The sequence below is a fragment of the Castor canadensis genome, chromosome 14 (assembly GCF_047511655.1).
Source record: "Castor canadensis chromosome 14, mCasCan1.hap1v2, whole genome shotgun sequence".
Classification (NCBI taxonomy): Eukaryota; Metazoa; Chordata; class Mammalia; order Rodentia; family Castoridae; genus Castor; species Castor canadensis.
In genome coordinates this window covers 43,102,998-43,175,086 of record NC_133399.1, presented here as the reverse complement: position 1 = coordinate 43,175,086, position 72,089 = coordinate 43,102,998, and positions in this window count along the sequence as shown.

Genomic DNA, 72,089 nt, shown 5'->3' with positions numbered 1-72,089 from the left:
GAATTTATGACAAATAGCAAAGAAATTAATACATGAACAAATGAGAAATATTAAGCACACAGACAAAGACAGACACATACACACAAGAAAGGCACACAGAAAGGTAGACACAGACACCCAGGAACCTGGCCTCTATTCAACGCAAGTCGAATGTTATCTGCAAAGGCTGAAATCCTGGCGTTACCCTACTGAGGCGACACTTTAAGCACTTTAGGAAGGATCAAACTTAGAAAAACCCAAGAAGTGACATCAGTTCCAACATTGTCCTTGGAAGGAAGACATACTACCACCATTATGCCAAGGAACAACTAAAGGCTAATCGAGAGTCAGTGTCCAAAGCCATCACTTGAACTCAAATCACTTCTAGCAGGGTAACGAGGCACATACATATATGCATCACGATAGCCTCACATACCCTGCACATATTCAAGGATCCCTGAATCTTTCCTCCTCAGTGAATTGATTACAGTTTACCTAGGGAGTAACAACACAGAGAAAAACCCAAAATTACTGCCTTCCGAAGGAGCATTCCTGACTGGCATTATTAGGAACACAGCATCCACGGACAATGATCCAGGAACTATTTTCAACCACACATGCGGCCCCACACACAAACACACCCACACAATGAATGTGACCCATGAATATTAACTACTTTGTGGAAGTCAATTTCTGGGCTTTCATCAAAAAAAAGTACCTTTCAGCAGAACCCATACTTATGAACACCTGGAAACACCGGTGAATGAGGTGAATTCCTTCCAACCTTCACTGCCTGTGCTTTGATGTACTCTGCAGACCAGAGAAGAATTTATATCAGATCAACAGGTGTCTGTGCTGTGCCTCCATGGAACCTTTTCCTCCCTTGCCAGTCCACTAGAACCACACCTTGAGATGACGTGGTGAGGAATAGAAGCAGAAACCAAGGCTCCAGAATGGGGAAATCTTTGCCAGGTATACATCTGACTGAAATCAATACCGAGAATATACTCAAAAACTAAATTCCCGTAAAAATCAGTGACCCAATGAAGAAATACACAAATGAACTTAACAGAGCTTGTTCCAAGGCAGAAGTCCAAAGGACCTACAACTACATAAAGAAATGCTCACCATCGCTCGTCAGAAAGAAAACAAAAATGAAAACCATACCAAGATTCCAAACCACTCCCATTGTAATGGCTATCAAGAATACAAACAACTAATGTTTTCAAGGATGTCTAAAAAAAAGGAACCCTCATATGCAGTTAGTGGGAATGCAAATTAGTACAACAACTGTGGAAAACAATATGGAGGCTTCTCGAAACTCAAAGTAGAATTGCTGTGTGATCCAGCATTATCATTCATAGGGATATACCTGAATGAATGCAAGCCAGGTAACAAGACAGACACCTGCACATCCATGTTTACTGCAGCATTACTCACAACAGCTAACATATGTAAACAGCCAAGATGCCTCACAACTGATACATGGATCCAAAACTGTGGCATTTACACACAATGGAATTTTATTTAAATATGCATGAAATTTTGTTGTTTGCAGGAAAATGGATGGAACTAGAGAACATCACCTTAAGTTAAATTAGTCAGGTTGGGGAAACCAAAGGCCACATGTTTTTTCTCACACATGCACTAGAGACCTGACACACATACAAGCAGTAGTATGAACAACAGGTCTAAGGGGAGCTCATTTATGAGAGAGAGAGGGTAAAAGGAGGAGGTTAACCAGGTCAATATGGTTGTTGTACTTTCTGTAGAGGAATGCAGAATTTTAAAAACTTTTGAAACTACCATAAGAAGGAGAATAAAGTAGAAAAGCAAAAAATAGAGGGAATGACCCAATTTGTGTTATAACGTGTACATATATATATATATGCATAGAGCTATATATGTATGAGCAAATGTCACAATGAAACATCCCGAATAGCTATCTTAATTAAACAAACAAAAACGTGCGGGTCACCAGTGGCTCACACCCGCAGTCCCTGTGACTCAGAAGGGAGAGATAAGGAAGATCTTGGTTCAAACACAGCTTGGGCAAATAGTTTGCAAGACCCTGTCTCAGAAACACCTATCACAAAAAAACGGCTGGTGAACTGCCTCAAGGTAGAGTCCCTGAGTTCAAGCCCCAGTTCTGCTCCCCACACTAAAACAAAATAAACACAAAAAGGGATTTTTGGTAACAGAAATGGAAAATAGGTCCTGTATAGGGAGTTGTTACTTGTGGGAGGGGTGAGGATATAAGGAAAGGGTGTAGGATATGGTATAAATATTATATACTCATGTATGAAAATGGAAAAACGAGACGTGATGAAACTATTCCAGGAATACGGTGAGAGAGAATAAAGGAGAATGTGGAGGGATGAATTCAACTATGGCATATTATAAGAACTTTGGCAAAAGTCACAATGTACCCCCACTACAGTAAGTTTGTTAAAACTCAGGAATGGAAAAAAGTGTTTTTAATCATTGTGTTCATTTCACTGACCTTCACAGACAGAAGTTACACAACCAAACTGAATCGGCCAGGTTTCCCACAAACTAACACCCAAATGACTGACTATGCATGTTAGTTCTCATGACCTCATACCTCCACACAAACATTATAGCACTGACATCACACTCACATCACCCAACAGCAGATGTGAGGAACAGAGCCCTGTGCTCCAAACACCTCTGAAAATAGCTGCACCAGCACAGGTAATCATTCAAACTCTCTGCATACATTTCCCTATCAAATAAGAAGGTTGGTCTAAATGACATATAAGGTCAGTTTGGCTTCTCCTATTCTACTAACATTTTGGGTCACTTTTGCTCAACTGGGCACTTCCCAAATGCCTGACCCACAGAAAATGAGTGAATTATGTTTTCTTGTTTACTATGCTAAAAGTTGGAGGAATTTGTTACACACATATAGGTAACTAACACATGGAAGATGACAGGCCCATCTGCTAACTACTGGTGGCATCCAAGAGGCCTCCATAAACTCAGGGGCTTACACTGAAAGCCCAGGGGCATCTTGACATCTGCCCTGCAATAAAGCATCTATGGCCTCTGCAAAAATCCTACCAGTGCATTTGCTGGGGTGCTGACAAACAATGCTTCAATGATACATACATGCTAAGGGACCCAGGGCTCATGAACTCGTCCTCAACTCAGTCACTGCTAGAAGCGGGGGTATGGGAGTTGTTTATCTCACAGAGAAAGATCTCTGATCAAACATGCTCCTTAACTCACCTGAGTTTGTGGAATCTGAAATTCCAGTGGAACAGAAACCATGTGGTAATTTCCTGATAATCTGTGTCACTGCATAACTTTCTTTTTATCTGTAAATTAGAAAAACAAGAATTTTCAATGGAATTTGATTCAGCCACAATAAAGAATGAGATTTTATCCTTTGCAGAGAAATGGATGGCAATGGAGATTATCTTAAGTGAAATTAGCCAGGTTCTGAAACCAAACACTGCATGTTTTCTCTCAGATGTAGAATATAGGCCCAATAAATATACAAAGAGTGCTATGAAAAACAACTCAATCTGACGGGGAGTCCCTAATGGGAGGGAGAACATTTCAAAGAACGAAGTTAAGAATGTGAATACGGTCGGTTGATGTATTTTCTATACATCAAAAATGGAAGGGGAATAAAGTAAAAAGGACAACAGGAAGGGATGAAACAATTAGGATCATAAGACGTATGTACATGGAAATGTCACAGTGAAACTCCCTATAGACCCATCTTAAACAAAAAAAATATCATTTTTTTTCAAAAGAAGAAAACAGACCCAGTCCCACCAAACACAAACATATAAACTAATAAAAAACACAACACAAGAAAGTAAACCTGGTCTTGTCTCGCGGTTAGTTACATTGGGAGCAGGGAGGATTATTAGTAAATGGTTGTGAGGGTGAATAGGATGGAAATATTGTGTACTCATGTATGAAAATGGAAACATGAGACCTGTGAAACTATTCCAGGAATAGGGAGGGAGATAATAAAGGAAAATGATGGAAGGGATGATTTTAACTATGACATAGTGTAAAAAACTTTTGTAAATGTAACAACATATACCCAGTACAACAGTACTCAATAAACAATATTTCAAAAAAGAAAAACCATACCACTCCAGCACACCTTCTGTGCGTTGAGTATTTTCAACAGAGGCTTGTGGAAAATATTTGCAAGAGCTGGTTTGAACTGCGATCCTCCTGTTTCTACCTGCTGAGGTGAGAGAAATGCAGGTATACGTCACGGGCAAACAGCCCAAATTTCTGGTACATTACTATGGGTTTTTTATCACATACCGATCCATTCCTAAACAATATAGTGATTGGTGTTGGATGGTTTGGCTCTGTTTATTCTTTTCGGGGTTCACTGTACTTCTTTAATCTAAAGATTTATGGAAGTTTGACAGGAGGTGTTGCTAAAAGGGTAGAGCAACTGCTTTGCAAGTGTAAAGCATTGAGTTTCAACGCCAGTATTACCAGTCCCAACAGTTCCACCAAAACCAAAAAAGTTTATGAAGATCTCTACTGAGGAATGGAATCACCCGATCCTAGGATGCTCAGGTCACCCGTGTGCTCAGGCCACGTGTGCCCCGTATATCGAGGACCCAAATAAAAGAGAAGTCTTCCACACGAGACAGTGGCACCTACCTCCAGCTTCTCCATGCTTGGCTGGCTGCGCTACCATAGCAAGAGGCCAGGCAGGAGCTGCCTCGGGAATGTGTATGTTGCAGTGGCTGGGATCCCACTGTGACATCACAACCAAGTCTGTCCTGATTGGTCAGACCACGTAAGCACTGCCTCTATGGCCCCTCTCCCTTCAGTCTCCAGCCATTTGTGTGGCAGTTTCCTGGCAAGAACTTGTGATCTGGGAATTGCTTTTCTCCTCCACGTTCCCTCCTCAGATCATTCAAGGTTCAACTGGCATGACATTTCTGACTTCTTCCAAACTACTCCCAATCTGGACCCCACACTTTGGAGGACAGGAAGGCTTTCACCTGGTGAGTACACAAACACCTCAAGCCCTTTGAAGGTAAATAAGCCAGGAAAACTCCCTGAACCTTGGATGAGGCAACTTCCTTCTCAGAACTACATCTCCCATCATCTGGGAGGGTATTCCCTTAACTGACCCAAAATATCACAGAGTGAGGGCCTGGGGCTGTCTTCCAGCCTACAGTGTTCCTCACTTGAACAAAACACGCAAAAGCACACACTGGCTGCCAAGTGCCTCAAGGTCACCACAAGAATTCACTTCCTAACGACACAGAAATTACTTCACTTTGATCTGAGAAGTACACAGGCACACACACGCTATAGCCAAGGAATGCTTAGGGTTCTCTAGTGACTGAAATGCTTACCACCTCTCGGAAGAATGGCAGATTTCAGGAACACCACAACCTATGGAATAAACATGAAACTCTCAGGAAGGACATTCAAATCTGCAATGGTTCTCTGAGGGACATCACAGTTCACCTTTCATTCATGGAACCCAAGACGTAAAGTCAGTGCCACACAAGGCTGTTCCTCAAGTGACTTGGGGAAGGAACCTATATTCTACCAACCAGTGTTGGGAAACTAAACAACAAACATCCCACACACACTCACACACAGAGAATGAGTGACATACTAATATTTATCTTGTATGTGAATTTCTTACATTCTATGGAGTTAATTACAACTTTGTGCAAGACCAGAAGTCATAGAACATCACCCAGCCTTGTTCGTTCCGTCTATTTCCTCAACGTTAATGATAGATTTTGATTCAAAGACACTTCTGCATGCCTAAGCAGGGGATACACTCAAAGAGTGTGAAACAATTGGTAATATGAGAATTTATGACAAATAGCAAAGAAATTAATACATGAACAAATGAGAAATATTAAGCACACAGACAAAGACAGACACATACACACAAGAAAGGCACACAGAAAGGTAGACACAGACACCCAGGAACCTGGCCTCTATTCAACGCAAGTCGAATGTTATCTGCAAAGGCTGAAATCCTGGCGTTACCCTACTGAGGCGACACTTTAAGCACTTTAGGAAGGATCAAACTTAGAAAAACCCAAGAAGTGACATCAGTTCCAACATTGTCCTTGGAAGGAAGACATACTACCACCATTATGCCAAGGAACAACTAAAGGCTAATCGAGAGTCAGTGTCCAAAGCCATCACTTGAACTCAAATCACTTCTAGCAGGGTAACGAGGCACATACATATATGCATCACGATAGCCTCACATACCCTGCACATATTCAAGGATCCCTGAATCTTTCCTCCTCAGTGAATTGATTACAGTTTACCTAGGGAGTAACAACACAGAGAAAAACCCAAAATTACTGCCTTCCGAAGGAGCATTCCTGACTGGCATTATTAGGAACACAGCATCCACGGACAATGATCCAGGAACTATTTTCAACCACACATGCGGCCCCACACACAAACACACCCACACAATGAATGTGACCCATGAATATTAACTACTTTGTGGAAGTCAATTTCTGGGCTTTCATCAAAAAAAAGTACCTTTCAGCAGAACCCATACTTATGAACACCTGGAAACACCGGTGAATGAGGTGAATTCCTTCCAACCTTCACTGCCTGTGCTTTGATGTACTCTGCAGACCAGAGAAGAATTTATATCAGATCAACAGGTGTCTGTGCTGTGCCTCCATGGAACCTTTTCCTCCCTTGCCAGTCCACTAGAACCACACCTTGAGATGACGTGGTGAGGAATAGAAGCAGAAACCAAGGCTCCAGAATGGGGAAATCTTTGCCAGGTATACATCTGACTGAAATCAATACCGAGAATATACTCAAAAACTAAATTCCCGTAAAAATCAGTGACCCAATGAAGAAATACACAAATGAACTTAACAGAGCTTGTTCCAAGGCAGAAGTCCAAAGGACCTACAACTACATAAAGAAATGCTCACCATCGCTCGTCAGAAAGAAAACAAAAATGAAAACCATACCAAGATTCCAAACCACTCCCATTGTAATGGCTATCAAGAATACAAACAACTAATGTTTTCAAGGATGTCTAAAAAAAAGGAACCCTCATATGCAGTTAGTGGGAATGCAAATTAGTACAACAACTGTGGAAAACAATATGGAGGCTTCTCGAAACTCAAAGTAGAATTGCTGTGTGATCCAGCATTATCATTCATAGGGATATACCTGAATGAATGCAAGCCAGGTAACAAGACAGACACCTGCACATCCATGTTTACTGCAGCATTACTCACAACAGCTAACATATGTAAACAGCCAAGATGCCTCACAACTGATACATGGATCCAAAACTGTGGCATTTACACACAATGGAATTTTATTTAAATATGCATGAAATTTTGTTGTTTGCAGGAAAATGGATGGAACTAGAGAACATCACCTTAAGTTAAATTAGTCAGGTTGGGGAAACCAAAGGCCACATGTTTTTTCTCACACATGCACTAGAGACCTGACACACATACAAGCAGTAGTATGAACAACAGGTCTAAGGGGAGCTCATTTATGAGAGAGAGAGGGTAAAAGGAGGAGGTTAACCAGGTCAATATGGTTGTTGTACTTTCTGTAGAGGAATGCAGAATTTTAAAAACTTTTGAAACTACCATAAGAAGGAGAATAAAGTAGAAAAGCAAAAAATAGAGGGAATGACCCAATTTGTGTTATAACGTGTACATATATATATATATGCATAGAGCTATATATGTATGAGCAAATGTCACAATGAAACATCCCGAATAGCTATCTTAATTAAACAAACAAAAACGTGCGGGTCACCAGTGGCTCACACCCGCAGTCCCTGTGACTCAGAAGGGAGAGATAAGGAAGATCTTGGTTCAAACACAGCTTGGGCAAATAGTTTGCAAGACCCTGTCTCAGAAACACCTATCACAAAAAAACGGCTGGTGAACTGCCTCAAGGTAGAGTCCCTGAGTTCAAGCCCCAGTTCTGCTCCCCACACTAAAACAAAATAAACACAAAAAGGGATTTTTGGTAACAGAAATGGAAAATAGGTCCTGTATAGGGAGTTGTTACTTGTGGGAGGGGTGAGGATATAAGGAAAGGGTGTAGGATATGGTATAAATATTATATACTCATGTATGAAAATGGAAAAACGAGACGTGATGAAACTATTCCAGGAATACGGTGAGAGAGAATAAAGGAGAATGTGGAGGGATGAATTCAACTATGGCATATTATAAGAACTTTGGCAAAAGTCACAATGTACCCCCACTACAGTAAGTTTGTTAAAACTCAGGAATGGAAAAAAGTGTTTTTAATCATTGTGTTCATTTCACTGACCTTCACAGACAGAAGTTACACAACCAAACTGAATCGGCCAGGTTTCCCACAAACTAACACCCAAATGACTGACTATGCATGTTAGTTCTCATGACCTCATACCTCCACACAAACATTATAGCACTGACATCACACTCACATCACCCAACAGCAGATGTGAGGAACAGAGCCCTGTGCTCCAAACACCTCTGAAAATAGCTGCACCAGCACAGGTAATCATTCAAACTCTCTGCATACATTTCCCTATCAAATAAGAAGGTTGGTCTAAATGACATATAAGGTCAGTTTGGCTTCTCCTATTCTACTAACATTTTGGGTCACTTTTGCTCAACTGGGCACTTCCCAAATGCCTGACCCACAGAAAATGAGTGAATTATGTTTTCTTGTTTACTATGCTAAAAGTTGGAGGAATTTGTTACACACATATAGGTAACTAACACATGGAAGATGACAGGCCCATCTGCTAACTACTGGTGGCATCCAAGAGGCCTCCATAAACTCAGGGGCTTACACTGAAAGCCCAGGGGCATCTTGACATCTGCCCTGCAATAAAGCATCTATGGCCTCTGCAAAAATCCTACCAGTGCATTTGCTGGGGTGCTGACAAACAATGCTTCAATGATACATACATGCTAAGGGACCCAGGGCTCATGAACTCGTCCTCAACTCAGTCACTGCTAGAAGCGGGGGTATGGGAGTTGTTTATCTCACAGAGAAAGATCTCTGATCAAACATGCTCCTTAACTCACCTGAGTTTGTGGAATCTGAAATTCCAGTGGAACAGAAACCATGTGGTAATTTCCTGATAATCTGTGTCACTGCATAACTTTCTTTTTATCTGTAAATTAGAAAAACAAGAATTTTCAATGGAATTTGATTCAGCCACAATAAAGAATGAGATTTTATCCTTTGCAGAGAAATGGATGGCAATGGAGATTATCTTAAGTGAAATTAGCCAGGTTCTGAAACCAAACACTGCATGTTTTCTCTCAGATGTAGAATATAGGCCCAATAAATATACAAAGAGTGCTATGAAAAACAACTCAATCTGACGGGGAGTCCCTAATGGGAGGGAGAACATTTCAAAGAACGAAGTTAAGAATGTGAATACGGTCGGTTGATGTATTTTCTATACATCAAAAATGGAAGGGGAATAAAGTAAAAAGGACAACAGGAAGGGATGAAACAATTAGGATCATAAGACGTATGTACATGGAAATGTCACAGTGAAACTCCCTATAGACCCATCTTAAACAAAAAAAATATCATTTTTTTTCAAAAGAAGAAAACAGACCCAGTCCCACCAAACACAAACATATAAACTAATAAAAAACACAACACAAGAAAGTAAACCTGGTCTTGTCTCGCGGTTAGTTACATTGGGAGCAGGGAGGATTATTAGTAAATGGTTGTGAGGGTGAATAGGATGGAAATATTGTGTACTCATGTATGAAAATGGAAACATGAGACCTGTGAAACTATTCCAGGAATAGGGAGGGAGATAATAAAGGAAAATGATGGAAGGGATGATTTTAACTATGACATAGTGTAAAAAACTTTTGTAAATGTAACAACATATACCCAGTACAACAGTACTCAATAAACAATATTTCAAAAAAGAAAAACCATACCACTCCAGCACACCTTCTGTGCGTTGAGTATTTTCAACAGAGGCTTGTGGAAAATATTTGCAAGAGCTGGTTTGAACTGCGATCCTCCTGTTTCTACCTGCTGAGGTGAGAGAAATGCAGGTATACGTCACGGGCAAACAGCCCAAATTTCTGGTACATTACTATGGGTTTTTTATCACATACCGATCCATTCCTAAACAATATAGTGATTGGTGTTGGATGGTTTGGCTCTGTTTATTCTTTTCGGGGTTCACTGTACTTCTTTAATCTAAAGATTTATGGAAGTTTGACAGGAGGTGTTGCTAAAAGGGTAGAGCAACTGCTTTGCAAGTGTAAAGCATTGAGTTTCAACGCCAGTATTACCAGTCCCAACAGTTCCACCAAAACCAAAAAAGTTTATGAAGATCTCTACTGAGGAATGGAATCACCCGATCCTAGGATGCTCAGGTCACCCGTGTGCTCAGGCCACGTGTGCCCCGTATATCGAGGACCCAAATAAAAGAGAAGTCTTCCACACGAGACAGTGGCACCTACCTCCAGCTTCTCCATGCTTGGCTGGCTGCGCTACCATAGCAAGAGGCCAGGCAGGAGCTGCCTCGGGAATGTGTATGTTGCAGTGGCTGGGATCCCACTGTGACATCACAACCAAGTCTGTCCTGATTGGTCAGACCACGTAAGCACTGCCTCTATGGCCCCTCTCCCTTCAGTCTCCAGCCATTTGTGTGGCAGTTTCCTGGCAAGAACTTGTGATCTGGGAATTGCTTTTCTCCTCCACGTTCCCTCCTCAGATCATTCAAGGTTCAACTGGCATGACATTTCTGACTTCTTCCAAACTACTCCCAATCTGGACCCCACACTTTGGAGGACAGGAAGGCTTTCACCTGGTGAGTACACAAACACCTCAAGCCCTTTGAAGGTAAATAAGCCAGGAAAACTCCCTGAACCTTGGATGAGGCAACTTCCTTCTCAGAACTACATCTCCCATCATCTGGGAGGGTATTCCCTTAACTGACCCAAAATATCACAGAGTGAGGGCCTGGGGCTGTCTTCCAGCCTACAGTGTTCCTCACTTGAACAAAACACGCAAAAGCACACACTGGCTGCCAAGTGCCTCAAGGTCACCACAAGAATTCACTTCCTAACGACACAGAAATTACTTCACTTTGATCTGAGAAGTACACAGGCACACACACGCTATAGCCAAGGAATGCTTAGGGTTCTCTAGTGACTGAAATGCTTACCACCTCTCGGAAGAATGGCAGATTTCAGGAACACCACAACCTATGGAATAAACATGAAACTCTCAGGAAGGACATTCAAATCTGCAATGGTTCTCTGAGGGACATCACAGTTCACCTTTCATTCATGGAACCCAAGACGTAAAGTCAGTGCCACACAAGGCTGTTCCTCAAGTGACTTGGGGAAGGAACCTATATTCTACCAACCAGTGTTGGGAAACTAAACAACAAACATCCCACACACACTCACACACAGAGAATGAGTGACATACTAATATTTATCTTGTATGTGAATTTCTTACATTCTATGGAGTTAATTACAACTTTGTGCAAGACCAGAAGTCATAGAACATCACCCAGCCTTGTTCGTTCCGTCTATTTCCTCAACGTTAATGATAGATTTTGATTCAAAGACACTTCTGCATGCCTAAGCAGGGGATACACTCAAAGAGTGTGAAACAATTGGTAATATGAGAATTTATGACAAATAGCAAAGAAATTAATACATGAACAAATGAGAAATATTAAGCACACAGACAAAGACAGACACATACACACAAGAAAGGCACACAGAAAGGTAGACACAGACACCCAGGAACCTGGCCTCTATTCAACGCAAGTCGAATGTTATCTGCAAAGGCTGAAATCCTGGCGTTACCCTACTGAGGCGACACTTTAAGCACTTTAGGAAGGATCAAACTTAGAAAAACCCAAGAAGTGACATCAGTTCCAACATTGTCCTTGGAAGGAAGACATACTACCACCATTATGCCAAGGAACAACTAAAGGCTAATCGAGAGTCAGTGTCCAAAGCCATCACTTGAACTCAAATCACTTCTAGCAGGGTAACGAGGCACATACATATATGCATCACGATAGCCTCACATACCCTGCACATATTCAAGGATCCCTGAATCTTTCCTCCTCAGTGAATTGATTACAGTTTACCTAGGGAGTAACAACACAGAGAAAAACCCAAAATTACTGCCTTCCGAAGGAGCATTCCTGACTGGCATTATTAGGAACACAGCATCCACGGACAATGATCCAGGAACTATTTTCAACCACACATGCGGCCCCACACACAAACACACCCACACAATGAATGTGACCCATGAATATTAACTACTTTGTGGAAGTCAATTTCTGGGCTTTCATCAAAAAAAAGTACCTTTCAGCAGAACCCATACTTATGAACACCTGGAAACACCGGTGAATGAGGTGAATTCCTTCCAACCTTCACTGCCTGTGCTTTGATGTACTCTGCAGACCAGAGAAGAATTTATATCAGATCAACAGGTGTCTGTGCTGTGCCTCCATGGAACCTTTTCCTCCCTTGCCAGTCCACTAGAACCACACCTTGAGATGACGTGGTGAGGAATAGAAGCAGAAACCAAGGCTCCAGAATGGGGAAATCTTTGCCAGGTATACATCTGACTGAAATTAATACCGAGAATATACTCAAAAACTAAATTCCCGTAAAAATCAGTGACCCAATGAAGAAATACACAAATGAACTTAACAGAGCTTGTTCCAAGGCAGAAGTCCAAAGGACCTACAACTACATAAAGAAATGCTCACCATCGCTCGTCAGAAAGAAAACAAAAATGAAAACCATACCAAGATTCCAAACCACTCCCATTGTAATGGCTATCAAGAATACAAACAACTAATGTTTTCAAGGATGTCTAAAAAAGAGGAACCCTCATATGCAGTTAGTGGGAATGCAAATTAGTACAACAACTGTGGAAAACAATATGGAGGCTTCTCGAAACTCAAAGTAGAATTGCTGTGTGATCCAGCATTATCATTCATAGGGATATACCTGAATGAATGCAAGCCAGGTAACAAGACAGACACCTGCACATCCATGTTTACTGCAGCATTACTCACAACAGCTAACCTATGTAAACAGCCAAGATGCCTCACAACTGATACATGGATCCAAAACTGTGGCATTTACACACAATGGAATTTTATTCAGCCTTAAATATGCATGAAATTTTGTTGTTTGCAGGTAAATGGATGGAACTAGAGAACATCACCTTAAGTTAAATTAGTCAGGTTGGGGAAACCAAAGGCCACATGTTTTTTCTCACACATGCACTAGAGACCTGACACACATACAAGCAGTAGTATGAACAACAGGTCTAAGGGGAGCTCATTTATGAGAGAGAGAGGGTAAAAGGAGGAGGTTAACCAGGTCAATATGGTTGTTGTACTTTCTGTAGAGGAATGCAGAATTTTAAAAACTTTTGAAACTACCATAAGAAGGAGAATAAAGTAGAAAAGCAAAAAATAGAGGGAATGACCCAATTTGTGTTATAACGTGTACATATATATATATATGCATAGAGCTATATATGTATGAGCAAATGTCACAATGAAACATCCCGAATAGCTATCTTAATTAAACAAACAAAAACGTGCGGGTCACCAGTGGCTCACACCCGCAGTCCCTGTGACTCAGAAGGGAGAGATAAGGAAGATCTTGGTTCAAACACAGCTTGGGCAAATAGTTTGCAAGACCCTGTCTCAGAAACACCTATCACAAAAAAACGGCTGGTGAACTGCCTCAAGGTAGAGTCCCTGAGTTCAAGCCCCAGTTCTGCTCCCCACACTAAAACAAAATAAACACAAAAAGGGATTTTTGGTAACAGAAATGGAAAATAGGTCCTGTATAGGGAGTTGTTACTTGTGGGAGGGGTGAGGATATAAGGAAAGGGTGTAGGATATGGTATAAATATTATATACTCATGTATGAAAATGGAAAAACGAGACGTGATGAAACTATTCCAGGAATACGGTGAGAGAGAATAAAGGAGAATGTGGAGGGATGAATTCAACTATGGCATATTATAAGAACTTTGGCAAAAGTCACAATGTACCCCCACTACAGTAAGTTTGTTAAAACTCAGGAATGGAAAAAAGTGTTTTTAATCATTGTGTTCATTTCACTGACCTTCACAGACAGAAGTTACACAACCAAACTGAATCGGCCAGGTTTCCCACAAACTAACACCCAAATGACTGACTATGCATGTTAGTTCTCATGACCTCATACCTCCACACAAACATTATAGCACTGACATCACACTCACATCACCCAACAGCAGATGTGAGGAACAGAGCCCTGTGCTCCAAACACCTCTGAAAATAGCTGCACCAGCACAGGTAATCATTCAAACTCTCTGCATACATTTCCCTATCAAATAAGAAGGTTGGTCTAAATGACATATAAGGTCAGTTTGGCTTCTCCTATTCTACTAACATTTTGGGTCACTTTTGCTCAACTGGGCACTTCCCAAATGCCTGACCCACAGAAAATGAGTGAATTATGTTTTCTTGTTTACTATGCTAAAAGTTGGAGGAATTTGTTACACACATATAGGTAACTAACACATGGAAGATGACAGGCCCATCTGCTAACTACTGGTGGCATCCAAGAGGCCTCCATAAACTCAGGGGCTTACACTGAAAGCCCAGGGGCATCTTGACATCTGCCCTGCAATAAAGCATCTATGGCCTCTGCAAAAATCCTACCAGTGCATTTGCTGGGGTGCTGACAAACAATGCTTCAATGATACATACATGCTAAGGGACCCAGGGCTCATGAACTCGTCCTCAACTCAGTCACTGCTAGAAGCGGGGGTATGGGAGTTGTTTATCTCACAGAGAAAGATCTCTGATCAAACATGCTCCTTAACTCACCTGAGTTTGTGGAATCTGAAATTCCAGTGGAACAGAAACCATGTGGTAATTTCCTGATAATCTGTGTCACTGCATAACTTTCTTTTTATCTGTAAATTAGAAAAACAAGAATTTTCAATGGAATTTGATTCAGCCACAATAAAGAATGAGATTTTATCCTTTGCAGAGAAATGGATGGCAATGGAGATTATCTTAAGTGAAATTAGCCAGGTTCTGAAACCAAACACTGCATGTTTTCTCTCAGATGTAGAATATAGGCCCAATAAATATACAAAGAGTGCTATGAAAAACAACTCAATCTGACGGGGAGTCCCTAATGGGAGGGAGAACATTTCAAAGAACGAAGTTAAGAATGTGAATACGGTCGGTTGATGTATTTTCTATACATCAAAAATGGAAGGGGAATAAAGTAAAAAGGACAACAGGAAGGGATGAAACAATTAGGATCATAAGACGTATGTACATGGAAATGTCACAGTGAAACTCCCTATAGACCCATCTTAAACAAAAAAAATATCATTTTTTTTCAAAAGAAGAAAACAGACCCAGTCCCACCAAACACAAACATATAAACTAATAAAAAACACAACACAAGAAAGTAAACCTGGTCTTGTCTCGCGGTTAGTTACATTGGGAGCAGGGAGGATTATTAGTAAATGGTTGTGAGGGTGAATAGGATGGAAATATTGTGTACTCATGTATGAAAATGGAAACATGAGACCTGTGAAACTATTCCAGGAATAGGGAGGGAGATAATAAAGGAAAATGATGGAAGGGATGATTTTAACTATGACATAGTGTAAAAAACTTTTGTAAATGTAACAACATATACCCAGTACAACAGTACTCAATAAACAATATTTCAAAAAAGAAAAACCATACCACTCCAGCACACCTTCTGTGCGTTGAGTATTTTCAACAGAGGCTTGTGGAAAATATTTGCAAGAGCTGGTTTGAACTGCGATCCTCCTGTTTCTACCTGCTGAGGTGAGAGAAATGCAGGTATACGTCACGGGCAAACAGCCCAAATTTCTGGTACATTACTATGGGTTTTTTATCACATACCGATCCATTCCTAAACAATATAGTGATTGGTGTTGGATGGTTTGGCTCTGTTTATTCTTTTCGGGGTTCACTGTACTTCTTTAATCTAAAGATTTATGGAAGTTTGACAGGAGGTGTTGCTAAAAGGGTAGAGCAACTGCTTTGCAAGTGTAAAGCATTGAGTTTCAACGCCAGTATTACCAGTCCCAACAGTTCCACCAAAACCAAAAAAGTTTATGAAGATCTCTACTGAGGAATGGAATCACCCGATCCTAGGATGCTCAGGTCACCCGTGTGCTCAGGCCACGTGTGCCCCGTATATCGAGGACCCAAATAAAAGAGAAGTCTTCCACACGAGACAGTGGCACCTACCTCCAGCTTCTCCATGCTTGGCTGGCTGCGCTACCATAGCAAGAGGCCAGGCAGGAGCTGCCTCGGGAATGTGTATGTTGCAGTGGCTGGGATCCCACTGTGACATCACAACCAAGTCTGTCCTGATTGGTCAGACCACGTAAGCACTGCCTCTATGGCCCCTCTCCCTTCAGTCTCCAGCCATTTGTGTGGCAGTTTCCTGGCAAGAACTTGTGATCTGGGAATTGCTTTTCTCCTCCACGTTCCCTCCTCAGATCATTCAAGGTTCAACTGGCATGACATTTCTGACTTCTTCCAAACTACTCCCAATCTGGACCCCACACTTTGGAGGACAGGAAGGCTTTCACCTGGTGAGTACACAAACACCTCAAGCCCTTTGAAGGTAAATAAGCCAGGAAAACTCCCTGAACCTTGGATGAGGCAACTTCCTTCTCAGAACTACATCTCCCATCATCTGGGAGGGTATTCCCTTAACTGACCCAAAATATCACAGAGTGAGGGCCTGGGGCTGTCTTCCAGCCTACAGTGTTCCTCACTTGAACAAAACACGCAAAAGCACACACTGGCTGCCAAGAGCCTCAAGGTCACCACAAGAATTCACTTCCTAACGACACAGAAATTACTTCACTTTGATCTGAGAAGTACACAGGCACACACACGCTATAGCCAAGGAATGCTTAGGGTTCTCTAGTGACTGAAATGCTTACCACCTCTCGGAAGAATGGCAGATTTCAGGAACACCACAACCTATGGAATAAACATGAAACTCTCAGGAAGGACATTCAAATCTGCAATGGTTCTCTGAGGGACATCACAGTTCACCTTTCATTCATGGAACCCAAGACGTAAAGTCAGTGCCACACAAGGCTGTTCCTCAAGTGACTTGGGGAAGGAACCTATATTCTACCAACCAGTGTTGGGAAACTAAACAACAAACATCCCACACACACTCACACACAGAGAATGAGTGACATACTAATATTTATCTTGTATGTGAATTTCTTACATTCTATGGAGTTAATTACAACTTTGTGCAAGACCAGAAGTCATAGAACATCACCCAGCCTTGTTCGTTCCGTCTATTTCCTCAACGTTAATGATAGATTTTGATTCAAAGACACTTCTGCATGCCTAAGCAGGGGATACACTCAAAGAGTGTGAAACAATTGGTAATATGAGAATTTATGACAAATAGCAAAGAAATTAATACATGAACAAATGAGAAATATTAAGCACACAGACAAAGACAGACACATACACACAAGAAAGGCACACAGAAAGGTAGACACAGACACCCAGGAACCTGGCCTCTATTCAACGCAAGTCGAATGTTATCTGCAAAGGCTGAAATCCTGGCGTTACCCTACTGAGGCGACACTTTAAGCACTTTAGGAAGGATCAAACTTAGAAAAACCCAAGAAGTGACATCAGTTCCAACATTGTCCTTGGAAGGAAGACATACTACCACCATTATGCCAAGGAACAACTAAAGGCTAATCGAGAGTCAGTGTCCAAAGCCATCACTTGAACTCAAATCACTTCTAGCAGGGTAACGAGGCACATACATATATGCATCACGATAGCCTCACATACCCTGCACATATTCAAGGATCCCTGAATCTTTCCTCCTCAGTGAATTGATTACAGTTTACCTAGGGAGTAACAACACAGAGAAAAACCCAAAATTACTGCCTTCCGAAGGAGCATTCCTGACTGGCATTATTAGGAACACAGCATCCACGGACAATGATCCAGGAACTATTTTCAACCACACATGCGGCCCCACACACAAACACACCCACACAATGAATGTGACCCATGAATATTAACTACTTTGTGGAAGTCAATTTCTGGGCTTTCATCAAAAAAAAGTACCTTTCAGCAGAACCCATACTTATGAACACCTGGAAACACCGGTGAATGAGGTGAATTCCTTCCAACCTTCACTGCCTGTGCTTTGATGTACTCTGCAGACCAGAGAAGAATTTATATCAGATCAACAGGTGTCTGTGCTGTGCCTCCATGGAACCTTTTCCTCCCTTGCCAGTCCACTAGAACCACACCTTGAGATGACGTGGTGAGGAATAGAAGCAGAAACCAAGGCTCCAGAATGGGGAAATCTTTGCCAGGTATACATCTGACTGAAATTAATACCGAGAATATACTCAAAAACTAAATTCCCGTAAAAATCAGTGACCCAATGAAGAAATACACAAATGAACTTAACAGAGCTTGTTCCAAGGCAGAAGTCCAAAGGACCTACAACTACATAAAGAAATGCTCACCATCGCTCGTCAGAAAGAAAACAAAAATGAAAACCATACCAAGATTCCAAACCACTCCCATTGTAATGGCTATCAAGAATACAAACAACTAATGTTTTCAAGGATGTCTAAAAAAGAGGAACCCTCATATGCAGTTAGTGGGAATGCAAATTAGTACAACAACTGTGGAAAACAATATGGAGGCTTCTCGAAACTCAAAGTAGAATTGCTGTGTGATCCAGCATTATCATTCATAGGGATATACCTGAATGAATGCAAGCCAGGTAACAAGACAGACACCTGCACATCCATGTTTACTGCAGCATTACTCACAACAGCTAACCTATGTAAACAGCCAAGATGCCTCACAACTGATACATGGATCCAAAACTGTGGCATTTACACACAATGGAATTTTATTTAAATATGCATGAAATTTTGTTGTTTGCAGGTAAATGGATGGAACTAGAGAACATCACCTTAAGTTAAATTAGTCAGGTTGGGGAAACCAAAGGCCACATGTTTTTTCTCACACATGCACTAGAGACCTGACACACATACAAGCAGTAGTATGAACAACAGGTCTAAAGGGAGCTCATTTATGAGAGAGAGAGGGTAAAAGGAGGAGGTTAACCAGGTCAATATGGTTGTTGTACTTTCTGTAGAGGAATGCAGAATTTTAAAAACTTTTGAAACTACCATAAGAAGGAGAATAAAGTAGAAAAGCAAAAAATAGAGGGAATGACCCAATTTGTGTTATAACGTGTACATATATATATATATGCATAGAGCTATATATGTATGAGCAAATGTCACAATGAAACATCCCGAATAGCTATCTTAATTAAACAAACAAAAACGTGCGGGTCACCAGTGGCTCACACCCGCAGTCCCTGTGACTCAGAAGGGAGAGATAAGGAAGATCTTGGTTCAAACACAGCTTGGGCAAATAGTTTGCAAGACCCTGTCTCAGAAACACCTATCACAAAAAAACGGCTGGTGAACTGCCTCAAGGTAGAGTCCCTGAGTTCAAGCCCCAGTTCTGCTCCCCACACTAAAACAAAATAAACACAAAAAGGGATTTTTGGTAACAGAAATGGAAAATAGGTCCTGTATAGGGAGTTGTTACTTGTGGGAGGGGTGAGGATATAAGGAAAGGGTGTAGGATATGGTATAAATATTATATACTCATGTATGAAAATGGAAAAACGAGACGTGATGAAACTATTCCAGGAATACGGTGAGAGAGAATAAAGGAGAATGTGGAGGGATGAATTCAACTATGGCATATTATAAGAACTTTGGCAAAAGTCACAATGTACCCCCACTACAGTAAGTTTGTTAAAACTCAGGAATGGAAAAAAGTGTTTTTAATCATTGTGTTCATTTCACTGACCTTCACAGACAGAAGTTACACAACCAAACTGAATCGGCCAGGTTTCCCACAAACTAACACCCAAATGACTGACTATGCATGTTAGTTCTCATGACCTCATACCTCCACACAAACATTATAGCACTGACATCACACTCACATCACCCAACAGCAGATGTGAGGAACAGAGCCCTGTGCTCCAAACACCTCTGAAAATAGCTGCACCAGCACAGGTAATCATTCAAACTCTCTGCATACATTTCCCTATCAAATAAGAAGGTTGGTCTAAATGACATATAAGGTCAGTTTGGCTTCTCCTATTCTACTAACATTTTGGGTCACTTTTGCTCAACTGGGCACTTCCCAAATGCCTGACCCACAGAAAATGAGTGAATTATGTTTTCTTGTTTACTATGCTAAAAGTTGGAGGAATTTGTTACACACATATAGGTAACTAACACATGGAAGATGACAGGCCCATCTGCTAACTACTGGTGGCATCCAAGAGGCCTCCATAAACTCAGGGGCTTACACTGAAAGCCCAGGGGCATCTTGACATCTGCCCTGCAATAAAGCATCTATGGCCTCTGCAAAAATCCTACCAGTGCATTTGCTGGGGTGCTGACAAACAATGCTTCAATGATACATACATGCTAAGGGACCCAGGGCTCATGAACTCGTCCTCAACTCAGTCACTGCTAGAAGCGGGGGTATGGGAGTTGTTTATCTCACAGAGAAAGATCTCTGATCAAACATGCTCCTTAACTCACCTGAGTTTGTGGAATCTGAAATTCCAGTGGAACAGAAACCATGTGGTAATTTCCTGATAATCTGTGTCACTGCATAACTTTCTTTTTATCTGTAAATTAGAAAAACAAGAATTTTCAATGGAATTTGATTCAGCCACAATAAAGAATGAGATTTTATCCTTTGCAGAGAAATGGATGGCAATGGAGATTATCTTAAGTGAAATTAGCCAGGTTCTGAAACCAAACACTGCATGTTTTCTCTCAGATGTAGAATATAGGCCCAATAAATATACAAAGAGTGCTATGAAAAACAACTCAATCTGACGGGGAGTCCCTAATGGGAGGGAGAACATTTCAAAGAACGAAGTTAAGAATGTGAATACGGTCGGTTGATGTATTTTCTATACATCAAAAATGGAAGGGGAATAAAGTAAAAAGGACAACAGGAAGGGATGAAACAATTAGGATCATAAGACGTATGTACATGGAAATGTCACAGTGAAACTCCCTATAGACCCATCTTAAACAAAAAAAATATCATTTTTTTTCAAAAGAAGAAAACAGACCCAGTCCCACCAAACACAAACATATAAACTAATAAAAAACACAACACAAGAAAGTAAACCTGGTCTTGTCTCGCGGTTAGTTACATTGGGAGCAGGGAGGATTATTAGTAAATGGTTGTGAGGGTGAATAGGATGGAAATATTGTGTACTCATGTATGAAAATGGAAACATGAGACCTGTGAAACTATTCCAGGAATAGGGAGGGAGATAATAAAGGAAAATGATGGAAGGGATGATTTTAACTATGACATAGTGTAAAAAACTTTTGTAAATGTAACAACATATACCCAGTACAACAGTACTCAATAAACAATATTTCAAAAAAGAAAAACCATACCACTCCAGCACACCTTCTGTGCGTTGAGTATTTTCAACAGAGGCTTGTGGAAAATATTTGCAAGAGCTGGTTTGAACTGCGATCCTCCTGTTTCTACCTGCTGAGGTGAGAGAAATGCAGGTATACGTCACGGGCAAACAGCCCAAATTTCTGGTACATTACTATGGGTTTTTTATCACATACCGATCCATTCCTAAACAATATAGTGATTGGTGTTGGATGGTTTGGCTCTGTTTATTCTTTTCGGGGTTCACTGTACTTCTTTAATCTAAAGATTTATGGAAGTTTGACAGGAGGTGTTGCTAAAAGGGTAGAGCAACTGCTTTGCAAGTGTAAAGCATTGAGTTTCAACGCCAGTATTACCAGTCCCAACAGTTCCACCAAAACCAAAAAAGTTTATGAAGATCTCTACTGAGGAATGGAATCACCCGATCCTAGGATGCTCAGGTCACCCGTGTGCTCAGGCCACGTGTGCCCCGTATATCGAGGACCCAAATAAAAGAGAAGTCTTCCACACGAGACAGTGGCACCTACCTCCAGCTTCTCCATGCTTGGCTGGCTGCGCTACCATAGCAAGAGGCCAGGCAGGAGCTGCCTCGGGAATGTGTATGTTGCAGTGGCTGGGATCCCACTGTGACATCACAACCAAGTCTGTCCTGATTGGTCAGACCACGTAAGCACTGCCTCTATGGCCCCTCTCCCTTCAGTCTCCAGCCATTTGTGTGGCAGTTTCCTGGCAAGAACTTGTGATCTGGGAATTGCTTTTCTCCTCCACGTTCCCTCCTCAGATCATTCAAGGTTCAACTGGCATGACATTTCTGACTTCTTCCAAACTACTCCCAATCTGGACCCCACACTTTGGAGGACAGGAAGGCTTTCACCTGGTGAGTACACAAACACCTCAAGCCCTTTGAAGGTAAATAAGCCAGGAAAACTCCCTGAACCTTGGATGAGGCAACTTCCTTCTCAGAACTACATCTCCCATCATCTGGGAGGGTATTCCCTTAACTGACCCAAAATATCACAGAGTGAGGGCCTGGGGCTGTCTTCCAGCCTACAGTGTTCCTCACTTGAACAAAACACGCAAAAGCACACACTGGCTGCCAAGTGCCTCAAGGTCACCACAAGAATTCACTTCCTAACGACACAGAAATTACTTCACTTTGATCTGAGAAGTACACAGGCACACACACGCTATAGCCAAGGAATGCTTAGGGTTCTCTAGTGACTGAAATGCTTACCACCTCTCGGAAGAATGGCAGATTTCAGGAACACCACAACCTATGGAATAAACATGAAACTCTCAGGAAGGACATTCAAATCTGCAATGGTTCTCTGAGGGACATCACAGTTCACCTTTCATTCATGGAACCCAAGACGTAAAGTCAGTGCCACACAAGGCTGTTCCTCAAGTGACTTGGGGAAGGAACCTATATTCTACCAACCAGTGTTGGGAAACTAAACAACAAACATCCCACACACACTCACACACAGAGAATGAGTGACATACTAATATTTATCTTGTATGTGAATTTCTTACATTCTATGGAGTTAATTACAACTTTGTGCAAGACCAGAAGTCATAGAACATCACCCAGCCTTGTTCGTTCCGTCTATTTCCTCAACGTTAATGATAGATTTTGATTCAAAGACACTTCTGCATGCCTAAGCAGGGGATACACTCAAAGAGTGTGAAACAATTGGTAATATGAGAATTTATGACAAATAGCAAAGAAATTAATACATGAACAAATGAGAAATATTAAGCACACAGACAAAGACAGACACATACACACAAGAAAGGCACACAGAAAGGTAGACACAGACACCCAGGAACCTGGCCTCTATTCAACGCAAGTCGAATGTTATCTGCAAAGGCTGAAATCCTGGCGTTACCCTACTGAGGCGACACTTTAAGCACTTTAGGAAGGATCAAACTTAGAAAAACCCAAGAAGTGACATCAGTTCCAACATTGTCCTTGGAAGGAAGACATACTACCACCATTATGCCAAGGAACAACTAAAGGCTAATCGAGAGTCAGTGTCCAAAGCCATCACTTGAACTCAAATCACTTCTAGCAGGGTAACGAGGCACATACATATATGCATCACGATAGCCTCACATACCCTGCACATATTCAAGGATCCCTGAATCTTTCCTCCTCAGTGAATTGATTACAGTTTACCTAGGGAGTAACAACACAGAGAAAAACCCAAAATTACTGCCTTCCGAAGGAGCATTCCTGACTGGCATTATTAGGAACACAGCATCCACGGACAATGATCCAGGAACTATTTTCAACCACACATGCGGCCCCACACACAAACACACCCACACAATGAATGTGACCCATGAATATTAACTACTTTGTGGAAGTCAATTTCTGGGCTTTCATCAAAAAAAAGTACCTTTCAGCAGAACCCATACTTATGAACACCTGGAAACACCGGTGAATGAGGTGAATTCCTTCCAACCTTCACTGCCTGTGCTTTGATGTACTCTGCAGACCAGAGAAGAATTTATATCAGATGAACAGGTGTCTGTGCTGTGCCTCCATGGAACCTTTTCCTCCCTTGCCAGTCCACTAGAACCACACCTTGAGATGACGTGGTGAGGAATAGAAGCAGAAACCAAGGCTCCAGAATGGGGAAATCTTTGCCAGGTATACATCTGACTGAAATTAATACCGAGAATATACTCAAAAACTAAATTCCCGTAAAAATCAGTGACCCAATGAAGAAATACACAAATGAACTTAACAGAGCTTGTTCCAAGGCAGAAGTCCAAAGGACCTACAACTACATAAAGAAATGCTCACCATCGCTCGTCAGAAAGAAAACAAAAATGAAAACCATACCAAGATTCCAAACCACTCCCATTGTAATGGCTATCAAGAATACAAACAACTAATGTTTTCAAGGATGTCTAAAAAAGAGGAACCCTCATATGCAGTTAGTGGGAATGCAAATTAGTACAACAACTGTGGAAAACAATATGGAGGCTTCTCGAAACTCAAAGTAGAATTTCTGTGTGATCCAGCATTATCATTCATAGGGATATACCTGAATGAATGCAAGCCAGGTAACAAGACAGACACCTGCACATCCATGTTTACTGCAGCATTACTCACAACAGCTAACCTATGTAAACAGCCAAGATGCCTCACAACTGATACATGGATCCAAAACTGTGGCATTTACACACAATGGAATTTTATTCAGCCTTAAATATGCATGAAATTTTGTTGTTTGCAGGTAAATGGATGGAACTAGAGAACATCACCTTAAGTTAAATTAGTCAGGTTGGGGAAACCAAAGGCCACATGTTTTTTCTCACACATGCACTAGAGACCTGACACACATACAAGCAGTAGTATGAACAACAGGTCTAAGGGGAGCTCATTTATGAGAGAGAGAGGGTAAAAGGAGGAGGTTAACCAGGTCAATATGGTTGTTGTACTTTCTGTAGAGGAATGCAGAATTTTAAAAACTTTTGAAACTACCATAAGAAGGAGAATAAAGTAGAAAAGCAAAAAATAGAGGGAATGACCCAATTTGTGTTATAACGTGTACATATATATATATATGCATAGAGCTATATATGTATGAGCAAATGTCACAATGAAACATCCCGAATAGCTATCTTAATTAAACAAACAAAAACGTGCGGGTCACCAGTGGCTCACACCCGCAGTCCCTGTGACTCAGAAGGGAGAGATAAGGAAGATCTTGGTTCAAACACAGCTTGGGCAAATAGTTTGCAAGACCCTGTCTCAGAAACACCTATCACAAAAAAACGGCTGGTGAACTGCCTCAAGGTAGAGTCCCTGAGTTCAAGCCCCAGTTCTGCTCCCCACACTAAAACAAAATAAACACAAAAAGGGATTTTTGGTAACAGAAATGGAAAATAGGTCCTGTATAGGGAGTTGTTACTTGTGGGAGGGGTGAGGATATAAGGAAAGGGTGTAGGATATGGTATAAATATTATATACTCATGTATGAAAATGGAAAAACGAGACGTGATGAAACTATTCCAGGAATACGGTGAGAGAGAATAAAGGAGAATGTGGAGGGATGAATTCAACTATGGCATATTATAAGAACTTTGGCAAAAGTCACAATGTACCCCCACTACAGTAAGTTTGTTAAAACTCAGGAATGGAAAAAAGTGTTTTTAATCATTGTGTTCATTTCACTGACCTTCACAGACAGAAGTTACACAACCAAACTGAATCGGCCAGGTTTCCCACAAACTAACACCCAAATGACTGACTATGCATGTTAGTTCTCATGACCTCATACCTCCACACAAACATTATAGCACTGACATCACACTCACATCACCCAACAGCAGATGTGAGGAACAGAGCCCTGTGCTCCAAACACCTCTGAAAATAGCTGCACCAGCACAGGTAATCATTCAAACTCTCTGCATACATTTCCCTATCAAATAAGAAGGTTGGTCTAAATGACATATAAGGTCAGTTTGGCTTCTCCTATTCTACTAACATTTTGGGTCACTTTTGCTCAACTGGGCACTTCCCAAATGCCTGACCCACAGAAAATGAGTGAATTATGTTTTCTTGTTTACTATGCTAAAAGTTGGAGGAATTTGTTACACACATATAGGTAACTAACACATGGAAGATGACAGGCCCATCTGCTAACTACTGGTGGCATCCAAGAGGCCTCCATAAACTCAGGGGCTTACACTGAAAGCCCAGGGGCATCTTGACATCTGCCCTGCAATAAAGCATCTATGGCCTCTGCAAAAATCCTACCAGTGCATTTGCTGGGGTGCTGACAAACAATGCTTCAATGATACATACATGCTAAGGGACCCAGGGCTCATGAACTCGTCCTCAACTCAGTCACTGCTAGAAGCGGGGGTATGGGAGTTGTTTATCTCACAGAGAAAGATCTCTGATCAAACATGCTCCTTAACTCACCTGAGTTTGTGGAATCTGAAATTCCAGTGGAACAGAAACCATGTGGTAAGTTCCTGATAATCTGTGTCACTGCATAACTTTCTTTTTATCTGTAAATTAGAAAAACAAGAATTTTCAATGGAATTTGATTCAGCCACAATAAAGAATGAGATTTTATCCTTTGCAGAGAAATGGATGGCAATGGAGATTATCTTAAGTGAAATTAGCCAGGTTCTGAAACCAAACACTGCATGTTTTCTCTCAGATGTAGAATATAGGCCCAATAAATATACAAAGAGTGCTATGAAAAACAACTCAATCTGACGGGGAGTCCCTAATGGGAGGGAGAACATTTCAAAGAACGAAGTTAAGAATGTGAATACGGTCGGTTGATGTATTTTCTATACATCAAAAATGGAAGGGGAATAAAGTAAAAAGGACAACAGGAAGGGATGAAACAATTAGGATCATAAGACGTATGTACATGGAAATGTCACAGTGAAACTCCCTATAGACCCATCTTAAACAAAAAAAATATCATTTTTTTTCAAAAGAAGAAAACAGACCCAGTCCCACCAAACACAAACATATAAACTAATAAAAAACACAACACAAGAAAGTAAACCTGGTCTTGTCTCGCGGTTAGTTACATTGGGAGCAGGGAGGATTATTAGTAAATGGTTGTGAGGGTGAATAGGATGGAAATATTGTGTACTCATGTATGAAAATGGAAACATGAGACCTGTGAAACTATTCCAGGAATAGGGAGGGAGATAATAAAGGAAAATGATGGAAGGGATGATTTTAACTATGACATAGTGTAAAAAACTTTTGTAAATGTAACAACATATACCCAGTACAACAGTACTCAATAAACAATATTTCAAAAAAGAAAAACCATACCACTCCAGCACACCTTCTGTGCGTTGAGTATTTTCAACAGAGGCTTGTGGAAAATATTTGCAAGAGCTGGTTTGAACTGCGATCCTCCTGTTTCTACCTGCTGAGGTGAGAGAAATGCAGGTATACGTCACGGGCAAACAGCCCAAATTTCTGGTACATTACTATGGGTTTTTTATCACATACCGATCCATTCCTAAACAATATAGTGATTGGTGTTGGATGGTTTGGCTCTGTTTATTCTTTTCGGGGTTCACTGTACTTCTTTAATCTAAAGATTTATGGAAGTTTGACAGGAGGTGTTGCTAAAAGGGTAGAGCAACTGCTTTGCAAGTGTAAAGCATTGAGTTTCAACGCCAGTATTACCAGTCCCAACAGTTCCACCAAAACCAAAAAAGTTTATGAAGATCTCTACTGAGGAATGGAATCACCCGATCCTAGGATGCTCAGGTCACCCGTGTGCTCAGGCCACGTGTGCCCCGTATATCGAGGACCCAAATAAAAGAGAAGTCTTCCACACGAGACAGTGGCACCTACCTCCAGCTTCTCCATGCTTGGCTGGCTGCGCTACCATAGCAAGAGGCCAGGCAGGAGCTGCCTCGGGAATGTGTATGTTGCAGTGGCTGGGATCCCACTGTGACATCACAACCAAGTCTGTCCTGATTGGTCAGACCACGTAAGCACTGCCTCTATGGCCCCTCTCCCTTCAGTCTCCAGCCATTTGTGTGGCAGTTTCCTGGCAAGAACTTGTGATCTGGGAATTGCTTTTCTCCTCCACGTTCCCTCCTCAGATCATTCAAGGTTCAACTGGCATGACATTTCTGACTTCTTCCAAACTACTCCCAATCTGGACCCCACACTTTGGAGGACAGGAAGGCTTTCACCTGGTGAGTACACAAACACCTCAAGCCCTTTGAAGGTAAATAAGCCAGGAAAACTCCCTGAACCTTGGATGAGGCAACTTCCTTCTCAGAACTACATCTCCCATCATCTGGGAGGGTATTCCCTTAACTGACCCAAAATATCACAGAGTGAGGGCCTGGGGCTGTCTTCCAGCCTACAGTGTTCCTCACTTGAACAAAACACGCAAAAGCACACACTGGCTGCCAAGAGCCTCAAGGTCACCACAAGAATTCACTTCCTAACGACACAGAAATTACTTCACTTTGATCTGAGAAGTACACAGGCACACACACGCTATAGCCAAGGAATGCTTAGGGTTCTCTAGTGACTGAAATGCTTACCACCTCTCGGAAGAATGGCAGATTTCAGGAACACCACAACCTATGGAATAAACATGAAACTCTCAGGAAGGACATTCAAATCTGCAATGGTTCTCTGAGGGACATCACAGTTCACCTTTCATTCATGGAACCCAAGACGTAAAGTCAGTGCCACACAAGGCTGTTCCTCAAGTGACTTGGGGAAGGAACCTATATTCTACCAACCAGTGTTGGGAAACTAAACAACAAACATCCCACACACACTCACACACAGAGAATGAGTGACATACTAATATTTATCTTGTATGTGAATTTCTTACATTCTATGGAGTTAATTACAACTTTGTGCAAGACCAGAAGTCATAGAACATCACCCAGCCTTGTTCGTTCCGTCTATTTCCTCAACGTTAATGATAGATTTTGATTCAAAGACACTTCTGCATGCCTAAGCAGGGGATACACTCAAAGAGTGTGAAACAATTGGTAATATGAGAATTTATGACAAATAGCAAAGAAATTAATACATGAACAAATGAGAAATATTAAGCACACAGACAAAGACAGACACATACACACAAGAAAGGCACACAGAAAGGTAGACACAGACACCCAGGAACCTGGCCTCTATTCAACGCAAGTCGAATGTTATCTGCAAAGGCTGAAATCCTGGCGTTACCCTACTGAGGCGACACTTTAAGCACTTTAGGAAGGATCAAACTTAGAAAAACCCAAGAAGTGACATCAGTTCCAACATTGTCCTTGGAAGGAAGACATACTACCACCATTATGCCAAGGAACAACTAAAGGCTAATCGAGAGTCAGTGTCCAAAGCCATCACTTGAACTCAAATCACTTCTAGCAGGGTAACGAGGCACATACATATATGCATCACGATAGCCTCACATACCCTGCACATATTCAAGGATCCCTGAATCTTTCCTCCTCAGTGAATTGATTACAGTTTACCTAGGGAGTAACAACACAGAGAAAAACCCAAAATTACTGCCTTCCGAAGGAGCATTCCTGACTGGCATTATTAGGAACACAGCATCCACGGACAATGATCCAGGAACTATTTTCAACCACACATGCGGCCCCACACACAAACACACCCACACAATGAATGTGACCCATGAATATTAACTACTTTGTGGAAGTCAATTTCTGGGCTTTCATCAAAAAAAAGTACCTTTCAGCAGAACCCATACTTATGAACACCTGGAAACACCGGTGAATGAGGTGAATTCCTTCCAACCTTCACTGCCTGTGCTTTGATGTACTCTGCAGACCAGAGAAGAATTTATATCAGATCAACAGGTGTCTGTGCTGTGCCTCCATGGAACCTTTTCCTCCCTTGCCAGTCCACTAGAACCACACCTTGAGATGACGTGGTGAGGAATAGAAGCAGAAACCAAGGCTCCAGAATGGGGAAATCTTTGCCAGGTATACATCTGACTGAAATTAATACCGAGAATATACTCAAAAACTAAATTCCCGTAAAAATCAGTGACCCAATGAAGAAATACACAAATGAACTTAACAGAGCTTGTTCCAAGGCAGAAGTCCAAAGGACCTACAACTACATAAAGAAATGCTCACCATCGCTCGTCAGAAAGAAAACAAAAATGAAAACCATACCAAGATTCCAAACCACTCCCATTGTAATGGCTATCAAGAATACAAACAACTAATGTTTTCAAGGATGTCTAAAAAAGAGGAACCCTCATATGCAGTTAGTGGGAATGCAAATTAGTACAACAACTGTGGAAAACAATATGGAGGCTTCTCGAAACTCAAAGTAGAATTGCTGTGTGATCCAGCATTATCATTCATAGGGATATACCTGAATGAATGCAAGCCAGGTAACAAGACAGACACCTGCACATCCATGTTTACTGCAGCATTACTCACAACAGCTAACCTATGTAAACAGCCAAGATGCCTCACAACTGATACATGGATCCAAAACTGTGGCATTTACACACAATGGAATTTTATTCAGCCTTAAATATGCATGAAATTTTGTTGTTTGCAGGTAAATGGATGGAACTAGAGAACATCACCTTAAGTTAAATTAGTCAGGTTGGGGAAACCAAAGGCCACATGTTTTTTCTCACACATGCACTAGAGACCTGACACACATACAAGCAGTAGTATGAACAACAGGTCTAAGGGGAGCTCATTTATGAGAGAGAGAGGGCAAAAGGAGGAGGTTAACCAGGTCAATATGGTTGTTGTACTTTCTGTAGAGGAATGCAGAATTTTAAAAACTTTTGAAACTACCATAAGAAGGAGAATAAAGTAGAAAAGCAAAAAATAGAGGGAATGACCCAATTTGTGTTATAACGTGTACATATATATATATATGCATAGAGCTATATATGTATGAGCAAATGTCACAATGAAACATCCCGAATAGCTATCTTAATTAAACAAACAAAAACGTGCGGGTCACCAGTGGCTCACACCCGCAGTACCTGTGACTCAGAAGGGAGAGATAAGGAAGATCTTGGTTCAAACACAGCTTGGGCAAATAGTTTGCAAGACCCTGTCTCAGAAACACCTATCACAAAAAAACGGCTGGTGAACTGCCTCAAGGTAGAGTCCCTGAGTTCAAGCCCCAGTTCTGCTCCCCACACTAAAACAAAATAAACACAAAAAGGGATTTTTGGTAACAGAAATGGAAAATAGGTCCTGTATAGGGAGTTGTTACTTGTGGGAGGGGTGAGGATATAAGGAAAGGGTGTAGGATATGGTATAAATATTATATACTCATGTATGAAAATGGAAAAACGAGACGTGATGAAACTATTCCAGGAATACGGTGAGAGAGAATAAAGGAGAATGTGGAGGGATGAATTCAACTATGGCATATTATAAGAACTTTGGCAAAAGTCACAATGTACCCCCACTACAGTAAGTTTGTTAAAACTCAGGAATGGAAAAAAGTGTTTTTAATCATTGTGTTCATTTCACTGACCTTCACAGACAGAAGTTACACAACCAAACTGAATCGGCCAGGTTTCCCACAAACTAACACCCAAATGACTGACTATGCATGTTAGTTCTCATGACCTCATACCTCCACACAAACATTATAGCACTGACATCACACTCACATCACCCAACAGCAGATGTGAGGAACAGAGCCCTGTGCTCCAAACACCTCTGAAAATAGCTGCACCAGCACAGGTAATCATTCAAACTCTCTGCATACATTTCCCTATCAAATAAGAAGGTTGGTCTAAATGACATATAAGGTCAGTTTGGCTTCTCCTATTCTACTAACATTTTGGGTCACTTTTGCTCAACTGGGCACTTCCCAAATGCCTGACCCACAGAAAATGAGTGAATTATGTTTTCTTGTTTACTATGCTAAAAGTTGGAGGAATTTGTTACACACATATAGGTAACTAACACATGGAAGATGACAGGCCCATCTGCTAACTACTGGTGGCATCCAAGAGGCCTCCATAAACTCAGGGGCTTACACTGAAAGCCCAGGGGCATCTTGACATCTGCCCTGCAATAAAGCATCTATGGCCTCTGCAAAAATCCTACCAGTGCATTTGCTGGGGTGCTGACAAACAATGCTTCAATGATACATACATGCTAAGGGACCCAGGGCTCATGAACTCGTCCTCAACTCAGTCACTGCTAGAAGCGGGGGTATGGGAGTTGTTTATCTCACAGAGAAAGATCTCTGATCAAACATGCTCCTTAACTCACCTGAGTTTGTGGAATCTGAAATTCCAGTGGAACAGAAACCATGTGGTAAGTTCCTGATAATCTGTGTCACTGCATAACTTTCTTTTTATCTGTAAATTAGAAAAACAAGAATTTTCAATGGAATTTGATTCAGCCACAATAAAGAATGAGATTTTATCCTTTGCAGAGAAATGGATGGCAATGGAGATTATCTTAAGTGAAATTAGCCAGGTTCTGAAACCAAACACTGCATGTTTTCTCTCAGATGTAGAATATAGGCCCAATAAATATACAAAGAGTGCTATGAAAAACAACTCAATCTGACGGGGAGTCCCTAATGGGAGGGAGAACATTTCAAAGAACGAAGTTAAGAATGTGAATACGGTCGGTTGATGTATTTTCTATACATCAAAAATGGAAGGGGAATAAAGTAAAAAGGACAACAGGAAGGGATGAAACAATTAGGATCATAAGACGTATGTACATGGAAATGTCACAGTGAAACTCCCTATAGACCCATCTTAAACAAAAAAAATATCATTTTTTTTCAAAAGAAGAAAACAGACCCAGTCCCACCAAACACAAACATATAAACTAATAAAAAACACAACACAAGAAAGTAAACCTGGTCTTGTCTCGCGGTTAGTTACATTGGGAGCAGGGAGGATTATTAGTAAATGGTTGTGAGGGTGAATAGGATGGAAATATTGTGTACTCATGTATGAAAATGGAAACATGAGACCTGTGAAACTATTCCAGGAATAGGGAGGGAGATAATAAAGGAAAATGATGGAAGGGATGATTTTAACTATGACATAGTGTAAAAAACTTTTGTAAATGTAACAACATATACCCAGTACAACAGTACTCAATAAACAATATTTCAAAAAAGAAAAACCATACCACTCCAGCACACCTTCTGTGCGTTGAGTATTTTCAACAGAGGCTTGTGGAAAATATTTGCAAGAGCTGGTTTGAACTGCGATCCTCCTGTTTCTACCTGCTGAGGTGAGAGAAATGCAGGTATACGTCACGGGCAAACAGCCCAAATTTCTGGTACATTACTATGGGTTTTTTATCACATACCGATCCATTCCTAAACAATATAGTGATTGGTGTTGGATGGTTTGGCTCTGTTTATTCTTTTCGGGGTTCACTGTACTTCTTTAATCTAAAGATTTATGGAAGTTTGACAGGAGGTGTTGCTAAAAGGGTAGAGCAACTGCTTTGCAAGTGTAAAGCATTGAGTTTCAACGCCAGTATTACCAGTCCCAACAGTTCCACCAAAACCAAAAAAGTTTATGAAGATCTCTACTGAGGAATGGAATCACCCGATCCTAGGATGCTCAGGTCACCCGTGTGCTCAGGCCACGTGTGCCCCGTATATCGAGGACCCAAATAAAAGAGAAGTCTTCCACACGAGACAGTGGCACCTACCTCCAGCTTCTCCATGCTTGGCTGGCTGCGCTACCATAGCAAGAGGCCAGGCAGGAGCTGCCTCGGGAATGTGTATGTTGCAGTGGCTGGGATCCCACTGTGACATCACAACCAAGTCTGTCCTGATTGGTCAGACCACGTAAGCACTGCCTCTATGGCCCCTCTCCCTTCAGTCTCCAGCCATTTGTGTGGCAGTTTCCTGGCAAGAACTTGTGATCTGGGAATTGCTTTTCTCCTCCACGTTCCCTCCTCAGATCATTCAAGGTTCAACTGGCATGACATTTCTGACTTCTTCCAAACTACTCCCAATCTGGACCCCACACTTTGGAGGACAGGAAGGCTTTCACCTGGTGAGTACACAAACACCTCAAGCCCTTTGAAGGTAAATAAGCCAGGAAAACTCCCTGAACCTTGGATGAGGCAACTTCCTTCTCAGAACTACATCTCCCATCATCTGGGAGGGTATTCCCTTAACTGACCCAAAATATCACAGAGTGAGGGCCTGGGGCTGTCTTCCAGCCTACAGTGTTCCTCACTTGAACAAAACACGCAAAAGCACACACTGGCTGCCAAGAGCCTCAAGGTCACCACAAGAATTCACTTCCTAACGACACAGAAATTACTTCACTTTGATCTGAGAAGTACACAGGCACACACACGCTATAGCCAAGGAATGCTTAGGGTTCTCTAGTGACTGAAATGCTTACCACCTCTCGGAAGAATGGCAGATTTCAGGAACACCACAACCTATGGAATAAACATGAAACTCTCAGGAAGGACATTCAAATCTGCAATGGTTCTCTGAGGGACATCACAGTTCACCTTTCATTCATGGAACCCAAGACGTAAAGTCAGTGCCACACAAGGCTGTTCCTCAAGTGACTTGGGGAAGGAACCTATATTCTACCAACCAGTGTTGGGAAACTAAACAACAAACATCCCACACACACTCACACACAGAGAATGAGTGACATACTAATATTTATCTTGTATGTGAATTTCTTACATTCTATGGAGTTAATTACAACTTTGTGCAAGACCAGAAGTCATAGAACATCACCCAGCCTTGTTCGTTCCGTCTATTTCCTCAACGTTAATGATAGATTTTGATTCAAAGACACTTCTGCATGCCTAAGCAGGGGATACACTCAAAGAGTGTGAAACAATTGGTAATATGAGAATTTATGACAAATAGCAAAGAAATTAATACATGAACAAATGAGAAATATTAAGCACACAGACAAAGACAGACACATACACACAAGAAAGGCACACAGAAAGGTAGACACAGACACCCAGGAACCTGGCCTCTATTCAACGCAAGTCGAATGTTATCTGCAAAGGCTGAAATCCTGGCGTTACCCTACTGAGGCGACACTTTAAGCACTTTAGGAAGGATCAAACTTAGAAAAACCCAAGAAGTGACATCAGTTCCAACATTGTCCTTGGAAGGAAGACATACTACCACCATTATGCCAAGGAACAACTAAAGGCTAATCGAGAGTCAGTGTCCAAAGCCATCACTTGAACTCAAATCACTTCTAGCAGGGTAACGAGGCACATACATATATGCATCACGATAGCCTCACATACCCTGCACATATTCAAGGATCCCTGAATCTTTCCTCCTCAGTGAATTGATTACAGTTTACCTAGGGAGTAACAACACAGAGAAAAACCCAAAATTACTGCCTTCCGAAGGAGCATTCCTGACTGGCATTATTAGGAACACAGCATCCACGGACAATGATCCAGGAACTATTTTCAACCACACATGCGGCCCCACACACAAACACACCCACACAATGAATGTGACCCATGAATATTAACTACTTTGTGGAAGTCAATTTCTGGGCTTTCATCAAAAAAAAGTACCTTTCAGCAGAACCCATACTTATGAACACCTGGAAACACCGGTGAATGAGGTGAATTCCTTCCAACCTTCACTGCCTGTGCTTTGATGTACTCTGCAGACCAGAGAAGAATTTATATCAGATCAACAGGTGTCTGTGCTGTGCCTCCATGGAACCTTTTCCTCCCTTGCCAGTCCACTAGAACCACACCTTGAGATGACGTGGTGAGGAATAGAAGCAGAAACCAAGGCTCCAGAATGGGGAAATCTTTGCCAGGTATACATCTGACTGAAATTAATACCGAGAATATACTCAAAAACTAAATTCCCGTAAAAATCAGTGACCCAATGAAGAAATACAAAAATGAACTTAACAGAGCTTGTTCCAAGGCAGAAGTCCAAAGGACCTACAACTACATAAAGAAATGCTCACCATCGCTCGTCAGAAAGAAAACAAAAATGAAAACCATACCAAGATTCCAAACCACTCCCATTGTAATGGCTATCAAGAATACAAACAACTAATGTTTTCAAGGATGTCTAAAAAAGAGGAACCCTCATATGCAGTTAGTGGGAATGCAAATTAGTACAACAACTGTGGAAAACAATATGGAGGCTTCTCGAAACTCAAAGTAGAATTGCTGTGTGATCCAGCATTATCATTCATAGGGATATACCTGAATGAATGCAAGCCAGGTAACAAGACAGACACCTGCACATCCATGTTTACTGCAGCATTACTCACAACAGCTAACCTATGTAAACAGCCAAGATGCCTCACAACTGATACATGGATCCAAAACTGTGGCATTTACACACAATGGAATTTTATTCAGCCTTAAATATGCATGAAATTTTGTTGTTTGCAGGTAAATGGATGGAACTAGAGAACATCACCTTAAGTTAAATTAGTCAGGTTGGGGAAACCAAAGGCCACATGTTTTTTCTCACACATGCACTAGAGACCTGACACACATACAAGCAGTAGTATGAACAACAGGTCTAAAGGGAGCTCATTTATGAGAGAGAGAGGGTAAAAGGAGGAGGTTAACCAGGTCAATATGGTTGTTGTACTTTCTGTAGAGGAATGCAGAATTTTAAAAACTTTTGAAACTACCATAAGAAGGAGAATAAAGTAGAAAAGCAAAAAATAGAGGGAATGACCCAATTTGTGTTATAACGTGTACATATATATATATATGCATAGAGCTATATATGTATGAGCAAATGTCACAATGAAACATCCCGAATAGCTATCTTAATTAAACAAACAAAAACGTGCGGGTCACCAGTGGCTCACACCCGCAGTCCCTGTGACTCAGAAGGGAGAGATAAGGAAGATCTTGGTTCAAACACAGCTTGGGCAAATAGTTTGCAAGACCCTGTCTCAGAAACACCTATCACAAAAAAACGGCTGGTGAACTGCCTCAAGGTAGAGTCCCTGAGTTCAAGCCCCAGTTCTGCTCCCCACACTAAAACAAAATAAACACAAAAAGGGATTTTTGGTAACAGAAATGGAAAATAGGTCCTGTATAGGGAGTTGTTACTTGTGGGAGGGGTGAGGATATAAGGAAAGGGTGTAGGATATGGTATAAATATTATATACTCATGTATGAAAATGGAAAAACGAGACGTGATGAAACTATTCCAGGAATACGGTGAGAGAGAATAAAGGAGAATGTGGAGGGATGAATTCAACTATGGCATATTATAAGAACTTTGGCAAAAGTCACAATGTACCCCCACTACAGTAAGTTTGTTAAAACTCAGGAATGGAAAAAAGTGTTTTTAATCATTGTGTTCATTTCACTGACCTTCACAGACAGAAGTTACACAACCAAACTGAATCGGCCAGGTTTCCCACAAACTAACACCCAAATGACTGACTATGCATGTTAGTTCTCATGACCTCATACCTCCACACAAACATTATAGCACTGACATCACACTCACATCACCCAACAGCAGATGTGAGGAACAGAGCCCTGTGCTCCAAACACCTCTGAAAATAGCTGCACCAGCACAGGTAATCATTCAAACTCTCTGCATACATTTCCCTATCAAATAAGAAGGTTGGTCTAAATGACATATAAGGTCAGTTTGGCTTCTCCTATTCTACTAACATTTTGGGTCACTTTTGCTCAACTGGGCACTTCCCAAATGCCTGACCCACAGAAAATGAGTGAATTATGTTTTCTTGTTTACTATGCTAAAAGTTGGAGGAATTTGTTACACACATATAGGTAACTAACACATGGAAGATGACAGGCCCATCTGCTAACTACTGGTGGCATCCAAGAGGCCTCCATAAACTCAGGGGCTTACACTGAAAGCCCAGGGGCATCTTGACATCTGCCCTGCAATAAAGCATCTATGGCCTCTGCAAAAATCCTACCAGTGCATTTGCTGGGGTGCTGACAAACAATGCTTCAATGATACATACATGCTAAGGGACCCAGGGCTCATGAACTCGTCCTCAACTCAGTCACTGCTAGAAGCGGGGGTATGGGAGTTGTTTATCTCACAGAGAAAGATCTCTGATCAAACATGCTCCTTAACTCACCTGAGTTTGTGGAATCTGAAATTCCAGTGGAACAGAAACCATGTGGTAATTTCCTGATAATCTGTGTCACTGCATAACTTTCTTTTTATCTGTAAATTAGAAAAACAAGAATTTTCAATGGAATTTGATTCAGCCACAATAAAGAATGAGATTTTATCCTTTGCAGAGAAATGGATGGCAATGGAGATTATCTTAAGTGAAATTAGCCAGGTTCTGAAACCAAACACTGCATGTTTTCTCTCAGATGTAGAATATAGGCCCAATAAATATACAAAGAGTGCTATGAAAAACAACTCAATCTGACGGGGAGTCCCTAATGGGAGGGAGAACATTTCAAAGAACGAAGTTAAGAATGTGAATACGGTCGGTTGATGTATTTTCTATACATCAAAAATGGAAGGGGAATAAAGTAAAAAGGACAACAGGAAGGGATGAAACAATTAGGATCATAAGACGTATGTACATGGAAATGTCACAGTGAAACTCCCTATAGACCCATCTTAAACAAAAAAAATATCATTTTTTTTCAAAAGAAGAAAACAGACCCAGTCCCACCAAACACAAACATATAAACTAATAAAAAACACAACACAAGAAAGTAAACCTGGTCTTGTCTCGCGGTTAGTTACATTGGGAGCAGGGAGGATTATTAGTAAATGGTTGTGAGGGTGAATAGGATGGAAATATTGTGTACTCATGTATGAAAATGGAAACATGAGACCTGTGAAACTATTCCAGGAATAGGGAGGGAGATAATAAAGGAAAATGATGGAAGGGATGATTTTAACTATGACATAGTGTAAAAAACTTTTGTAAATGTAACAACATATACCCAGTACAACAGTACTCAATAAACAATATTTCAAAAAAGAAAAACCATACCACTCCAGCACACCTTCTGTGCGTTGAGTATTTTCAACAGAGGCTTGTGGAAAATATTTGCAAGAGCTGGTTTGAACTGCGATCCTCCTGTTTCTACCTGCTGAGGTGAGAGAAATGCAGGTATACGTCACGGGCAAACAGCCCAAATTTCTGGTACATTACTATGGGTTTTTTATCACATACCGATCCATTCCTAAACAATATAGTGATTGGTGTTGGATGGTTTGGCTCTGTTTATTCTTTTCGGGGTTCACTGTACTTCTTTAATCTAAAGATTTATGGAAGTTTGACAGGAGGTGTTGCTAAAAGGGTAGAGCAACTGCTTTGCAAGTGTAAAGCATTGAGTTTCAACGCCAGTATTACCAGTCCCAACAGTTCCACCAAAACCAAAAAAGTTTATGAAGATCTCTACTGAGGAATGGAATCACCCGATCCTAGGATGCTCAGGTCACCCGTGTGCTCAGGCCACGTGTGCCCCGTATATCGAGGACCCAAATAAAAGAGAAGTCTTCCACACGAGACAGTGGCACCTACCTCCAGCTTCTCCATGCTTGGCTGGCTGCGCTACCATAGCAAGAGGCCAGGCAGGAGCTGCCTCGGGAATGTGTATGTTGCAGTGGCTGGGATCCCACTGTGACATCACAACCAAGTCTGTCCTGATTGGTCAGACCACGTAAGCACTGCCTCTATGGCCCCTCTCCCTTCAGTCTCCAGCCATTTGTGTGGCAGTTTCCTGGCAAGAACTTGTGATCTGGGAATTGCTTTTCTCCTCCATGTTCCCTCCTCAGATCATTCAAGGTTCAACTGGCATGACATTTCTGACTTCTTCCAAACTACTCCCAATCTGGACCCCACACTTTGGAGGACAGGAAGGCTTTCACCTGGTGAGTACACAAACACCTCAAGCCCTTTGAAGGTAAATAAGCCAGGAAAACTCCCTGAACCTTGGATGAGGCAACTTCCTTCTCAGAACTACATCTCCCATCATCTGGGAGGGTATTCCCTTAACTGACCCAAAATATCACAGAGTGAGGGCCTGGGGCTGTCTTCCAGCCTACAGTGTTCCTCACTTGAACAAAACACGCAAAAGCACACACTGGCTGCCAAGAGCCTCAAGGTCACCACAAGAATTCACTTCCTAACGACACAGAAATTACTTCACTTTGATCTGAGAAGTACACAGGCACACACACGCTATAGCCAAGGAATGCTTAGGGTTCTCTAGTGACTGAAATGCTTACCACCTCTCGGAAGAATGGCAGATTTCAGGAACACCACAACCTATGGAATAAACATGAAACTCTCAGGAAGGACATTCAAATCTGCAATGGTTCTCTGAGGGACATCACAGTTCACCTTTCATTCATGGAACCCAAGACGTAAAGTCAGTGCCACACAAGGCTGTTCCTCAAGTGACTTGGGGAAGGAACCTATATTCTACCAACCAGTGTTGGGAAACTAAACAACAAACATCCCACACACACTCACACACAGAGAATGAGTGACATACTAATATTTATCTTGTATGTGAATTTCTTACATTCTATGGAGTTAATTACAACTTTGTGCAAGACCAGAAGTCATAGAACATCACCCAGCCTTGTTCGTTCCGTCTATTTCCTCAACGTTAATGATAGATTTTGATTCAAAGACACTTCTGCATGCCTAAGCAGGGGATACACTCAAAGAGTGTGAAACAATTGGTAATATGAGAATTTATGACAAATAGCAAAGAAATTAATACATGAACAAATGAGAAATATTAAGCACACAGACAAAGACAGACACATACACACAAGAAAGGCACACAGAAAGGTAGACACAGACACCCAGGAACCTGGCCTCTATTCAACGCAAGTCGAATGTTATCTGCAAAGGCTGAAATCCTGGCGTTACCCTACTGAGGCGACACTTTAAGCACTTTAGGAAGGATCAAACTTAGAAAAACCCAAGAAGTGACATCAGTTCCAACATTGTCCTTGGAAGGAAGACATACTACCACCATTATGCCAAGGAACAACTAAAGGCTAATCGAGAGTCAGTGTCCAAAGCCATCACTTGAACTCAAATCACTTCTAGCAGGGTAACGAGGCACATACATATATGCATCACGATAGCCTCACATACCCTGCACATATTCAAGGATCCCTGAATCTTTCCTCCTCAGTGAATTGATTACAGTTTACCTAGGGAGTAACAACACAGAGAAAAACCCAAAATTACTGCCTTCCGAAGGAGCATTCCTGACTGGCATTATTAGGAACACAGCATCCACGGACAATGATCCAGGAACTATTTTCAACCACACATGCGGCCCCACACACAAACACACCCACACAATGAATGTGACCCATGAATATTAACTACTTTGTGGAAGTCAATTTCTGGGCTTTCATCAAAAAAAAGTACCTTTCAGCAGAACCCATACTTATGAACACCTGGAAACACCGGTGAATGAGGTGAATTCCTTCCAACCTTCACTGCCCGTGCTTTGATGTACTCTGCAGACCAGAGAAGAATTTATATCAGATCAACAGGTGTCTGTGCTGTGCCTCCATGGAACCTTTTCCTCCCTTGCCAGTCCACTAGAACCACACCTTGAGATGACGTGGTGAGGAATAGAAGCAGAAACCAAGGCTCCAGAATGGGGAAATCTTTGCCAGGTATACATCTGACTGAAATTAATACCGAGAATATACTCAAAAACTAAATTCCCGTAAAAATCAGTGACCCAATGAAGAAATACACAAATGAACTTAACAGAGCTTGTTCCAAGGCAGAAGTCCAAAGGACCTACAACTACATAAAGAAATGCTCACCATCGCTCGTCAGAAAGAAAACAAAAATGAAAACCATACCAAGATTCCAAACCACTCCCATTGTAATGGCTATCAAGAATACAAACAACTAATGTTTTCAAGGATGTCTAAAAAAAAGGAACCCTCATATGCAGTTAGTGGGAATGCAAATTAGTACAACAACTGTGGAAAACAATATGGAGGCTTCTCGAAACTCAAAGTAGAATTGCTGTGTGATCCAGCATTATCATTCATAGGGATATACCTGAATGAATGCAAGCCAGGTAACAAGACAGACACCTGCACATCCATGTTTACTGCAGCATTACTCACAACAGCTAACATACGTAAACAGCCAAGATGCCTCACAACTGATACATGGATCCAAAACTGTGGCATTTACACACAATGGAATTTTATTCAGCCTTAAATATGCATGAAATTTTGTTGTTTGCAGGTAAATGGATGGAACTAGAGAACATCACCTTAAGTTAAATTAGTCAGGTTGGGGAAACCAAAGGCCACATGTTTTTTCTCACACATGCACTAGAGACCTGACACACATACAAGCAGTAGTATGAACAACAGGTCTAAGGGGAGCTCATTTATGAGAGAGAGAGGGTAAAAGGAGGAGGTTAACCAGGTCAATATGGTTGTTGTACTTTCTGTAGAGGAATGCAGAATTTTAAAAACTTTTGAAACTACCATAAGAAGGAGAATAAAGTAGAAAAGCAAAAAATAGAGGGAATGACCCAATTTGTGTTATAACGTGTACATATATATATATATGCATAGAGCTATATATGTATGAGCAAATGTCACAATGAAACATCCCGAATAGCTATCTTAATTAAACAAACAAAAACGTGCGGGTCACCAGTGGCTCACACCCGCAGTCCCTGTGACTCAGAAGGGAGAGATAAGGAAGATCTTGGTTCAAACACAGCTTGGGCAAATAGTTTGCAAGACCCTGTCTCAGAAACACCTATCACAAAAAAACGGCTGGTGAACTGCCTCAAGGTAGAGTCCCTGAGTTCAAGCCCCAGTTCTGCTCCCCACACTAAAACAAAATAAACACAAAAAGGGATTTTTGGTAACAGAAATGGAAAATAGGTCCTGTATAGGGAGTTGTTACTTGTGGGAGGGGTGAGGATATAAGGAAAGGGTGTAGGATATGGTATAAATATTATATACTCATGTATGAAAATGGAAAAACGAGACGTGATGAAACTATTCCAGGAATACGGTGAGAGAGAATAAAGGAGAATGTGGAGGGATGAATTCAACTATGGCATATTATAAGAACTTTGGCAAAAGTCACAATGTACCCCCACTACAGTAAGTTTGTTAAAACTCAGGAATGGAAAAAAGTGTTTTTAATCATTGTGTTCATTTCACTGACCTTCACAGACAGAAGTTACACAACCAAACTGAATCGGCCAGGTTTCCCACAAACTAACACCCAAATGACTGACTATGCATGTTAGTTCTCATGACCTCATACCTCCACACAAACATTATAGCACTGACATCACACTCACATCACCCAACAGCAGATGTGAGGAACAGAGCCCTGTGCTCCAAACACCTCTGAAAATAGCTGCACCAGCACAGGTAATCATTCAAACTCTCTGCATACATTTCCCTATCAAATAAGAAGGTTGGTCTAAATGACATATAAGGTCAGTTTGGCTTCTCCTATTCTACTAACATTTTGGGTCACTTTTGCTCAACTGGGCACTTCCCAAATGCCTGACCCACAGAAAATGAGTGAATTATGTTTTCTTGTTTACTATGCTAAAAGTTGGAGGAATTTGTTACACACATATAGGTAACTAACACATGGAAGATGACAGGCCCATCTGCTAACTACTGGTGGCATCCAAGAGGCCTCCATAAACTCAGGGGCTTACACTGAAAGCCCAGGGGCATCTTGACATCTGCCCTGCAATAAAGCATCTATGGCCTCTGCAAAAATCCTACCAGTGCATTTGCTGGGGTGCTGACAAACAATGCTTCAATGATACATACATGCTAAGGGACCCAGGGCTCATGAACTCGTCCTCAACTCAGTCACTGCTAGAAGCGGGGGTATGGGAGTTGTTTATCTCACAGAGAAAGATCTCTGATCAAACATGCTCCTTAACTCACCTGAGTTTGTGGAATCTGAAATTCCAGTGGAACAGAAACCATGTGGTAATTTCCTGATAATCTGTGTCACTGCATAACTTTCTTTTTATCTGTAAATTAGAAAAACAAGAATTTTCAATGGAATTTGATTCAGCCACAATAAAGAATGAGATTTTATCCTTTGCAGAGAAATGGATGGCAATGGAGATTATCTTAAGTGAAATTAGCCAGGTTCTGAAACCAAACACTGCATGTTTTCTCTCAGATGTAGAATATAGGCCCAATAAATATACAAAGAGTGCTATGAAAAACAACTCAATCTGACGGGGAGTCCCTAATGGGAGGGAGAACATTTCAAAGAACGAAGTTAAGAATGTGAATACGGTCGGTTGATGTATTTTCTATACATCAAAAATGGAAGGGGAATAAAGTAAAAAGGACAACAGGAAGGGATGAAACAATTAGGATCATAAGACGTATGTACATGGAAATGTCACAGTGAAACTCCCTATAGACCCATCTTAAACAAAAAAATATCATTTTTTTTCAAAAGAAGAAAACAGACCCAGTCCCACCAAACACAAACATATAAACTAATAAAAAACACAACACAAGAAAGTAAACCTGGTCTTGTCTCGCGGTTAGTTACATTGGGAGCAGGGAGGATTATTAGTAAATGGTTGTGAGGGTGAATAGGATGGAAATATTGTGTACTCATGTATGAAAATGGAAACATGAGACCTGTGAAACTATTCCAGGAATAGGGAGGGAGATAATAAAGGAAAATGATGGAAGGGATGATTTTAACTATGACATAGTGTAAAAAACTTTTGTAAATGTAACAACATATACCCAGTACAACAGTACTCAATAAACAATATTTCAAAAAAGAAAAACCATACCACTCCAGCACACCTTCTGTGCGTTGAGTATTTTCAACAGAGGCTTGTGGAAAATATTTGCAAGAGCTGGTTTGAACTGCGATCCTCCTGTTTCTACCTGCTGAGGTGAGAGAAATGCAGGTATACGTCACGGGCAAACAGCCCAAATTTCTGGTACATTACTATGGGTTTTTTATCACATACCGATCCATTCCTAAACAATATAGTGATTGGTGTTGGATGGTTTGGCTCTGTTTATTCTTTTCGGGGTTCACTGTACTTCTTTAATCTAAAGATTTATGGAAGTTTGACAGGAGGTGTTGCTAAAAGGGTAGAGCAACTGCTTTGCAAGTGTAAAGCATTGAGTTTCAACGCCAGTATTACCAGTCCCAACAGTTCCACCAAAACCAAAAAAGTTTATGAAGATCTCTACTGAGGAATGGTATCACCCGATCCTAGGATGCTTAGGTCACCCGTGTGCTCAGGCCACGTGTGCCCCGTATATCGAGGACCCAAATAAAAGAGAAGTCTTCCACACGAGACAGTGGCACCTACCTCCAGCTTCTCCATGCTTGGCTGGCTGCGCTACCATAGCAAGAGGCCAGGCAGGAGCTGCCTCGGGAATGTGTATGTTGCAGTGGCTGGGATCCCACTGTGACATCACAACCAAGTCTGTCCTGATTGGTCAGACCACGTAAGCACTGCCTCTATGGCCCCTCTCCCTTCAGTCTCCAGCCATTTGTGTGGCAGTTTCCTGGCAAGAACTTGTGATCTGGGAATTGCTTTTCTCCTCCACGTTCCCTCCTCAGATCATTCAAGGTTCAACTGGCATGACATTTCTGACTTCTTCCAAACTACTCCCAATCTGGACCCCACACTTTGGAGGACAGGAAGGCTTTCACCTGGTGAGTACACAAACACCTCAAGCCCTTTGAAGGTAAATAAGCCAGGAAAACTCCCTGAACCTTGGATGAGGCAACTTCCTTCTCAGAACTACATCTCCCATCATCTGGGAGGGTATTCCCTTAACTGACCCAAAATATCACAGAGTGAGGGCCTGGGGCTGTCTTCCAGCCTACAGTGTTCCTCACTTGAACAAAACACGCAAAAGCACACACTGGCTGCCAAGAGCCTCAAGGTCACCACAAGAATTCACTTCCTAACGACACAGAAATTACTTCACTTTGATCTGAGAAGTACACAGGCACACACACGCTATAGCCAAGGAATGCTTAGGGTTCTCTAGTGACTGAAATGCTTACCACCTCTCGGAAGAATGGCAGATTTCAGGAACACCACAACCTATGGAATAAACATGAAACTCTCAGGAAGGACATTCAAATCTGCAATGGTTCTCTGAGGGACATCACAGTTCACCTTTCATTCATGGAACCCAAGACATAAAGTCAGTGCCACACAAGGCTGTTCCTCAAGTGACTTGGGGAAGGAACCTCTATTCTACCAACCAGTGTTGGGAAACTAAACAACAAACATCCCACACACACTCACACACAGAGAATGAGTGACATACTAATATTTATCTTGTATGTGAATTTCTTACATTCTATGGAGTTAATTACAACTTTGTGCAAGACCAGAAGTCATAGAACATCACCCAGCCTTGTTCGTTCCGTCTATTTCCTCAACGTTAATGATAGATTTTGATTCAAAGACACTTCTGCATGCCTAAGCAGGGGATACACTCAAAGAGTGTGAAACAATTGGTAATATGAGAATTTATGACAAATAGCAAAGAAATTAATACATGAACAAATGAGAAATATTAAGCACACAGACAAAGACAGACACATACACACAAGAAAGGCACACAGAAAGGTAGACACAGACACCCAGGAACCTGGCCTCTATTCAACGCAAGTCGAATGTTATCTGCAAAGGCTGAAATCCTGGCGTTACCCTACTGAGGCGACACTTTAAGCACTTTAGGAAGGATCAAACTTAGAAAAACCCAAGAAGTGACATCAGTTCCAACATTGTCCTTGGAAGGAAGACATACTACCACCATTATGCCAAGGAACAACTAAAGGCTAATCGAGAGTCAGTGTCCAAAGCCATCACTTGAACTCAAATCACTTCTAGCAGGGTAACGAGGCACATACATATATGCATCACGATAGCCTCACATACCCTGCACATATTCAAGGATCCCTGAATCTTTCCTCCTCAGTGAATTGATTACAGTTTACCTAGGGAGTAACAACACAGAGAAAAACCCAAAATTACTGCCTTCCGAAGGAGCATTCCTGACTGGCATTATTAGGAACACAGCATCCACGGACAATGATCCAGGAACTATTTTCAACCACACATGCGGCCCCACACACAAACACACCCACACAATGAATGTGACCCATGAATATTAACTACTTTGTGGAAGTCAATTTCTGGGCTTTCATCAAAAAAAAGTACCTTTCAGCAGAACCCATACTTATGAACACCTGGAAACACCGGTGAATGAGGTGAATTCCTTCCAACCTTCACTGCCTGTGCTTTGATGTACTCTGCAGACCAGAGAAGAATTTATATCAGATCAACAGGTGTCTGTGCTGTGCCTCCATGGAACCTTTTCCTCCCTTGCCAGTCCACTAGAACCACACCTTGAGATGACGTGGTGAGGAATAGAAGCAGAAACCAAGGCTCCAGAATGGGGAAATCTTTGCCAGGTATACATCTGACTGAAATTAATACCGAGAATATACTCAAAAACTAAATTCCCGTAAAAATCAGTGACCCAATGAAGAAATACACAAATGAACTTAACAGAGCTTGTTCCAAGGCAGAAGTCCAAAGGACCTACAACTACATAAAGAAATGCTCACCATCGCTCGTCAGAAAGAAAACAAAAATGAAAACCATACCAAGATTCCAAACCACTCCCATTGTAATGGCTATCAAGAATACAAACAACTAATGTTTTCAAGGATGTCTAAAAAAGAGGAACCCTCATATGCAGTTAGTGGGAATGCAAATTAGTACAACAACTGTGGAAAACAATATGGAGGCTTCTCGAAACTCAAAGTAGAATTGCTGTGTGATCCAGCATTATCATTCATAGGGATATACCTGAATGAATGCAAGCCAGGTAACAAGACAGACACCTGCACATCCATGTTTACTGCAGCATTACTCACAACAGCTAACATATGTAAACAGCCAAGATGCCTCACAACTGATACATGGATCCAAAACTGTGGCATTTACACACAATGGAATTTTATTCAGCCTTAAATATGCATGAAATTTTGTTGTTTGCAGGAAAATGGATGGAACTAGAGAACATCACCTTAAGTTAAATTAGTCAGGTTGGGGAAACCAAAGGCCACATGTTTTTTCTCACACATGCACTAGAGACCTGACACACATACAAGCAGTAGTATGAACAACAGGTCTAAGGGGAGCTCATTTATGAGAGAGAGAGGGTAAAAGGAGGAGGTTAACCAGGTCAATATGGTTGTTGTACTTTCTGTAGAGGAATGCAGAATTTTAAAAACTTTTGAAACTACCATAAGGAGAATAAAGTAGAAAAGCAAAAAATAGAGGGAATGACCCAATTTGTGTTATAACGTGTACATATATATATATATGCATAGAGCTATATATGTATGAGCAAATGTCACAATGAAACATCCCGAATAGCTATCTTAATTAAACAAACAAAAACGTGCGGGTCACCAGTGGCTCACACCCGCAGTCCCTGTGACTCAGAAGGGAGAGATAAGGAAGATTTTGGTTCAAACACAGCTTGGGCAAATAGTTTGCAAGACCCTGTCTCAGAAACACCTATCACAAAAAAACGGCTGGTGAACTGCCTCAAGGTAGAGTCCCTGAGTTCAAGCCCCAGTTCTGCTCCCCACACTAAAACAAAATAAACACAAAAAGGGATTTTTGGTAACAGAAATGGAAAATAGGTCCTGTATAGGGAGTTGTTACTTGTGGGAGGGGTGAGGATATAAGGAAAGGGTGTAGGATATGGTATAAATATTATATACTCATGTATGAAAATGGAAAAACGAGACGTGATGAAACTATTCCAGGAATACGGTGAGAGAGAATAAAGGAGAATGTGGAGGGATGAATTCAACTATGGCATATTATAAGAACTTTGGCAAAAGTCACAATGTACCCCCACTACAGTAAGTTTGTTAAAACTCAGGAATGGAAAAAAGTGTTTTTAATCATTGTGTTCATTTCACTGACCTTCACAGACAGAAGTTACACAACCAAACTGAATCGGCCAGGTTTCCCACAAACTAACACCCAAATGACTGACTATGCATGTTAGTTCTCATGACCTCATACCTCCACACAAACATTATAGCACTGACATCACACTCACATCACCCAACAGCAGATGTGAGGAACAGAGCCCTGTGCTCCAAACACCTCTGAAAATAGCTGCACCAGCACAGGTAATCATTCAAACTCTCTGCATACATTTCCCTATCAAATAAGAAGGTTGGTCTAAATGACATATAAGGTCAGTTTGGCTTCTCCTATTCTACTAACATTTTGGGTCACTTTTGATCAACTGGGCACTTCCCAAATGCCTGACCCACAGAAAATGAGTGAATTATGTTTTCTTGTTTACTATGCTAAAAGTTGGAGGAATTTGTTACACACATATAGGTAACTAACACATGGAAGATGACAGGCCCATCTGCTAACTACTGGTGGCATCCAAGAGGCCTCCATAAACTCAGGGGCTTACACTGAAAGCCCAGGGGCATCTTGACATCTGCCCTGCAATAAAGCATCTATGGCCTCTGCAAAAATCCTACCAGTGCATTTGCTGGGGTGCTGACAAACAATGCTTCAATGATACATACATGCTAAGGGACCCAGGGCTCATGAACTCGTCCTCAACTCAGTCACTGCTAGAAGCGGGGGTATGGGAGTTGTTTATCTCACAGAGAAAGATCTCTGATCAAACATGCTCCTTAACTCACCTGAGTTTGTGGAATCTGAAATTCCAGTGGAACAGAAACCATGTGGTAATTTCCTGATAATCTGTGTCACTGCATAACTTTCTTTTTATCTGTAAATTAGAAAAACAAGAATTTTCAATGGAATTTGATTCAGCCACAATAAAGAATGAGATTTTATCCTTTGCAGAGAAATGGATGGCAATGGAGATTATCTTAAGTGAAATTAGCCAGGTTCTGAAACCAAACACTGCATGTTTTCTCTCAGATGTAGAATATAGGCCCAATAAATATACAAAGAGTGCTATGAAAAACAACTCAATCTGACGGGGAGTCCCTAATGGGAGGGAGAACATTTCAAAGAACGAAGTTAAGAATGTGAATACGGTCGGTTGATGTATTTTCTATACATCAAAAATGGAAGGGGAATAAAGTAAAAAGGACAACAGGAAGGGATGAAACAATTAGGATCATAAGACGTATGTACATGGAAATGTCACAGTGAAACTCCCTATAGACCCATCTTAAACAAAAAAATATCATTTTTTTTCAAAAGAAGAAAACAGACCCAGTCCCACCAAACACAAACATATAAACTAATAAAAAACACAACACAAGAAAGTAAACCTGGTCTTGTCTCGCGGTTAGTTACATTGGGAGCAGGGAGGATTATTAGTAAATGGTTGTGAGGGTGAATAGGATGGAAATATTGTGTACTCATGTATGAAAATGGAAACATGAGACCTGTGAAACTATTCCAGGAATAGGGAGGGAGATAATAAAGGAAAATGATGGAAGGGATGATTTTAACTATGACATAGTGTAAAAAACTTTTGTAAATGTAACAACATATACCCAGTACAACAGTACTCAATAAACAATATTTCAAAAAAGAAAAACCATACCACTCCAGCACACCTTCTGTGCGTTGAGTATTTTCAACAGAGGCTTGTGGAAAATATTTGCAAGAGCTGGTTTGAACTGCGATCCTCCTGTTTCTACCTGCTGAGGTGAGAGAAATGCAGGTATACGTCACGGGCAAACAGCCCAAATTTCTGGTACATTACTATGGGTTTTTTATCACATACCGATCCATTCCTAAACAATATAGTGATTGGTGTTGGATGGTTTGGCTCTGTTTATTCTTTTCGGGGTTCACTGTACTTCTTTAATCTAAAGATTTATGGAAGTTTGACAGGAGGTGTTGCTAAAAGGGTAGAGCAACTGCTTTGCAAGTGTAAAGCATTGAGTTTCAACGCCAGTATTACCAGTCCCAACAGTTCCACCAAAACCAAAAAAGTTTATGAAGATCTCTACTGAGGAATGGTATCACCCGATCCTAGGATGCTCAGGTCACCCGTGTGCTCAGGCCACGTGTGCCCCGTATATCGAGGACCCAAATAAAAGAGAAGTCTTCCACACGAGACAGTGGCACCTACCTCCAGCTTCTCCATGCTTGGCTGGCTGCGCTACCATAGCAAGAGGCCAGGCAGGAGCTGCCTCGGGAATGTGTATGTTGCAGTGGCTGGGATCCCACTGTGACATCACAACCAAGTCTGTCCTGATTGGTCAGACCACGTAAGCACTGCCTCTATGGCCCCTCTCCCTTCAGTCTCCAGCCATTTGTGTGGCAGTTTCCTGGCAAGAACTTGTGATCTGGGAATTGCTTTTCTCCTCCACGTTCCCTCCTCAGATCATTCAAGGTTCAACTGGCATGACATTTCTGACTTCTTCCAAACTACTCCCAATCTGGACCCCACACTTTGGAGGACAGGAAGGCTTTCACCTGGTGAGTACACAAACACCTCAAGCCCTTTGAAGGTAAATAAGCCAGGAAAACTCCCTGAACCTTGGATGAGGCAACTTCCTTCTCAGAACTACATCTCCCATCATCTGGGAGGGTATTCCCTTAACTGACCCAAAATATCACAGAGTGAGGGCCTGGGGCTGTCTTCCAGCCTACAGTGTTCCTCACTTGAACAAAACACGCAAAAGCACACACTGGCTGCCAAGAGCCTCAAGGTGACCACAAGAATTCACTTCCTAACGACACAGAAATTACTTCACTTTGATCTGAGAAGTACACAGGCACACACACTCTATAGCCAAGGAATGCTTAGGGTTCTCTAGTGACTGAAATGCTTACCACCTCTCGGAAGAATGGCAGATTTCAGGAACACCACAACCTATGGAATAAACATGAAACTCTCAGGAAGGACATTCAAATCTGCAATGGTTCTCTGAGGGACATCACAGTTCACCTTTCATTCATGGAACCCAAGACATAAAGTCAGTGCCACACAAGGCTGTTCCTCAAGTGACTTGGGGAAGGAACCTATATTCTACCAACCAGTGTTGGGAAACTAAACAACAAACATCCCACACACACTCACACACAGAGAATGAGTGACATACTAATATTTATCTTGTATGTGAATTTCTTACATTCTATGGAGTTAATTACAACTTTGTGCAAGACCAGAAGTCATAGAACATCACCCAGCCTTGTTCGTTCCGTCTATTTCCTCAACGTTAATGATAGATTTTGATTCAAAGACACTTCTGCATGCCTAAGCAGCGGATACACTCAAAGAGTGTGAAACAATTGGTAATATGAGAATTTATGACAAATAGCAAAGAAATTAATACATGAACAAATGAGAAATATTAAGCACACAGACAAAGACAGACACATACACACAAGAAAGGCACACAGAAAGGTAGACACAGACACCCAGGAACCTGGCCTCTATTCAACGCAAGTCGAATGTTATCTGCAAAGGCTGAAATCCTGGCGTTACCCTACTGAGGCGACACTTTAAGCACTTTAGGAAGGATCAAACTTAGAAAAACCCAAGAAGTGACATCAGTTCCAACATTGTCCTTGGAAGGAAGACATACTACCACCATTATGCCAAGGAACAACTAAAGGCTAATCGAGAGTCAGTGTCCAAAGCCATCACTTGAACTCAAATCACTTCTAGCAGGGTAACGAGGCACATACATATATGCATCACGATAGCCTCACATACCCTGCACATATTCAAGGATCCCTGAATCTTTCCTCCTCAGTGAATTGATTACAGTTTACCTAGGGAGTAACAACACAGAGAAAAACCCAAAATTACTGCCTTCCGAAGGAGCATTCCTGACTGGCATTATTAGGAACACAGCATCCACGGACAATGATCCAGGAACTATTTTCAACCACACATGCGGCCCCACACACAAACACACCCACACAATGAATGTGACCCATGAATATTAACTACTTTGTGGAAGTCAATTTCTGGGCTTTCATCAAAAAAAAGTACCTTTCAGCAGAACCCATACTTATGAACACCTGGAAACACCGGTGAATGAGGTGAATTCCTTCCAACCTTCACTGCCTGTGCTTTGATGTACTCTGCAGACCAGAGAAGAATTTATATCAGATCAACAGGTGTCTGTGCTGTGCCTCCATGGAACCTTTTCCTCCCTTGCCAGTCCACTAGAACCACACCTTGAGATGACGTGGTGAGGAATAGAAGCAGAAACCAAGGCTCCAGAATGGGGAAATCTTTGCCAGGTATACATCTGACTGAAATTAATACCGAGAATATACTCAAAAACTAAATTCCCGTAAAAATCAGTGACCCAATGAAGAAATACACAAATGAACTTAACAGAGCTTGTTCCAAGGCAGAAGTCCAAAGGACCTACAACTACATAAAGAAATGCTCACCATCGCTCGTCAGAAAGAAAACAAAAATGAAAACCATACCAAGATTCCAAACCACTCCCATTGTAATGGCTATCAAGAATACAAACAACTAATGTTTTCAAGGATGTCTAAAAAAAAGGAACCCTCATATGCAGTTAGTGGGAATGCAAATTAGTACAACAACTGTGGAAAACAATATGGAGGCTTCTCGAAACTCAAAGTAGAATTGCTGTGTGATCCAGCATTATCATTCATAGGGATATACCTGAATGAATGCAAGCCAGGTAACAAGACAGACACCTGCACATCCATGTTTACTGCAGCATTACTCACAACAGCTAACATATGTAAACAGCCAAGATGCCTCACAACTGATACATGGATCCAAAACTGTGGCATTTACACACAATGGAATTTTATTCAGCCTTAAATATGCATGAAATTTTGTTGTTTGCAGGTAAATGGATGGAACTAGAGAACATCACCTTAAGTTAAATTAGTCAGGTTGGGGAAACCAAAGGCCACATGTTTTTTCTCACACATGCACTAGAGACCTGACACACATACAAGCAGTAGTATGAACAACAGGTCTAAGGGGAGCTCATTTATGAGAGAGAGAGGGTAAAAGGAGGAGGTTAACCAGGTCAATATGGTTGTTGTACTTTCTGTAGAGGAATGCAGAATTTTAAAAACTTTTGAAACTACCATAAGAAGGAGAATAAAGTAGAAAAGCAAAAAATAGAGGGAATGACCCAATTTGTGTTATAACGTGTACATATATATATATGCATAGAGCTATATATGTATGAGCAAATGTCACAATGAAACATCCCGAATAGCTATCTTAATTAAACAAACAAAAACGTGCGGGTCACCAGTGGCTCACACCCGCAGTCCCTGTGACTCAGAAGGGAGAGATAAGGAAGATCTTGGTTCAAACACAGCTTGGGCAAATAGTTTGCAAGACCCTGTCTCAGAAACACCTATCACAAAAAAACGGCTGGTGAACTGCCTCAAGGTAGAGTCCCTGAGTTCAAGCCCCAGTTCTGCTCCCCACACTAAAACAAAATAAACACAAAAAGGGATTTTTGGTAACAGAAATGGAAAATAGGTCCTGTATAGGGAGTTGTTACTTGTGGGAGGGGTGAGGATATAAGGAAAGGGTGTAGGATATGGTATAAATATTATATACTCATGTATGAAAATGGAAAAACGAGACGTGATGAAACTATTCCAGGAACACGGTGAGAGAGAATAAAGGAGAATGTGGAGGGATGAATTCAACTATGGCATATTATAAGAACTTTGGCAAAAGTCACAATGTACCCCCACTACAGTAAGTTTGTTAAAACTCAGGAATGGAAAAAAGTGTTTTTAATCATTGTGTTCATTTCACTGACCTTCACAGACAGAAGTTACACAACCAAACTGAATCGGCCAGGTTTCCCACAAACTAACACCCAAATGACTGACTATGCATGTTAGTTCTCATGACCTCATACCTCCACACAAACATTATAGCACTGACATCACACTCACATCACCCAACAGCAGATGTGAGGAACAGAGCCCTGTGCTCCAAACACCTCTGAAAATAGCTGCACCAGCACAGGTAATCATTCAAACTCTCTGCATACATTTCCCTATCAAATAAGAAGGTTGGTCTAAATGACATATAAGGTCAGTTTGGCTTCTCCTATTCTACTAACATTTTGGGTCACTTTTGATCAACTGGGCACTTCCCAAATGCCTGACCCACAGAAAATGAGTGAATTATGTTTTCTTGTTTACTATGCTAAAAGTTGGAGGAATTTGTTACACACATATAGGTAACTAACACATGGAAGATGACAGGCCCATCTGCTAACTACTGGTGGCATCCAAGAGGCCTCCATAAACTCAGGGGCTTACACTGAAAGCCCAGGGGCATCTTGACATCTGCCCTGCAATAAAGCATCTATGGCCTCTGCAAAAATCCTACCAGTGCATTTGCTGGGGTGCTGACAAACAATGCTTCAATGATACATACATGCTAAGGGACCCAGGGCTCATGAACTCGTCCTCAACTCAGTCACTGCTAGAAGCGGGGGTATGGGAGTTGTTTATCTCACAAAGAAAGATCTCTGATCAAACATGCTCCTTAACTCACCTGAGTTTGTGGAATCTGAAATTCCAGTGGAACAGAAACCATGTGGTAATTTCCTGATAATCTGTGTCACTGCATAACTTTCTTTTTATCTGTAAATTAGAAAAACAAGAATTTTCAATGGAATTTGATTCAGCCACAATAAAGAATGAGATTTTATCCTTTGCAGAGAAATGGATGGCAATGGAGATTATCTTAAGTGAAATTAGCCAGGTTCTGAAACCAAACACTGCATGTTTTCTCTCAGATGTAGAATATAGGCCCAATAAATATACAAAGAGTGCTATGAAAAACAACTCAATCTGACGTTGAGTCCCTAATGGGAGGGAGAACATTTCAAAGAACCAAGTTAAGAATGTGAATACGGTCGGTTGATGTATTTTCTATACATCAAAAATGGAAGGGGAATAAAGTAAAAAGGACAACAGGAAGGGATGAAACAATTAGGATCATAAGACGTATGTACATGGAAATGTCACAGTGAAACTCCCTATAGACCCATCTTAAACAAAAAAATATCATTTTTTTTCAAAAGAAGAAAACAGACCCAGTCCCACCAAACACAAACATATAAACTAATAAAAAACACAACACAAGAAAGTAAACCTGGTCTTGTCTCGCGGTTAGTTACATTGGGAGCAGGGAGGATTATTAGTAAATGGTTGTGAGGGTGAATAGGATGGAAATATTGTGTACTCATGTATGAAAATGGAAACATGAGACCTGTGAAACTATTCCAGGAATAGGGAGGGAGATAATAAAGGAAAATGATGGAAGGGATGATTTTAACTATGACATAGTGTAAAAAACTTTTGTAAATGTAACAACATATACCCAGTACAACAGTACTCAATAAACAATATTTCAAAAAAGAAAAACCATACCACTCCAGCACACCTTCTGTGCGTTGAGTATTTTCAACAGAGGCTTGTGGAAAATATTTGCAAGAGCTGGTTTGAACTGCGATCCTCCTGTTTCTACCTGCTGAGGTGAGAGAAATGCAGGTATACGTCACGGGCAAACAGCCCAAATTTCTGGTACATTACTATGGGTTTTTTATCACATACCGATCCATTCCTAAACAATATAGTGATTGGTGTTGGATGGTTTGGCTCTGTTTATTCTTTTCGGGGTTCACTGTACTTCTTTAATCTAAAGATTTATGGAAGTTTGACAGGAGGTGTTGCTAAAAGGGTAGAGCAACTGCTTTGCAAGTGTAAAGCATTGAGTTTCAACGCCAGTATTACCAGTCCCAACAGTTCCACCAAAACCAAAAAAGTTTATGAAGATCTCTACTGAGGAATGGTATCACCCGATCCTAGGATGCTCAGGTCACCCGTGTGCTCAGGCCACGTGTGCCCCGTATATCGAGGACCCAAATAAAAGAGAAGTCTTCCACACGAGACAGTGGCACCTACCTCCAGCTTCTCCATGCTTGGCTGGCTGCGCTACCATAGCAAGAGGCCAGGCAGGAGCTGCCTCGGGAATGTGTATGTTGCAGTGGCTGGGATCCCACTGTGACATCACAACCAAGTCTGTCCTGATTGGTCAGACCACGTAAGCACTGCCTCTATGGCCCCTCTCCCTTCAGTCTCCAGCCATTTGTGTGGCAGTTTCCTGGCAAGAACTTGTGATCTGGGAATTGCTTTTCTCCTCCACGTTCCCTCCTCAGATCATTCAAGGTTCAACTGGCATGACATTTCTGACTTCTTCCAAACTACTCCCAATCTGGACCCCACACTTTGGAGGACAGGAAGGCTTTCACCTGGTGAGTACACAAACACCTCAAGCCCTTTGAAGGTAAATAAGCCAGGAAAACTCCCTGAACCTTGGATGAGGCAACTTCCTTCTCAGAACTACATCTCCCATCATCTGGGAGGGTATTCCCTTAACTGACCCAAAATATCACAGAGTGAGGGCCTGGGGCTGTCTTCCAGCCTACAGTGTTCCTCACTTGAACAAAACACGCAAAAGCACACACTGGCTGCCAAGAGCCTCAAGGTGACCACAAGAATTCACTTCCTAACGACACAGAAATTACTTCACTTTGATCTGAGAAGTACACAGGCACACACACGCTATAGCCAAGGAATGCTTAGGGTTCTCTAGTGACTGAAATGCTTACCACCTCTCGGAAGAATGGCAGATTTCAGGAACACCACAACCTATGGAATAAACATGAAACTCTCAGGAAGGACATTCAAATCTGCAATGGTTCTCTGAGGGACATCACAGTTCACCTTTCATTCATGGAACCCAAGACATAAAGTCAGTGCCACACAAGGCTGTTCCTCAAGTGACTTGGGGAAGGAACCTATATTCTACCAACCAGTGTTGGGAAACTAAACAACAAACATCCCACACACACTCACACACAGAGAATGAGTGACATACTAATATTTATCTTGTATGTGAATTTCTTACATTCTATGGAGTTAATTACAACTTTGTGCAAGACCAGAAGTCATAGAACATCACCCAGCCTTGTTCGTTCCGTCTATTTCCTCAACGTTAATGATAGATTTTGATTCAAAGACACTTCTGCATGCCTAAGCAGCGGATACACTCAAAGAGTGTGAAACAATTGGTAATATGAGAATTTATGACAAATAGCAAAGAAATTAATACATGAACAAATGAGAAATATTAAGCACACAGACAAAGACAGACACATACACACAAGAAAGGCACACAGAAAGGTAGACACAGACACCCAGGAACCTGGCCTCTATTCAACGCAAGTCGAATGTTATCTGCAAAGGCTGAAATCCTGGCGTTACCCTACTGAGGCGACACTTTAAGCACTTTAGGAAGGATCAAACTTAGAAAAACCCAAGAAGTGACATCAGTTCCAACATTGTCCTTGGAAGGAAGACATACTACCACCATTATGCCAAGGAACAACTAAAGGCTAATCGAGAGTCAGTGTCCAAAGCCATCACTTGAACTCAAATCACTTCTAGCAGGGTAACGAGGCACATACATATATGCATCACGATAGCCTCACATACCCTGCACATATTCAAGGATCCCTGAATCTTTCCTCCTCAGTGAATTGATTACAGTTTACCTAGGGAGTAACAACACAGAGAAAAACCCAAAATTACTGCCTTCCGAAGGAGCATTCCTGACTGGCATTATTAGGAACACAGCATCCACGGACAATGATCCAGGAACTATTTTCAACCACACATGCGGCCCCACACACAAACACACCCACACAATGAATGTGACCCATGAATATTAACTACTTTGTGGAAGTCAATTTCTGGGCTTTCATCAAAAAAAAGTACCTTTCAGCAGAACCCATACTTATGAACACCTGGAAACACCGGTGAATGAGGTGAATTCCTTCCAACCTTCACTGCCTGTGCTTTGATGTACTCTGCAGACCAGAGAAGAATTTATATCAGATCAACAGGTGTCTGTGCTGTGCCTCCATGGAACCTTTTCCTCCCTTGCCAGTCCACTAGAACCACACCTTGAGATGACGTGGTGAGGAATAGAAGCAGAAACCAAGGCTCCAGAATGGGGAAATCTTTGCCAGGTATACATCTGACTGAAATTAATACCGAGAATATACTCAAAAACTAAATTCCCGTAAAAATCAGTGACCCAATGAAGAAATACACAAATGAACTTAACAGAGCTTGTTCCAAGGCAGAAGTCCAAAGGACCTACAACTACATAAAGAAATGCTCACCATCGCTCGTCAGAAAGAAAACAAAAATGAAAACCATACCAAGATTCCAAACCACTCCCATTGTAATGGCTATCAAGAATACAAACAACTAATGTTTTCAAGGATGTCTAAAAAAAAGGAACCCTCATATGCAGTTAGTGGGAATGCAAATTAGTACAACAACTGTGGAAAACAATATGGAGGCTTCTCGAAACTCAAAGTAGAATTGCTGTGTGATCCAGCATTATCATTCATAGGGATATACCTGAATGAATGCAAGCCAGGTAACAAGACAGACACCTGCACATCCATGTTTACTGCAGCATTACTCACAACAGCTAACATATGTAAACAGCCAAGATGCCTCACAACTGATACATGGATCCAAAACTGTGGCATTTACACACAATGGAATTTTATTCAGCCTTAAATATGCATGAAATTTTGTTGTTTGCAGGTAAATGGATGGAACTAGAGAACATCACCTTAAGTTAAATTAGTCAGGTTGGGGAAACCAAAGGCCACATGTTTTTTCTCACACATGCACTAGAGACCTGACACACATACAAGCAGTAGTATGAACAACAGGTCTAAGGGGAGCTCATTTATGAGAGAGAGAGGGTAAAAGGAGGAGGTTAACCAGGTCAATATGGTTGTTGTACTTTCTGTAGAGGAATGCAGAATTTTAAAAACTTTTGAAACTACCATAAGAAGGAGAATAAAGTAGAAAAGCAAAAAATAGAGGGAATGACCCAATTTGTGTTATAACGTGTACATATATATATATGCATAGAGCTATATATGTATGAGCAAATGTCACAATGAAACATCCCGAATAGCTATCTTAATTAAACAAACAAAAACGTGCGGGTCACCAGTGGCTCACACCCGCAGTCCCTGTGACTCAGAAGGGAGAGATAAGGAAGATCTTGGTTCAAACACAGCTTGGGCAAATAGTTTGCAAGACCCTGTCTCAGAAACACCTATCACAAAAAAACGGCTGGTGAACTGCCTCAAGGTAGAGTCCCTGAGTTCAAGCCCCAGTTCTGCTCCCCACACTAAAACAAAATAAACACAAAAAGGGATTTTTGGTAACAGAAATGGAAAATAGGTCCTGTATAGGGAGTTGTTACTTGTGGGAGGGGTGAGGATATAAGGAAAGGGTGTAGGATATGGTATAAATATTATATACTCATGTATGAAAATGGAAAAACGAGACGTGATGAAACTATTCCAGGAACACGGTGAGAGAGAATAAAGGAGAATGTGGAGGGATGAATTCAACTATGGCATATTATAAGAACTTTGGCAAAAGTCACAATGTACCCCCACTACAGTAAGTTTGTTAAAACTCAGGAATGGAAAAAAGTGTTTTTAATCATTGTGTTCATTTCACTGACCTTCACAGACAGAAGTTACACAACCAAACTGAATCGGCCAGGTTTCCCACAAACTAACACCCAAATGACTGACTATGCATGTTAGTTCTCATGACCTCATACCTCCACACAAACATTATAGCACTGACATCACACTCACATCACCCAACAGCAGATGTGAGGAACAGAGCCCTGTGCTCCAAACACCTCTGAAAATAGCTGCACCAGCACAGGTAATCATTCAAACTCTCTGCATACATTTCCCTATCAAATAAGAAGGTTGGTCTAAATGACATATAAGGTCAGTTTGGCTTCTCCTATTCTACTAACATTTTGGGTCACTTTTGATCAACTGGGCACTTCCCAAATGCCTGACCCACAGAAAATGAGTGAATTATGTTTTCTTGTTTACTATGCTAAAAGTTGGAGGAATTTGTTACACACATATAGGTAACTAACACATGGAAGATGACAGGCCCATCTGCTAACTACTGGTGGCATCCAAGAGGCCTCCATAAACTCAGGGGCTTACACTGAAAGCCCAGGGGCATCTTGACATCTGCCCTGCAATAAAGCATCTATGGCCTCTGCAAAAATCCTACCAGTGCATTTGCTGGGGTGCTGACAAACAATGCTTCAATGATACATACATGCTAAGGGACCCAGGGCTCATGAACTCGTCCTCAACTCAGTCACTGCTAGAAGCGGGGGTATGGGAGTTGTTTATCTCACAAAGAAAGATCTCTGATCAAACATGCTCCTTAACTCACCTGAGTTTGTGGAATCTGAAATTCCAGTGGAACAGAAACCATGTGGTAATTTCCTGATAATCTGTGTCACTGCATAACTTTCTTTTTATCTGTAAATTAGAAAAACAAGAATTTTCAATGGAATTTGATTCAGCCACAATAAAGAATGAGATTTTATCCTTTGCAGAGAAATGGATGGCAATGGAGATTATCTTAAGTGAAATTAGCCAGGTTCTGAAACCAAACACTGCATGTTTTCTCTCAGATGTAGAATATAGGCCCAATAAATATACAAAGAGTGCTATGAAAAACAACTCAATCTGACGGGGAGTCCCTAATGGGAGGGAGAACATTTCAAAGAACCAAGTTAAGAATGTGAATACGGTCGGTTGATGTATTTTCTATACATCAAAAATGGAAGGGGAATAAAGTAAAAAGGACAACAGGAAGGGATGAAACAATTAGGATCATAAGACGTATGTACATGGAAATGTCACAGTGAAACTCCCTATAGACCCATCTTAAACAAAAAAATATCATTTTTTTTCAAAAGAAGAAAACAGACCCAGTCCCACCAAACACAAACATATAAACTAATAAAAAACACAACACAAGAAAGTAAACCTGGTCTTGTCTCGCGGTTAGTTACATTGGGAGCAGGGAGGATTATTAGTAAATGGTTGTGAGGGTGAATAGGATGGAAATATTGTGTACTCATGTATGAAAATGGAAACATGAGACCTGTGAAACTATTCCAGGAATAGGGAGGGAGATAATAAAGGAAAATGATGGAAGGGATGATTTTAACTATGACATAGTGTAAAAAACTTTTGTAAATGTAACAACATATACCCAGTACAACAGTACTCAATAAACAATATTTCAAAAAAGAAAAACCATACCACTCCAGCACACCTTCTGTGCGTTGAGTATTTTCAACAGAGGCTTGTGGAAAATATTTGCAAGAGCTGGTTTGAACTGCGATCCTCCTGTTTCTACCTGCTGAGGTGAGAGAAATGCAGGTATACGTCACGGGCAAACAGCCCAAATTTCTGGTACATTACTATGGGTTTTTTATCACATACCGATCCATTCCTAAACAATATAGTGATTGGTGTTGGATGGTTTGGCTCTGTTTATTCTTTTCGGGGTTCACTGTACTTCTTTAATCTAAAGATTTATGGAAGTTTGACAGGAGGTGTTGCTAAAAGGGTAGAGCAACTGCTTTGCAAGTGTAAAGCATTGAGTTTCAACGCCAGTATTACCAGTCCCAACAGTTCCACCAAAACCAAAAAAGTTTATGAAGATCTCTACTGAGGAATGGTATCACCCGATCCTAGGATGCTCAGGTCACCCGTGTGCTCAGGCCACGTGTGCCCCGTATATCGAGGACCCAAATAAAAGAGAAGTCTTCCACACGAGACAGTGGCACCTACCTCCAGCTTCTCCATGCTTGGCTGGCTGCGCTACCATAGCAAGAGGCCAGGCAGGAGCTGCCTCGGGAATGTGTATGTTGCAGTGGCTGGGATCCCACTGTGACATCACAACCAAGTCTGTCCTGATTGGTCAGACCACGTAAGCACTGCCTCTATGGCCCCTCTCCCTTCAGTCTCCAGCCATTTGTGTGGCAGTTTCCTGGCAAGAACTTGTGATCTGGGAATTGCTTTTCTCCTCCACGTTCCCTCCTCAGATCATTCAAGGTTCAACTGGCATGACATTTCTGACTTCTTCCAAACTACTCCCAATCTGGACCCCACACTTTGGAGGACAGGAAGGCTTTCACCTGGTGAGTACACAAACACCTCAAGCCCTTTGAAGGTAAATAAGCCAGGAAAACTCCCTGAACCTTGGATGAGGCAACTTCCTTCTCAGAACTACATCTCCCATCATCTGGGAGGGTATTCCCTTAACTGACCCAAAATATCACAGAGTGAGGGCCTGGGGCTGTCTTCCAGCCTACAGTGTTCCTCACTTGAACAAAACACGCAAAAGCACACACTGGCTGCCAAGAGCCTCAAGGTGACCACAAGAATTCACTTCCTAACGACACAGAAATTACTTCACTTTGATCTGAGAAGTACACAGGCACACACACGCTATAGCCAAGGAATGCTTAGGGTTCTCTAGTGACTGAAATGCTTACCACCTCTCGGAAGAATGGCAGATTTCAGGAACACCACAACCTATGGAATAAACATGAAACTCTCAGGAAGGACATTCAAATCTGCAATGGTTCTCTGAGGGACATCACAGTTCACCTTTCATTCATGGAACCCAAGACATAAAGTCAGTGCCACACAAGGCTGTTCCTCAAGTGACTTGGGGAAGGAACCTATATTCTACCAACCAGTGTTGGGAAACTAAACAACAAACATCCCACACACACTCACACACAGAGAATGAGTGACATACTAATATTTATCTTGTATGTGAATTTCTTACATTCTATGGAGTTAATTACAACTTTGTGCAAGACCAGAAGTCATAGAACATCACCCAGCCTTGTTCGTTCCGTCTATTTCCTCAACGTTAATGATAGATTTTGATTCAAAGACACTTCTGCATGCCTAAGCAGCGGATACACTCAAAGAGTGTGAAACAATTGGTAATATGAGAATTTATGACAAATAGCAAAGAAATTAATACATGAACAAATGAGAAATATTAAGCACACAGACAAAGACAGACACATACACACAAGAAAGGCACACAGAAAGGTAGACACAGACACCCAGGAACCTGGCCTCTATTCAACGCAAGTCGAATGTTATCTGCAAAGGCTGAAATCCTGGCGTTACCCTACTGAGGCGACACTTTAAGCACTTTAGGAAGGATCAAACTTAGAAAAACCCAAGAAGTGACATCAGTTCCAACATTGTCCTTGGAAGGAAGACATACTACCACCATTATGCCAAGGAACAACTAAAGGCTAATCGAGAGTCAGTGTCCAAAGCCATCACTTGAACTCAAATCACTTCTAGCAGGGTAACGAGGCACATACATATATGCATCACGATAGCCTCACATACCCTGCACATATTCAAGGATCCCTGAATCTTTCCTCCTCAGTGAATTGATTACAGTTTACCTAGGGAGTAACAACACAGAGAAAAACCCAAAATTACTGCCTTCCGAAGGAGCATTCCTGACTGGCATTATTAGGAACACAGCATCCACGGACAATGATCCAGGAACTATTTTCAACCACACATGCGGCCCCACACACAAACACACCCACACAATGAATGTGACCCATGAATATTAACTACTTTGTGGAAGTCAATTTCTGGGCTTTCATCAAAAAAAAGTACCTTTCAGCAGAACCCATACTTATGAACACCTGGAAACACCGGTGAATGAGGTGAATTCCTTCCAACCTTCACTGCCTGTGCTTTGATGTACTCTGCAGACCAGAGAAGAATTTATATCAGATCAACAGGTGTCTGTGCTGTGCCTCCATGGAACCTTTTCCTCCCTTGCCAGTCCACTAGAACCACACCTTGAGATGACGTGGTGAGGAATAGAAGCAGAAACCAAGGCTCCAGAATGGGGAAATCTTTGCCAGGTATACATCTGACTGAAATTAATACCGAGAATATACTCAAAAACTAAATTCCCGTAAAAATCAGTGACCCAATGAAGAAATACACAAATGAACTTAACAGAGCTTGTTCCAAGGCAGAAGTCCAAAGGACCTACAACTACATAAAGAAATGCTCACCATCGCTCGTCAGAAAGAAAACAAAAATGAAAACCATACCAAGATTCCAAACCACTCCCATTGTAATGGCTATCAAGAATACAAACAACTAATGTTTTCAAGGATGTCTAAAAAAAAGGAACCCTCATATGCAGTTAGTGGGAATGCAAATTAGTACAACAACTGTGGAAAACAATATGGAGGCTTCTCGAAACTCAAAGTAGAATTGCTGTGTGATCCAGCATTATCATTCATAGGGATATACCTGAATGAATGCAAGCCAGGTAACAAGACAGACACCTGCACATCCATGTTTACTGCAGCATTACTCACAACAGCTAACATATGTAAACAGCCAAGATGCCTCACAACTGATACATGGATCCAAAACTGTGGCATTTACACACAATGGAATTTTATTCAGCCTTAAATATGCATGAAATTTTGTTGTTTGCAGGTAAATGGATGGAACTAGAGAACATCACCTTAAGTTAAATTAGTCAGGTTGGGGAAACCAAAGGCCACATGTTTTTTCTCACACATGCACTAGAGACCTGACACACATACAAGCAGTAGTATGAACAACAGGTCTAAGGGGAGCTCATTTATGAGAGAGAGAGGGTAAAAGGAGGAGGTTAACCAGGTCAATATGGTTGTTGTACTTTCTGTAGAGGAATGCAGAATTTTAAAAACTTTTGAAACTACCATAAGAAGGAGAATAAAGTAGAAAAGCAAAAAATAGAGGGAATGACCCAATTTGTGTTATAACGTGTACATATATATATATGCATAGAGCTATATATGTATGAGCAAATGTCACAATGAAACATCCCGAATAGCTATCTTAATTAAACAAACAAAAACGTGCGGGTCACCAGTGGCTCACACCCGCAGTCCCTGTGACTCAGAAGGGAGAGATAAGGAAGATCTTGGTTCAAACACAGCTTGGGCAAATAGTTTGCAAGACCCTGTCTCAGAAACACCTATCACAAAAAAACGGCTGGTGAACTGCCTCAAGGTAGAGTCCCTGAGTTCAAGCCCCAGTTCTGCTCCCCACACTAAAACAAAATAAACACAAAAAGGGATTTTTGGTAACAGAAATGGAAAATAGGTCCTGTATAGGGAGTTGTTACTTGTGGGAGGGGTGAGGATATAAGGAAAGGGTGTAGGATATGGTATAAATATTATATACTCATGTATGAAAATGGAAAAACGAGACGTGATGAAACTATTCCAGGAACACGGTGAGAGAGAATAAAGGAGAATGTGGAGGGATGAATTCAACTATGGCATATTATAAGAACTTTGGCAAAAGTCACAATGTACCCCCACTACAGTAAGTTTGTTAAAACTCAGGAATGGAAAAAAGTGTTTTTAATCATTGTGTTCATTTCACTGACCTTCACAGACAGAAGTTACACAACCAAACTGAATCGGCCAGGTTTCCCACAAACTAACACCCAAATGACTGACTATGCATGTTAGTTCTCATGACCTCATACCTCCACACAAACATTATAGCACTGACATCACACTCACATCACCCAACAGCAGATGTGAGGAACAGAGCCCTGTGCTCCAAACACCTCTGAAAATAGCTGCACCAGCACAGGTAATCATTCAAACTCTCTGCATACATTTCCCTATCAAATAAGAAGGTTGGTCTAAATGACATATAAGGTCAGTTTGGCTTCTCCTATTCTACTAACATTTTGGGTCACTTTTGCTCAACTGGGCACTTCCCAAATGCCTGACCCACAGAAAATGAGTGAATTATGTTTTCTTGTTTACTATGCTAAAAGTTGGAGGAATTTGTTACACACATATAGGTAACTAACACATGGAAGATGACAGGCCCATCTGCTAACTACTGGTGGCATCCAAGAGGCCTCCATAAACTCAGGGGCTTACACTGAAAGCCCAGGGGCATCTTGACATCTGCCCTGCAATAAAGCATCTATGGCCTCTGCAAAAATCCTACCAGTGCATTTGCTGGGGTGCTGACAAACAATGCTTCAATGATACATACATGCTAAGGGACCCAGGGCTCATGAACTCGTCCTCAACTCAGTCACTGCTAGAAGCGGGGGTATGGGAGTTGTTTATCACACAGAGAAAGATCTCTCATCAAACATGCTCCTTAACTCACCTGAGTTTGTGGAATCTGAAATTCCAGTGGAACAGAAACCATGTGGTAATTTCCTGATAATCTGTGTCACTGCATAACTTTCTTTTTATCTGTAAATTAGAAAAACAAGAATTTTCAATGGAATTTGATTCAGCCACAATAAAGAATGAGATTTTATCCTTTGCAGAGAAATGGATGGCAATGGAGATTATCTTAAGTGAAATTAGCCAGGTTCTGAAACCAAACACTGCATGTTTTCTCTCAGATGTAGAATATAGGCCCAATAAATATACAAAGAGTGCTATGAAAAACAACTCAATCTGACGGGGAGTCCCTAATGGGAGGGAGAACATTTCAAAGAACGAAGTTAAGAATGTGAATACGGTCGGTTGATGTATTTTCTATACATCAAAAATGGAAGGGGAATAAAGTAAAAAGGACAACAGGAAGGGATGAAACAATTAGGATCATAAGACGTATGTACATGGAAATGTCACAGTGAAACTCCCTATAGACCCATCTTAAACAAAAAAATATCATTTTTTTTCAAAAGAAGAAAACAGACCCAGTCCCACCAAACACAAACATATAAACTAATAAAAAACACAACACAAGAAAGTAAACCTGGTCTTGTCTCGCGGTTAGTTACATTGGGAGCAGGGAGGATTATTAGTAAATGGTTGTGAGGGTGAATAGGATGGAAATATTGTGTACTCATGTATGAAAATGGAAACATGAGACCTGTGAAACTATTCCAGGAATAGGGAGGGAGATAATAAAGGAAAATGATGGAAGGGATGATTTTAACTATGACATAGTGTAAAAAACTTTTGTAAATGTAACAACATATACCCAGTACAACAGTACTCAATAAACAATATTTCAAAAAAGAAAAACCATACCACTCCAGCACACCTTCTGTGCGTTGAGTATTTTCAACAGAGGCTTGTGGAAAATATTTGCAAGAGCTGGTTTCAACTGCGATCCTCCTGTTTCTACCTGCTGAGGTGAGAGAAATGCAGGTATACGTCACGGGCAAACAGCCCAAATTTCTGGTACATTACTATGGGTTTTTTATCACATACCGATCCATTCCTAAACAATATAGTGATTGGTGTTGGATGGTTTGGCTCTGTTTATTCTTTTCGGGGTTCACTGTACTTCTTTAATCTAAAGATTTATGGAAGTTTGACAGGAGGTGTTGCTAAAAGGGTAGAGCAACTGCTTTGCAAGTGAAAAGCATTGAGTTTCAACGCCAGTATTACCAGTCCCAACAGTTCCACCAAAACCAAAAAAGTTTATGAAGATCTCTACTGAGGAATGGTATCACCCGATCCTAGGATGCTCAGGTCACCCGTGTGCTCAGGCCACGTGTGCCCCGTATATCGAGGACCCAAATAAAAGAGAAGTCTTCCACACGAGACAGTGGCACCTACCTCCAGCTTCTCCATGCTTGGCTGGCTGCGCTACCATAGCAAGAGGCCAGGCAGGAGCTGCCTCGGGAATGTGTATGTTGCAGTGGCTGGGATCCCACTGTGACATCACAACCAAGTCTGTCCTGATTGGTCAGACCACGTAAGCACTGCCTCTATGGCCCCTCTCCCTTCAGTCTCCAGCCATTTGTGTGGCAGTTTCCTGGCAAGAACTTGTGATCTGGGAATTGCTTTTCTCCTCCACGTTCCCTCCTCAGATCATTCAAGGTTCAACTGGCATGACATTTCTGACTTCTTCCAAACTACTCCCAATCTGGACCCCACACTTTGGAGGACAGGAAGGCTTTCACCTGGTGAGTACACAAACACCTCAAGCCCTTTGAAGGTAAATAAGCCAGGAAAACTCCCTGAACCTTGGATGAGGCAACTTCCTTCTCAGAACTACATCTCCCATCATCTGGGAGGGTATTCCCTTAACTGACCCAAAATATCACAGAGTGAGGGCCTGGGGCTGTCTTCCAGCCTACAGTGTTCCTCACTTGAACAAAACACGCAAAAGCACACACTGGCTGCCAAGAGCCTCAAGGTCACCACAAGAATTCACTTCCTAACGACACAGAAATTACTTCACTTTGATCTGAGAAGTACACAGGCACACACACGCTATAGCCAAGGAATGCTTAGGGTTCTCTAGTGACTGAAATGCTTACCACCTCTCGGAAGAATGGCAGATTTCAGGAACACCACAACCTATGGAATAAACATGAAACTCTCAGGAAGGACATTCAAATCTGCAATGGTTCTCTGAGGGACATCACAGTTCACCTTTCATTCATGGAACCCAAGACATAAAGTCAGTGCCACACAAGGCTGTTCCTCAAGTGACTTGGGGAAGGAACCTATATTCTACCAACCAGTGTTGGGAAACTAAACAACAAACATCCCACACACACTCACACACAGAGAATGAGTGACATACTAATATTTATCTTGTATGTGAATTTCTTACATTCTATGGAGTTAATTACAACTTTGTGCAAGACCAGAAGTCATAGAACATCACCCAGCCTTGTTCGTTCCGTCTATTTCCTCAACGTTAATGATAGATTTTGATTCAAAGACACTTCTGCATGCCTAAGCAGCGGATACACTCAAAGAGTGTGAAACAATTGGTAATATGAGAATTTATGACAAATAGCAAAGAAATTAATACATGAACAAATGAGAAATATTAAGCACACAGACAAAGACAGACACATACACACAAGAAAGGCACACAGAAAGGTAGACACAGACACCCAGGAACCTGGCCTCTATTCAACGCAAGTCGAATGTTATCTGCAAAGGCTGAAATCCTGGCGTTACCCTACTGAGGCGACACTTTAAGCACTTTAGGAAGGATCAAACTTAGAAAAACCCAAGAAGTGACATCAGTTCCAACATTGTCCTTGGAAGGAAGACATACTACCACCATTATGCCAAGGAACAACTAAAGGCTAATCGAGAGTCAGTGTCCAAAGCCATCACTTGAACTCAAATCACTTCTAGCAGGGTAACGAGGCACATACATATATGCATCACGATAGCCTCACATACCCTGCACATATTCAAGGATCCCTGAATCCTTCCTCCTCAGTGAATTGATTACAGTTTACCTAGGGAGTAACAACACAGAGAAAAACCCAAAATTACTGCCTTCCGAAGGAGCATTCCTGACTGGCATTATTAGGAACACAGCATCCACGGACAATGATCCAGGAACTATTTTCAACCACACATGCGGCCCCACACACAAACACACCCACACAATGAATGTGACCCATGAATATTAACTACTTTGTGGAAGTCAATTTCTGGGCTTTCATCAAAAAAAAGTACCTTTCAGCAGAACCCATACTTATGAACACCTGGAAACACCGGTGAATGAGGTGAATTCCTTCCAACCTTCACTGCCTGTGCTTTGATGTACTCTGCAGACCAGAGAAGAATTTATATCAGATGAACAGGTGTCTGTGCTGTGCCTCCATGGAACCTTTTCCTCCCTTGCCAGTCCACTAGAACCACACCTTGAGATGACGTGGTGAGGAATAGAAGCAGAAACCAAGGCTCCAGAATGGGGAAATCTTTGCCAGGTATACATCTGACTGAAATTAATACCGAGAATATACTCAAAAACTAAATTCCCGTAAAAATCAGTGACCCAATGAAGAAATACACAAATGAACTTAACAGAGCTTGTTCCAAGGCAGAAGTCCAAAGGACCTACAACTACATAAAGAAATGCTCACCATCGCTCGTCAGAAAGAAAACAAAAATGAAAACCATACCAAGATTCCAAACCACTCCCATTGTAATGGCTATCAAGAATACAAACAACTAATGTTTTCAAGGATGTCTAAAAAAAAGGAACCCTCATATGCAGTTAGTGGGAATGCAAATTAGTACAACAACTGTGGAAAACAATATGGAGGCTTCTCGAAACTCAAAGTAGAATTGCTGTGTGATCCAGCATTATCATTCATAGGGATATACCTGAATGAATGCAAGCCAGGTAACAAGACAGACACCTGCACATCCATGTTTACTGCAGCATTACTCACAACAGCTAACATATGTAAACAGCCAAGATGCCTCACAACTGATACATGGATCCAAAACTGTGGCATTTACACACAATGGAATTTTATTCAGCCTTAAATATGCATGAAATTTTGTTGTTTGCAGGTAAATGGATGGAACTAGAGAACATCACCTTAAGTTAAATTAGTCAGGTTGGGGAAACCAAAGGCCACATGTTTTTTCTCACACATGCACTAGAGACCTGACACACATACAAGCAGTAGTATGAACAACAGGTCTAAGGGGAGCTCATTTATGAGAGAGAGAGGGTAAAAGGAGGAGGTTAACCAGGTCAATATGGTTGTTGTACTTTCTGTAGAGGAATGCAGAATTTTAAAAACTTTTGAAACTACCATAAGAAGGAGAATAAAGTAGAAAAGCAAAAAATAGAGGGAATGACCCAATTTGTGTTATAACGTGTACATATATATATATATATGCATAGAGCTATATATGTATGAGCAAATGTCACAATGAAACATCCCGAATAGCTATCTTAATTAAACAAACAAAAACGTGCGGGTCACCAGTGGCTCACACCCGCAGTCCCTGTGACTCAGAAGGGAGAGATAAGGAAGATCTTGGTTCAAACACAGCTTGGGCAAATAGTTTGCAAGACCCTGTCTCAGAAACACCTATCACAAAAAAACGGCTGGTGAACTGCCTCAAGGTAGAGTCCCTGAGTTCAAGCCCCAGTTCTGCTCCCCACAC